Source organism: Pseudophryne corroboree, unplaced genomic scaffold (assembly GCF_028390025.1).
Source record: "Pseudophryne corroboree isolate aPseCor3 unplaced genomic scaffold, aPseCor3.hap2 scaffold_639, whole genome shotgun sequence".
In the NCBI taxonomy this organism is placed as follows: Eukaryota; Metazoa; Chordata; class Amphibia; order Anura; family Myobatrachidae; genus Pseudophryne; species Pseudophryne corroboree.
This window is the reverse complement of record NW_026970228.1, coordinates 47,324-119,412: the sequence shown is the minus strand read 5'-3', so window position 1 is coordinate 119,412 and position 72,089 is coordinate 47,324. Positions and strand designations below refer to the sequence as shown.

Sequence of the window (72,089 nt, the reverse complement as noted above, 5' to 3'; positions counted from 1 at the left end):
AGTACTTGGATGATCTCCTGATAAAGGCGAGATCCAGGGACCAGTTGGTGCAAAACATCTACTCTCCCTGACAGTTCTTCAACAACATGGTTGGCTCCTAAACTTGCCAAAATCGCAGTTGGTCCCAATGACGCGGTTGTTGTTTTTGGGAGTCATACTGGACACAGAAGAGGCTTTCTTCCAGTGGAAAGGCTATGGAGATCCAGAGTCTGGTCAAACAAATTCTAAAACCAGCAAGAGTGTTAATCCATCAACGCATTCTGTTGCTGGGGAAGATGGTTGCGGCCTACGAGGCCATTCAGTTTGGCAGGTTCCATGCCAGAGTGTTCCAGTGGGACCTGTTGGACAAGTGGTCCGGATCCCACCTACACATGCACCGGAGGATAATCCTGTCTTCCAAGACCAGAATCTCACTCCATTGGTGGCTGCACAGTTCTCACCTCCTAGAGGGGCGATGGTTCGGGATCCAGGACTGGATCCTAGGGACCACGGATGCAACCCTCCGAGGCTGGGGAGCAGTCACACAGGGGGAAAACATCCAAGGAAGATGGTCAAGTCAGGAAAGTTGTCTCCACATAAATATTCTGGAGTTAAGGGCCATTTAATAACTGCAGACACAGTACGCACTGGGACGGGTGCCCAGCATCCTCTACGGACTAAGAGAAAAGGATTTACCGGTAGGTATTAAAATCCTATTTTCTCTAACGTCCTAGAGGATGCTGGGGACTCCGTAAGGACCATGGGGATAGACAGGCTCCGCAGGAGACATGGGTACTTTAAGAAAGACTTTAGTTCTGGGTGTACACTGGCTCCTCCATCTATGCCCCTCCTCCAGACCTCAGTTTGATACTGTGCCCAGTGGAGACTGGGTGCTTTTCAGGAGCTCTCCTGAGCTTTCTGACAGAAAGTATTTTGTTAGGTTTTTAATTTTCAGGGAGCACTGCTGGCAACAGACTCCCTCATCGAGGGACTGAGGGGAGAGAAGCAGCCCTACTCTCCGAGTTGCAAGGTCCTGCTTCTTAGGCTACTGGACACCATTAGTTCCAGAGGGATTGGTACGCAGGATCTCACCATCGCCGTCCGTCCCAGAGCCGCGCCTCCGTCCCCCTTGCAGAGCCGGAAGATAGAAGCCGGGTGAGTATGAGAAGAAAAGAAGACTTCAGAGGTGGCAGAAGACTTCATGATCTTCACTGAAGTAACGCACAGCACTGCAGCTGTGCGCCATTGCTCCCATACACCTCACACACTCCAGTCACTGTAAGGGTGCAGGGCGCAGGGGGGGGGGGGGGGGGGCACCTGGGCAGCAATATAAACCTCTTTTTGGCAAAACTATAACACATATACAGCTGGGCACTGTATATATGTATGAGCCCCCACCAATTTTACAGTTTAAGCGGGACAGAAGCCCACCGCCGAGGGTGCGGGGCTTCTCTCTCAGCACTCACCAGCGCCATTTTTTCTTCACAGCACCGCTGAGAGGAAGCTCCCCGGACTCTCCCCTGCTTATACCATAGTAGACAAGAGAGTTGAAAAGAGGGGGGGAGCACATAATTCGGCGCAAATTACATACAGCAGTACTACTGGGCAAACATTAAGTTACTGTGTATTCCTGGGTTATATAGCGCTGGGGTGTGTGCTGGCATACTCTCTCTCTGTCTCTCCAAAGGGCCTTGTGGGGAAACTGTCTTCAGAAAAAGCATTCCCTGTGTTTGTGGTGTGTCGGTACACGTGTGTCGACATGTCTGAGGAAGAAGGCTATATTAGAGAGGAGCAGGAGCAAATGAATGTGGTGTCTCCACCGACAGCTGATTGGATGGATATGTGGAATGTTTTAAATGCTAGTGTAAACTCATTGCACAAAAGATTAGACAAGGCTGAAGCTTTGGGACAGTCAGGGTCTCAACCCATGCCTGATCCTATGTTGCAGGGAATGTCAGGGTCTCATAAGCGCCCACTATCCCAGATTGTTGACACAGACACCGACATGGATTCTGACTCCAGTGTCGATTACGATGATGCAAAGTTACAGCCAAAATTGGCAAAATCCATTCGATATATGATTATGGCAATAAAAGATGTTTTGCACATCAGAGAGGAACCCCCTGTCCCTGACAAGAGGGTACATATGTACAAGGGAAAAAAGCCTGAGGTAACCTTTGAGGGGGTCACACGAGCTGAACGAGTTATGTGAAAAAGCTTGGGAATCTCCAGATAAAAGACTGCAGATTTCCAAAAGGATTCTTATGGCGTATCCTTTCCCATCAATGGATAGGTTACGATGGGAATCCTCCCCTAGGGTGGACAAAGCATTAACACGCTTATCCAAGAAGGTAGCCCTCCCGTCCCAGTATACGGCTACCCTCAAAGAGTCTGCTGACCGCAAACAGGAGATTACCCTGAAGTCCATTTATACACATTCAGGTACCTTACTCAGACCGGCAATTGCGTCGGCCTGGGTGTGTAGTGCTGTAGCTGCATGGACGGTTACCTTATCTGAGGGGATGGATACCATAGATAAGGATACTATTTTATTGACCCTGGGGCATATAAGAGATGCTGTCCTATATATGTGTGTATGCAAACTACAGGTGGTGCTGCAGGGCTCACACCCTTTTACTTGTCTTGTAGAGCAACTCTGGAGCTGTTACTGGGTCCAGCTGCTGCAAGAAATCAGCTTGAATGCTTCAGGGGCTGGGGCATGGCCAACATGAGCCCACACTGATGGGGGTGTATAAAGCGATTTAGGCGTCATCCAAGCGCAACCCCACAAAGGCCGCCATGCCCTGCGTGACCCTTTTCTCTTTTCATATGCAGACGAGGGTTGCAGCCAACTATGCCCACTGCTTGGATGACATCACCATATGCAAATCCATCTGCTGCAGGCCTTCCCCCAGGAATACTTGCACTAGTTGTTGCATTTGGTTTGTTGTTTGGGGGTGCTTCAGTATTAGGCAGCCTTCTGCCCTCCCACATTCGTCTGAAAATGTGTTCTCCCTGCAGTTGTTGTCCCCAGATGAGAGTTCCCTTGTGCTGCCTCAGTTGAATCTCCTTAACTTGACAGGGGTGTGCCCGAGCAGCCGCCCTCCACAGCCCTATCCCAACACATACTTATCTTGCATATGAGATCTCTTGATCATGAAGATAGTTCTCACAGGGTGAGGTTCATCCATTACATTTTAAAGTAGAAAGGTACAAATTACATATTCAAATTACATATATGTGCTGGATTCAAATGTTTTCCCCCCTTCCTTTCTCAATTGTGCCCATCAGCAGCTATTCTAATGTTACTGCCAATGGGTGTGACACATTAATTTCTTCTGTGGTGTACACTGGACTCCACAAGGATTCACATTGGGGTGTAGAGTAGGATCTTGATCTGAGGCACCAACAGGCTCAAAGCTTTTGACTGTTCCCAAGATGCTCCTCTATAACCTCGCTTCCATGAACAGGGAGCTCAGTTTGTAGTTGGTGCCTTCAGTAGCAGGCCACTTAACAGGGGTCTGCCTCAGGCAGCCTATTCTTAGCTATTAATTTTGGCAAGAAAAGAAGAACTTTTTTTATAAGAATCTACAAGGGCTGCAGCAGGCTAGGTCTAATAGACTTCTTTACTGCAGCTCCATCACTCCCAGTGGCGCAGTATACTCCCGTGCCCCGGTTGCTGGGTCACTGCAGCGGAGGCTCCGGTTTCTTCCTAAGGTCAGTCACACACACACAACCCTCCGGGATCACGAGGCCGCTGATGGGGGCGGGCCGTGTGCGCACTGGCGTGGACACTGATTACTGGGCAGCCGCTCCACTAGCCACCAGGGACAGTTAAGGAGCACAGCTCTGGGGTTTTTTTCTCCTATATTAACCCCATTTTGTACTACCTGCAGTGCATTGTGATAGGTAATGGGGCCTGATTCAGGTTGGATCGCAATCCAACTGCAAAAACTGCTAAGAGCATACGCATCCGCCTGCATTTTCTGCGTCACCCCGGTGAATCGGTGAAGGGGGGGGGGGGGGGGGGTCAACAACACTCCATTTCCAAGTCGGAGATGGAGCGGTGCGGGGGCACGGTTTCAAAACGGGGTCGGCAACGGAGAAACAGGAGGTGTGGTCAGAGCAGCTGCATGACATCACATGGGCCGGACTCTGCCAGTGGAGCCCCAGCGTCATGAGGTAGATTTTGTAGAGGCCGGGGAGGACTTCTGTTCCTGGGAACTAGCTGTGTTGTGCAGCTTTATTCCTCTGCCCCTACCTCTGGCAAGAAAGGACGCACCTCGCACTTTCTTGTTTCTTTGTGACCGAAAGGACTGCATTTGATAATGCGGAGCTTTCTTATGCTGTGAGGGAACATAAGGTAAAAATTTGATTTTCCAACTGTAGCTGTGCGTGTTAATGCTTTGTCCATCCTAGGGGAGGATTTCCATCGTAACCTATCCGTTGATGGAAAAGGATACGCCATAAGAATCCTTTTGGAAATCTGCAGTCTTTTATCTGGAGATTCCCAAGCTTTTTCACATAACTCGTTCAGCTCGTGTGACCCCCTCAAAGGTTACCTCAGGCTTCTTTCCCTTGTACATATGTACCCTCTTGTCAGGGACAGGGGGTTCCTCTGTGATGTGCAAAACATCTTTTATTGCCATAATCATATATCGAATGGATTTTGCCAATTTTGGCTGTAACTTTGCATCATCGTAATCGACACTGGAGTCAGAATCCATGTCGGTATCTGTGTCAACAATCTGGGATAGTGGGCGCTTATGAGACCCTGACAGTCCCTGCAACATAGGATCAGACATGGGTTGAGACCCTGACTGTCCCAAAGCTTCAGCCTTGTCTAATCTTTTGTACAATGAGTTTACACTAGCATTTAAAGCATTCCACATATCCATCCAATCAGGTGTCAGTGAGGACACCATATTCATTTGCTCCCGCTCCTCTCTAATATAGCCTTCTTCCTCAGACATGTCGACACACGTGTACCGACACACCACACACACAGGGAATGCGTTTTCTGAAGACAGTTTCCCCACAAGGCCCTTTGGAGAGACAGAGAGAGAGTATGCCAGCACACACCCCAGCGCTATATAACCCAGGAATAACACAGTAACTTAATGTTTGTCCAGTAGCGCTGCTGTATGTAATTTGCGCCGAATTTTGTGCCCCCCCCCCCTCTTTTCAACCATCTTCTCTACCGTGGTATAAGCAGGGGAGAGTCCGGGGAGCTTCCTCTCAGCGGTGCTGTGGAGAAAAAATGGCGCTGGTGAGTGCTGAGGGAGAAGCCCCGCCCCCTCGGCGGCGGGCTTCTGTCCCGCTTAAACTGTAAAATTGGCGGGGGCTCATACATATATACAGTGCCCAGCTGTATATATGTTATATTTTTGCCAAAAAGAGGTTTATATTGCTGCCCAGGGTGCCCCCCCTGCGCCCTGCACCCTTACAGTGACCGGAGTATGCGAGGTGTATGGGAGCAATGGCGCACAGCTGCAGTGCTGTGCGTTACCTCAGTGAAGATCATGAACTCTGCGGAGCCCGTCTATCCCCATGGTCCTTACGGAGTCCCCAGCATCCTCTAGGACGTTAGAGAAACTAGGATTTTAATACCTACCGGTAAATCCTTTTCTCTTAGTCTGTAGAGGATGCTGGGCACCCGTCCCAGTGTGTACTGTGTCTGCAGTTATTAAATGGCCCTTAACTCCAGAACATTTATGTGGAGACAACTTTCCTGACTTGACCATCTTCCTTGGACGTTTTCCCCCTGTGTGACTGCTTCCCAGCCTCGGAGGGTTGCATCTGTGGTCCCTAGGATCCAGTGCTGGATCCCGAACCATCGCCCCTCTAGGAGGTGAGAACTGTGCAGCCACCAATGGAGTGAGATTCTGGTCTTGGAAGACAGGATTATCCTCCGGTGCATGTGTAGGTGGGATCCGGACCACTTGTCCAACAGGTCCCACTGGAACACTCTGGCATGGAACCTGCCAAACTGAATGGCCTCGTAGGCCACAACCATCTTCCCCAGCAACCGAATGCATTGATGGATTAACACTCTTGCTGGTTTCAGAATTTGTTTGACCAGACTCTGGATCTACATAGCCTTTCCCCTGGAAGAAAACCTCTTCTGTGTCCAGTATGACTCCCAAAAACAACTACCGCGTCATTGGGACCAACTGCGATTTTGGCAAGTGTAGGAGCCAACCATGTTGTTGAAGAACTGTCAGGGAGAGTGCAATGTTTTGCACCAACTGGTCCCTGGATCTCGCCTTTATCAGGAGATCATCCAAGTACGGGATAATTGTGACTCCTTGCTTGCGAAGGAGAACCATCATTTCCGCCATCACCCTGGTGAAAATCCTCGGAGCCGTGGACAGACCAAACGGCAATGTCTGAAATTGGTAATGACAATCCTGAATTGCAAACCTTAGGTAGCTTGATGCAGTGGCTAAATGAGAACATGTAAGTAGGCATCCTTTATGTCTACCAAAACCATGAAATCTCTTTCCTCCGGACTGGAGATCACTACCCTGAGAGATTCCATCTTGAAATTGAATTTCTTTAGGAAGAAATTGAGGGATTTAAGATTTTAGATTGGTCTGACTGAGCCGTCCGGCTTCGGGACCACGAAGAGGCTTGAATAAAAACCTTCTCCCTGCTGATTAAGGCCAATTTGAACAATCGGTGAGGGGGAACGTCTTGAAACCCCAGTTTGTACCCTTGGGACACTATTTGTAAAACCCACGAGTCCAGGTCCGAATGAATCCAGAACTGACTGAAGAGTTTTAGACGTGCCCCCACTGGTGTGGGCTCCTGCAAGAAAGCCCCAGCGTCATGCAGTGGATTTGGCAGAAGCAGAGGACAATCTCTGCTCCTGCGATCTTGAAGAGGCTACAGACCTCTTCCTTCTCCTTCCTCTACCTGCAAAGAAAGGGGAATCTTAACTTCTTGCATATCTATTGGGCCAAAATGACTGCGGTAGATAATGATGCGTCTTCATCCGTTGAGAGGGAACATAGGGCAAGAAGGTTGACTTACCTGCGGGAGCTGCCGAGATCAAATTAACTAGGCCGTCGCCAAACAAGGCTTCACCTTCATAGGGAAGAGACTCCCTTTCTTCTTGGAGTCAGCATCAGCATTCCCTTGGTGAATCCACAATGCCCTCCTATCCGAGACTGCCATGAAATTGGCCCGTGAACTCAAGAGTCCTATATCCCTTGCAGTCGTAAGTATGCTGCAGTGTCAACAGGCCAACTAAACCCTCCCCCCTCCTTTTACCCCATCACTTTGTCCAGTCCCTGTGGTCCATACTGTATTGCCATTATTATGCATGTTGCTGTGCTGGCCCTTTTCTGAATGTCCCTGCCACCGCCACCGAAGAGCTGGATAGCCCAGTATGAAAACCACCTGCCGGCCTCACTGACGGTCCGAGTCAAAGGCTCCATTTTTTTTTTAAAGATCCCTCTGCCAAGTTAAGGGGGGCTTAAGGGGGCCCCAGAGATATCAGTGTACTGGGGCCCAAGATTTCTGTTGCTGGCCCTGACCCTCAGGGGCGTATCTACCCCTTGGCCAGGATGTCACTTGCCAGGAGCACCATCCAGGTTTCAGTTGGGGGATTAGAGTTCATACAGTAATTAAATGTTTTCATATTGATAACTACATCTCCCAGCATATACAGTGTGCTGGGGATGCTAACAAGCTTTATTTAAAAGTTTAAAAAACATTGCTTTTATAATTGCAATGGTTAAAAAGGGAGAGCTATAAATCAATTTATCAGTGAATGATCGCAGTTTGTGCCGTTACATTTTACTGAACCACCTATCCCTCCACACTCACTACCTGTCCTCAGGATACATTTACCATCCTGGCAGACGGTATACCGGCGGTCATTTGACCGATGTTGGAATCCTGACACCACTTGGGAGACTGGTGCCGGCACACAGACAGCCAACATCCCGAAGGTGAGTATTGGAGGGAGGGTTAGGAGTCGGACCAGGGGAGGTGGTGTAAGGGAAGGCACTAGGAGGGGGGGGGGGGGGGGGTAGCCCTAGCTGCCACCCCCTGAGGGTTAGCCCTATCCACCACCCCCCCAGAGGGTTAGTATTAGGATTGGGGATCATGTGACCTCTGGAATCCCGAGCGCCGGATGCCATACCCAACCCCCTTTACTTTTTCAGGCATTTCTATCTCTCCTCTCTCTATGGTGTTCCAATTGCCCACTTTCCCTTGTGCTTTACTCTCTCTCTCTCTCTCTCTCTCTCCTTTGTTTAGAGCATCAGTTTCTGTAGTCCACTTATACCCTTATTTTTTCCAGTGTTTCACTAACTCTCTGATGTAATGAGGATGTATGGTCTAGAGGGATCAGTAATGCATTGTACTGTATAGAGGCGTCAGGGATGTAGCGTAGGGAATAGAGGCGTCAAGGATGTAGCGTAGGGAATAGAGGCGTCAGGGATGTGGCGTAGGGAATAGAGGCGTCAGGGATGTGGCGTAGGGAATAGAGGCGTCAGGGATGTGGCGAGGGAATAGAGGCGTCATGGATGTGGCGTAGGGAATAGAGGCATCATGGATGTGGCGTAGGAAATAGAGGCGTCAGGGATGTGGCGTAGGAAATAGAGGCGTCAGGGATGTGGCGTAGGGAATAGAGGCGTCAGGGATGTGGCGTAGGGAATAGAGGCGTCAGGGATGTGGCGTAGGGAATAGAGGCGTCAGGGATGTGGCGTAGGGAATAGAGGCGTCAGGGATGTGGCGTAGGGAATAGAGGCATCAGGGATGTGGCGTAGGGAATAGAGGCGTCAGGGATGTGGCGTAGGGAATAGAGGTGTCAGGGATGTAGCGTAGGGAATATAGGCATCAGGGATGTACTAGCAGGTATATAGAGGTCAGTGTACTGTAAAGAGGTGTCAGTAATGCAGTGATGGTTATAGAAAGGTCAGTGATGTAGTGTAGGGTATAGAGGGGTCAGTTATGTAGTGTGGGGTAAAGAGGGGTCAGTAAAGATACTAAGCTGAAGTACTTAGAACACTTCTTGAATTAAGACACAACCTGCAAGAAAAAGTATGCAATATGGGTGAAAAGGCAAATGTCAGAGGTCTGATACAAGTGACCAGCTCCATACCTTGCACCACATAGTGTTATGTTAAACTGGGATATGTTCTTTTTTGGTGTGTGTGTGTGTGTGTGTGTGTGTGTGTGGGTGTGTGTGTGTGTGTGTGGGTGTGTGTGTGGGTGTGTGGGTGTGTGTGTGTGTGTGTGGGTGTGTGTGGGTGTGTGTGGGTGTGTGGGTGCCAAAGGCTGCCTGCCTTATTGCTCCTCCCCCATCCGGCTCCCAAGCACCTCTGCTGCCCAGTGATCCAGGAGCCTGCTGCTAGGAAGAAGTGGCCGAGCTTCAGCAAGCGAGTCTGGAAACTGGCGGAGGAAGTCATGATAACCAGATAATGGGGAGTGGAGAGCCAGTTCCAAGGTAATACTTTATACAGCTGGTTGAGATCCTGGTCGGTGGATATGGATTCCAAGAAAACCCTGGAGGTGCTTCCTTTCAAGGGAGACACTCTCTTTGGAGAAGACCTCAATAAGATTGTAGCTGATCTGGCTACTGCTAAAACAACTTGCCTACCTAGTATGACTCCTACCACGCAGAAGGCTAAAAGTACTTTTCCTTGGCCCTTTCATCCTCCAGGTAAAGCGTACCCATGGTCAGGCATACCCAAAGCAAGCTCATGCTTCCAGACCTGCCAAGCCCAGACTGAAGCAAGCCTGGGCTGCCCGTCAGCCTGCTTCCAAAACGGACAAGCCTGCCGCATGACGGGGCGGGCCTCCCTCTGGGGGATCCCAGGGTGGGGGGCCCGACTTCTAGGTTTGGCATAGAAAGGTATAATTCTAAGATAGAGAATTCTATTTGGAGCTCACCTTGTACTTTGTGAAGAAAAAATCAGCATTGTGGCTGAGCAGATACATGTAGTGTGTGGCTGCAAACTGCATGGATCTGCTGCGTTGCAATGCTGGTACTTTTTTTTTTCAAAGTACCAATAGCTTCATATAATGTTCACAATTTTTATGCAGGATCAAATAGCTCAATGGGTAGGGTGTTTGATTAGAATTCAACAGGTTATAGGTTTGAATCCTGGGTATTGTAGTTTGAGATGTGTTATTTAATAAAGCATGTTATTCTGACTGCCGGCATCCTATCACCTGGGATATCATACTAAATAAATGGAGTTGATCAAATTTTTTTTTTTTTTTAATTAAACTAGGGACAATTTCCAGATACTTTTATTTATAACTGAGATTGCCCCCTGGAACTTCACATCAGTTGACAACTATGCATGAGTGGGCAGAGCTTGCCCTGGATCTGCCCACCCATTTGTGTGCCATCATAAAAGAAAGCATAACTGACAGTTATCCTGGGCGTACACTACTCAATTATCTGTCAGGCTATCTATCCAGTCTGGATGGATGGAATAAAAATCTGGTAATGTATAGGAGCAAATGTCGATTAACCATTTGCTCCCAAACACTAGAAAAGTGGTCAAAAATGGTCATTACACAAATTGGTTAAACCCAAAATTTAACCAATTTGTTTAGGGGACCATTTTTGTCCATTTTCTAGTGTTTGAGAGTAAATCGTTGATGGTCATTTGCTCACATAGATAACCGGATTTCTATTCCAATCAGCCAGTGTTGGAGAGATGGTCTGCCAGATTACATAATGCATACCAGAGCCATAACTAGACTTTTTAGTGCCCTGTGACAGAGAATTATATGCCCCCCCCCCCCCCACTATTTTTGCAATATGGACAAAAGGCGCATGCCTCGTGGGGAAGGGGCATAACAAGATTGGTCTCAGAGAAAGCACATGAGATATGAAGATATATCTAGTATACTTGACACTCAATGGTTTGTGGTATTGCCGGGGGGCCCTCCTTAAATGCATATACAGTCACACATGGCTTGCTTGTGCAAATGGCATATCAGCAGTCAGCACTAACTGGTAACATGCCATTTGTACAAGTAAGCCATGTGTGACTAATATATAAACACACTTTATTAAATAACACCTCAAACTACCATACCCAGGATTCGAACCTATAACCTGTTGAATTCTAATCAAACACCCTACCCATTGAGCTACTTGATCCTGCATAAAAATTGTGAACATTATATGAAGCTATTGGTACTTTGCAAAAAAATATTATTAGCATTGCAACTCAGCAGATCAATGCAGTGTGCAGCCACACACTCCATATATCTGCTCAGCCACAATGCTGATTATTTCTTCACAAAGTACAAGGTGAGCTCCAAATAGAATTCTCTAGCTTAGATTATACCTTTCTATGCAAGGGTAAATAGCTCAATTGTTTGACTGCAATGCCACAGGAAATGGTTTGGATCCAAGACAGTGTGACTGAATAATAAAGAAACCTTAAGATGAGTTCATGAATGTTGTATAAGTATTAGTGAGAGAAGGGGTCAGGAGCATGCTAGGCTGCAAAAAATAAGGTAGGCTGCAAGTGAAAGTAATGATCTCCTATATATTTTCCCAGATCTGTCACTCTGTGTGGCTAACTCTGGGGGAAGTCACAGCAATGGGCGGAGACGGCATCTGCAGGACGATACACCAGTGCCAGCAGCAGACCGTAACAAAGTGACAGATTAGGGAGAATATATAGGAGGTAGGGAGGTGGCCATGGTACATGGCTGACCAAGGGACACTAGCTCATGTACCCCTTTACCACTGAGGCTAGCCACCAAGGATGGACCTGTCACCAGTGCACATGCAATAACCTCTTCTGCTGCCCTCTTTGCAACTCAGATTGCCCAGTGCTCCCCTTCGCTAACAGTCCGCAAAGTTTCCCCATCTCACGATCTGCCTCCTCACCGCCACTTTCATCTCTACAGCACACGCGCATATCATACAAGATCCCATCATGCGTACGTAGGTCTGAAATGCCAGAGGGAGGTTGGGGGGAGATTGGCATGCGCCAGCAACACCACACAGCTCACTGTGACCACAGTGGAGAGGCGCTGCAACAGGACAATACACCAACCTCGGAGCAAGGAACTGCGTCGGTCAGGAGGAGAACTATTTCAATAGCATAAAAAGGTTAGTGCGTCCCACCCTATGGACACCAGACTCATCAAGTCACTGTTGCCAGAGTCTCATACAATGACTCTGAACCTCTAAGCACACTATTTGACTGTCCACACCCTGCTGTGCCTATTACCCATCTCCTCCACCACCCTCAACACTGACCAACACATCATTCACCCACAAAGATACAATAAAGGTAGTTTGGATAAATTAGCTAAATGAAATGGATTTAACCAATTTATCTAAATGACCATTTTTGGATGTTTTCCAGTGTTTGTGAGCAAATGGTCAATTGTCATTTGCTGCCACATATTAGCATAATTTTGTTTCAACTAGAAAAAAAAAAATTGGACAGATAATCTAAGTGTGGATCCAGTTTAAAGGTCTGTATTCACGGCCCGATTTTGGGGAGAGATGTGTGCTGAGCGAACTGCTCAGCACACATCTCTCCCCCCGCTCAGCACAGCGTGATGTGTACTGAGCGTACGAGGGGTGGGGGGGCGCTCATTTCACCCCCTGTGTAGGGCATTCTGTGTGTATCCAGCTTAACAGGTGTGAGCAGTGCCAGATTAAGGTCCACATGGGCCTGGAGCTGAAATTTACAAAGGGCCTAATTGTGCACCGCCACATGGGGTGTGGCTAGTGGTGTGGGGGGCATGATCAGTGGTGTGGGGGTGTGGCCTTCCTTCAGTCACCTTAATTGCCATCTCCACTTCACTTATATCAACAGTGTAATGTGAAAGTTAACAAACAAAAGGAAACCCCCTGTAAATAGCAGTGCCGCTTATACACATAATGATGCCCACGGTAGGAATGCCCCTTATACACATAATTCCCCGTGGCAGCAGTGCCTCTTATACACATAATAAATGTCCGTGGTAGCAGTGCCACTTACATACATGTTAACGTCCACAGTATCAATGCCGCTTATACACATAATAAATGCCCATGGTAGCAGTGCCGCTTATTCCACATACAACTGACGGAAATGCAGTTCTGCCCCGTTCTGATACACTTTAACCCCTAACAAAAAAAGGTATCAGGAATACCTAGGGAGCACAATAACAAATTTATAAAAAATTTATTTTACATACACATTATGCACACATAATAACAATATATCATTAAAAATATATTAACTGAACAATTGAACAAGACTCCTTTTATCTTCAAATAATTAAGGTTACCCAATAAGGGTTTATGGACAGAAATCCTTAATCGATGGTATCCAATCCTAAAAAGTGTCATATAGAATTTTAGTTTCAATAGTTGTATTCCATTAAAGTTAGTTGTGCTTATTTATTCCAGCAATGTCAGTCTCTGGAGAGAGGGCGTCTGACTGTACGGTTCAAAAAGAGCGCGGTGCTATGCTCCACCTCCTAGATGTTACTCTTATCCCCACAGCATCGTGGGTAAAGTACTTTAACAGCTGCTGGCCTTCTCCATTCCTAATGTTTGTTAATAGCATCTTGGATATACAGTAACTTTGTACAATAACTACAAACATCAAAGGTGGAGCATAGCGCTGGTACGTTACATACAGAGCCCCGGCGACCTCCTTTTGTCAGCGTAAAAGTTATTCCGTTACATCATTGCTGTGGGGATAAGTGTAACATCTAGGAGGTGGAGCATAGCGCCGTGCTCTTTTTTCGGTAAATGTATGATCTGGCAATATGGGGGAGAAGCGGTATCAGCGCACATGATGTGCGTTATACCTCTTCTCCCCCATGTATGATGGCTGCGGTGCGGCTATCTAAAACATAGCAGGCGGATATGCGCGGGCAATATATGAACGGTCAGCATCGCTGACCATTCCGACACCTGCAGCTGTCGATTTGGACAGCTGCAGGTGTCATACACCTGCACCATACACTACAGCAGGTACAGAGCTGTCGCTGCCTGTGGCGGGTGCCGGCACCGGACTGCGCTGAAGTTCTCACCTGAGTAACGAGTTCCTGCGCATGCACAGAGGAGCCGGCCGGGTAGGAGACGCAGCGCGTCAGCACTGAGCTGACGCGCTGTGTGCTCAGGGGTACATCACCGGAGGGGGGAGCGCTTCGGCAGACAAGATGTTAATACATCTTGTTGATGTCCCTTCCTGCTTCGCCTCAGTAATGAGGCGACGCAGGAAGTGTTATAGCGGCATGATGCGTGCGGCTATAATACATTTACCTATTTGTGCCGTACAGTCAGGCTCCCCCCCTCCAGAGACTGACATTGCTGGAATAAACAAGCACTAACTTTATCAGAATACAACTGTTGAAACTAAACTTCTATTTGGCACTTTTTAGGATTTAATACCATCGATTATTGGGTAACCTTAATGATTAGAAATAAGACAAGTCTTGTTCATTTAATATATTTTTAATGACTTACAGTATTGTTATTATGTATGCATAATGTGTATGTACAGTAATATTCATTTTTAATAAATATGTTATGGCACGCCCTAAGTATTCCTATTACCTTTTTTTGTTGTTACTTAACCCTGGCATCACAGTACTGCAGCATTACATGAGAATTCTACATACAATAATATAGCGATTGGCCAAACAGTTTTGATGCCTTGATAAGCGCCAGGTATTCATTTGTTGTTTCACTTTTATCCCTGCCTACCACCACATACACACACATAGTACACACAACAAACACGCACCACCACATATACACACACAGTACACACACCACCACTGCATATACACACGCACAGTATACACTACATACACATACAGTACACAAACACATCACTACACACACACCACCACATACATATATATATATATATATATATATATACACACACACACACGCCACTGCATATACACATGCATATACACATGCACAGTACACGCACACACACCACCACATATACACACAGACAGTACACACACATCACCACATAGTGCATAGTGCACACTACACACATACACTACACAGACATACAGTACACACAAACACACATACAGTACACAACATCACATGTACATACATGCACACCACTACATGCACACAAACACTACACACACAAAGCAGTCGATGCTACTTATCCAGAAGCCATTGTACAACTTACAATTACCAGGCTTCATGCAGCAGCAGCAGCTCCTCGTGTAGTCTGAGGGGGCGGAGCTTGTGAGTGACAGGATCAGTCAGGACCCCGGAGAAGGAGAGACTGGGGGTGAGATGCGGCCACCACACTGCCTGCACCGTCCTGTGGCTCTTGGTGAGAGTGCTGGCGTCGGGGCATGGGAGAGAGGACAGTCGCTGACAGTCTGTGACAGGAAAAAGTTATTTTCCTGTCATGGCTGTCAGTCTCCTGTGGGCCTGTTTGCAATGGGGGGCCTGGAGCTGCAGCTCCATCCGCCCCATTGTTAATCCGGCCCTGGGTGTGAGCATCATACAACTACTGACTTGCCAGTAACTATACAGCAGCTCCATACCTTGTGACTTGAAGAAACACCAGTTAACCCCGGGAATGCTGCAGTCAAAGCAAAAATTCCTCTTCTTACATTCCGCTGCACTTATTGTGGGGTAGCCGCAATCCCTTCTGCTGTACGGTTCCACATTACATTGTTTCTTGTCACTTCCTGTTGATGCAGTAAGGAAACATCCAGGAATTACAGCAGCTTAGTTTTTTTTTTTTTTTTTTTAACTGGTGCAATTTAGCTAAAACAGCTAACAGGAAATTTCCACTTAAATGGTATTTTCTAATCTTATCTGACCATGACTAAGAATAAAGGATACACAAGATAAACTCTTATAGCTATGGACCTTATCCATGTTTAAGCTCCATCAAATCTGTAATCAATAGCACTACATGCTCCCACTCTACCACTGTACTGTATACTCTACCTGTGTTTTTAAGGTTAAAAACACCATTTAACCCCAGTGACACTTGAATTAAAGCAGCAGCCTCTATAATAGCATTCTTTAGCATTAATCCCAGGAAATCTGCAATCTTCACGCTCTTTGATAGCCACGCTACATTGCTGTTTACTTGGATGGAGCAGAGAGCACAACATCAGGACATAGGAAATATTACAATGCATGATAAGAAAGGTGTGAGCTCTACAGCAAGGCCTCTAACCCTTTGCCAGTGCCAAATACATAGGGCATAGGTCTTCAACCTGTGGCCCTCCAGCTGCTGCGGAACTACACATCCCAGCATGCCCTGCCTCAGTTTTACCATGCCTTAATAGCAAAACTGTGGCAGGGCATGGTGGGATGTGTAGTTCCGCAGCAGCTGGAGGGCCACAGGTTGAAGACCCATGACATAGGGCTTAACTCAGATCTGATCACAGCAGCAAATTTATTAGCTAAAACCATGTACACTGCAGGGGGGGGGTGTATAATATGTGCAGAGAGAGTTAGATTTTGGTGCGGTGTGTTCAAACTGAAATCTAAATTGCAGTGTAAAAACAAAACAGACAGTATTTACCCTGCACACAAACAATATAACCCACCTAAATCTCTCTGCAAATGTTATATCTGCCCCCCCCATCCCTGCAGTGCACATGGTTTTGCCCACTAGCTAACAAATTTGCTGCATCTGGGAATTACAGCATCTTAATATTTCTTTTTACAGAAGGTTCAGCAAATTAAATTATTTAGTGAAATACTGTAATCATAACAGTTACAGGGATATTAAACATCTTAGTGATATTTGGTGGACCCCTTTCTTTGAAAGTAAAGCATTCATAACCAAGAACCAGAAATAACGACACTGAGACTTGAATTTTGGCAGAAAATTGCTAGCTATTTATTTGTCCCTATCCATTAGGAAACCTGTAATAAAGAAATTAATTTAATATGCCGCTCCAGCTGGCATATGGTGGCGGCCCAAAAGAACGGCTCAATTAATCTAAATTAACCTTAAATAACTAACCCTATAAATTTACTAAAACTTACCATAAACCGGTAATAGGTGACAACTCAACCCCCACAGTGACTACCCACCGCTCCTGGGTGCCCTGCCGCTGCCTTCCCGGACGGGTGGTCAAGCGGCCATAAGTCGATGGAGGTGAGTGCACCTAAACCACAACAAACTGTAAAAACACTACAGTTTTCCCTACAATACAAAACTGCCGTTCTTTTCCGCCAATAAATAGCCAACGAAAACAGCCAACAACTTAGAGCCAAAGCACCACGTGCCAAAATTTCCAACTACCAGGGCGGGAGGGTGGGAAAGCAAATCCCAAGAGACTTAAAATGGCCTCACCTTCCATATATATATCAAACCCTCCCCCTAAAGAAGGCTGTACTTTCCTCACAGCTAGGTCCACCCCTCCCCAGATGTTTAACTCTTTCTCTCCTATGCAGTCAATGCTCTCTCCTAAACATCTTAGTGATATTTGGTGGACCCCTTTCTTTGAAAGTAAAGCATTCATAACCAAGAACCAGAAATAACGACACTGAGACTTGAATTTTGGCAGAAAATTGCTAGCTATTTATTTGTCCCTATCCATTAGGAAACCTGTAATAAAGAAATTAATTTAATATGCCGCTCCAGCTGGCATATGGTGGCGGCCCAAAAGAACGGCTCAATTAATCTAAATTAACCTTAAATAACTAACCCTATAAATTTACTAAAACTTACCATAAACCGGTAATAGGTGACAACTCAACCCCCACAGTGACTACCCACCGCTCCTGGGTGCCCTGCCGCTGCCTTCCCGGACGGGTGGTCAAGCGGCCATAAGTCGATGGAGGTGAGTGCACCTAAACCACAACAAACTGTAAAAACACTACAGTTTTCCCTACAATACAAAACTGCCGTTCTTTTCCGCCAACAGCGAAAGACTCATCCCCACAGTCTTTCGCACCGCCACCATAAACCTACCCTAACTCCTGCAAAGCGAAACCTAGATCCTCCAGAAAAAACATCATCCCCTCATTGGATAGATGTACTCCATCGCGCCGGAAAAGGTGGCTGTCTCTGAACCGTATCCTCGGGTGGCGAACCACCCTCCCACCGTGGGACAGCACCCACTTTGCCACCGCTCCGTTCACCTTTTTCCGGGCCTCATCAATCTGGCGCCCATCCGCCACACCCCTCCAACACAATCTTGGCACCATCATTGAAAAAACCAACACACAATTGGTCCATGCCGCGGTCACACTTGCCAGATCCTGTATCATGGCCCACCGCAGATCCAAGGATGTCCTCTTCCCCAGGTCGTTGCCACCTAGATGGACAACCAAAACCCTAGGGACTCCATGCTTGCTGGCCTGACTCACTAACCTACTCCTCAGCTCACCCCACATCATTCCTCGCCAGCCAAGCCATCTGACACCCTGTGTTCCTAGCAATGCCTGAGACCCTTCCGAGGCCACCAACCTGGCCGCCCAGTAAATGTAAGAGTGGCCAACCACCCAAATGGGCAAATAGTCTTCGAACCATCCTGAAGGGAAAAAGAGGGGTAGAATTGATTACTAAGAGGCTTATTAATTGTTTGTACTGAAGGATCTGCCAAAAAGAAAAACTTTATATCTCGCTATTGCAGCAGTCATGGCCTAGCCGACTGCACCCTGTTCCGTTTCCAATTTAAAGCTCAATTAAAGACACAAAGGGGGAAGATCAAATAAAACAAACGAAATAAAAAACAGGGAGGGGGGGGGTATAAAATGGGAAACACATGTAATAACTCAGCTGGAGGTGAAACGTAAAGACCTGCTGAGGGACTCTGATTAGACCAAATGAGCCGAATTATAAATTAGAATTCAGTCCGTCAAGTCAGGCAAAAAATCGCTAATAACTCCAGACCCCCGCTGCCGACTCATGCCAGCAATGGCGAGTAGCTAATCCCTGAGTAGGATAAAAAAGGGGGGAACACCAACATACGCACAACACCATAAAATCACAGAACTGGAACAACATAATATATTGCAATTTAAACAAAGCACCAAGCGCAAACCGACTTCTCATGTGACGGGGCGAATATATCGTCTGTAACTTGACGACTTCCATCGCCCCACCGCCTGGATTTCAGTTCTGGAGCAACCCGCCGCAGCCGCCGACGTCGCTGCGCCTATGCGAAAGGAGTGAGTACCGAAAGCAGTGGGTGGGAGGCCCAAACCCGCCAAACAACGACTCAGCATCCAACGAAACTGGTATTTCGTGACTGGCAGCCCATCATAATGCAACAGCCAAGACCCCTCCTTAACGGGTCGCACCACCACATATTGCATGGCCAGCCCCACCGGGCAAACGCTCTCCTCCAGCGCTGGAACCATTGTAACCCAGCGCCCTCTCCCCACTTGATCCGTCTTGGAGCGCCGCAATCTGCATAGCAAGGACCTCTCACCCACTACCACGTCCCCGACCAGCATGCGCGAATCTGCTTTCTTGGAAGGCGCTACCAACTCAGAAACTCGAAAGGCCCCGTGGTACGCCATTGAGAACGCCAAACTGAACAAAAGCGTCTCAAACCTGGACGACGCGACTCGCCCTACCGCCTTGATGACGGCCGGCAACAACGCCGCATCGATGGGCCGCCTCCTATCCGGTGGCGACGGCGCAACTCGCGCCCACCCTTTCATTGCCTTCCGCAGAACCTCGCTTTTTGTTACGTCAGGGACGCCTCGCAGCTTGCAGAAAAATGAGATGCCTGCCAAATACCGCGATACCACTGCCCGTGACCTACCGGAGACGTAAAGCTGCCACATAAAAGAAAGCATCAGCCGATGCCTGCTCTTACCTTGATGCTGACGCCCTTGGACAAACTCCTCCCATTCACTCCAAGCTTGTCCGTAAGCCTTTAGCGTGGCCGGCGCGATTGACCGCAACGCTAGACCCTCCAGTCCTGCCCGATCACCTGCCAAACATAACCAGGACAGTGAAAACCTAGCTCTTCGGCCTCAGGTGCCAAATCCCAAAATCTCTCCCACTGTCCACGCGACAACGCGTCTGCGATTCCGTTTTCCAAACCGGGCACGTGCTGCGCCCGGAACCATAGGTTCCTACGCAAGCATGTCAAAAGCAATTGTCCGAGTACCCGCAGCACCACTAGCGATTTCGCCCTCTGGTTATTAATCGCATGCACCACGCCCAGATTATCGCACCTGAACACTATGCTGCGGTTAGCCAACCGATCGCCCCAAACTTCCAACGCTACCATAATGGGAAAAAGCTCCAGCAGCACCAGATCTCTTGTAAGACCCTCGCTATGCCAGTTTCCCGGCCAAGATGCCGCACACCACGATCCCTCCAAAAAACAACCGAATCCCGAGGCACCTGCAGCATCGGTAAAAAGCTGCAAACTCTCGCTGTCAACGGCTGGCGCTTGCCATATGCTCACCCCGTTGAAATCCTCCAGGAACGAAGCCCAGACGGCCAAATCCCTTTTTAATTCAGAGGACAATCGAACGAAATGATGCGGCCTGGCACACCCCGCTGTTGCCCTTTCGAGCTTCCTGCAGAAAACCCTGCCCATCGGTATTACCCGACAAGCAAAGTTCAGCATGCCCAGCAAGGACTGCGCCTGCCGCAGCGTGACTTTACGCGAGCCGTTGAAACGGCAAATAGTTTCGCGGAGCTTTGACACTTTGTCCTGGGGCAGGCGACACTCTCCCGCCACGGTGTCAATTTCAATCCCCAAAAATGATAGGCAGGAGGCCGGACCCTCCGTTTTATCCCTGGCTACCGGGACACCGAAGTGGTAAAAAAGGGCCCGTGTGCTAAACAGCAAGTCGCTGCACCTTGTGTCATTAGCTGGCCCCGCGCACAGGAAATCATCGAGGTAATGTGCAACCCCGTGACCACCTGACGCCGACTCCACGCACCAATGAAGAAAAGTGCTAAAGCGCTCGAAAAACGAGCATGAAACGGAACATCCCATCGGCAGACATTTGTCGATGAAATACTCCGCCCCAATCCGGAAACCCATAAAGCGAAATGAGTCCGGATGCAATGGCAGTAATCTAAAAGCTGACTCAACATCAATCTTAGCCATGAGGGCCCCGTTCCCGTAGCCGCGGACCATCTCCAGCGCCTCGTCAAATGACTGATACACCACCGAGCAATGAGCCGGTGGTATTGCGTCGTTGACCGATGCCCCTGGCGGGTAAGAAAGATGCTGAATGAGCCGAAAAGCGCCCGGAGTCTTCTTTGGTACCACCCCGACCGGGGAGATGACCAAGTCATCCACCGGGGGTGACTTAAACGGCCCCTCCATCCTGCCCAACCTGACCTCCTTCTCCACTTTCTCCCGTAACACAGTCGGCAAGGCTCGGGCAGACTGAAGGTTCCTGTGCGCGCGCACGGACACTTCGCTTGCAACAGGCAAGCGAAAACCGAACTTAAAACCGTCTAACAAAAACTTTGCATCCCTTTTATAAGGATACAGACCCAACCATTTACCCATCGTTTCCAACTTAACTGGCGTTGGTGCTCTGCTGAGCGATCCCGCTCGCGGCCTGCTTAGGGTATGGTTGTTTCCCCCGATTGCCTTGTCGTCCCCCTTTGAAACAAGAGGAGGCTGGGTGGGTTCCACCGCACTGCTGGCAAGAGTGGCGAAAACGACACTGTTTGCCATATGAACATGTTCCGCTGTTAAAAGCGAAGCATTTCCCCCGAGGGGCAGACCGCCCGCCCATGCGAACGGCCAATCCGCCTGTCTTGGCAAATCCCCCGTCCGCACCCGTTCCCTGTTTCTGGGTCTCCTCCTCCCGCTGGGATGCCCGGGTCACTTTGAGCCAGACCTCCACGTCTTTGAACCCAAAGTCCATGACCCGTAACCCGTCCTGCTTCTCCCGAAACTCTTGGTCATATCGCCGCCATTCCGAGCCCGAGGATGTGCGCTGCATGTCATGCACGAGATGAAGGTACCGGATGATATTCATGTGCTCTTCCGGCCTGTCCTCCAAATAGCAAGCCGCAAACACCCAAAATCCGGCCAGCCAGTTATCAAAAGACCTGAAAGCTTCTGCCCCCATGCCCTTCGTAGCGGCCGCCGCTTTGTAATCCTTCTTCATGGCCTTAGTCAAACCGAATAAGTCCACAAAGTCACCCCTACGTATCTTTTTGCGGCAGCTGTCTCGCAGCCCCCGCATAACTGCGGTGTACTCGCAGCGCACTACCCCCGGCAGATCTCGCCTCTTCTTTGCCCTACGCTCCTCTTCACTAATTCGCCTGCGCCGCTTACGCCTCTTCTGCTGTTTTGCTGCCCTTTTGGCAAGTTTCTCGGCCTCCTTCCTTGCCCTAGCAGTACTATCAGCGTCAGACGCTTGCGACGCCAAAGAAGAGGAGGAGGAGGAGGACGAAGAGCTACGCGAACTCGAGCTCGCGGTGGAAATTGATATAGACTGTACCAACTCACCGGATGCCATCGACCTCTCCGACCCGGATTCTTCGTTGTCTTCATTCCAATCATCGTCAACCACGAAGTCTGCCGAATCCCTTTCACCTCGGTCCTCTGTGGAAGACAAAACAGAAGAGGGCCCGGCCCGCGCTTGCGGCGCACGCCGGGCACCCCGTGTGGAATGCGCAGTGACCGTGCGCCCCTGCCGCTCCCGGTCTGATCCTAGCTCCAGCTCCGCCGCGGCGGCCCCCAGCTCTCGGCAGGCTCGTGCCACTCGCTGCGCCGCTGATGCCTTTCGATTGCCTGACCCCCTGCGTCCCGCAGCCTGGCCGAAATCCGCCATCGCCCTAGGGGAGGCCACTGCAGCTAATGGCCCCAGAGCCTCCACCACCGTGGCCAGCGCCGACGCTATGGCCCCAGGAGGATCCCGTGCGGCGCGACCCCCGGAAATGCCGCCCGAAGGACGACCGGTCCTTGGTTGGGCGCGAGCCCGCGCCCACCGACCGCCCGATGCGCCCCGGGGACCCTGCCCCTCATGCTCTAATCCGAAGGCAAGTGCCCCCCGGCCGGCCCAGCCGCTCTCCGTCTCCGATCCTTCCCCTTCCCTATCCAGGGAAGCAGAAGAATCCCCTGGACCTGGGGAGGACCCGCTGTCGTGCGCAGCTGCCCGTGCTGTGGCCCTGCGGCCGCTGACCCATTCCCTGTCTCCCCTCATGCCGCTGCGTCCTGCGGTAGTCACAGGGACCTGCTACCCCCCCGCGCGCGCTCCCCCGCGTGTCACCGGACCCGCGGAGAGCGCACCCGCATGCTGCTCTCGACCACCCCTTGTATCTCCTGCTGTGCCCCCTTCTCCTAACGACCTCCCCCTGCGCCCAGCGCTGCCTAACCGAGGCATACGCTGCACCCCCCTAATGGGCTCCCTCTCCCTGCCGAATTCCGGCATCTGGGGAGAAGAAGCGGGTGGCCCCTGTGATGTTGGCGCCGCTGCGCGCGCACGTGTGCGGCCAGCGGCATCCGGAGCGAGCGTGGGCGCGCGCGCACGTCGAGCGCGCGTCCCACGCCCTCCCGCCATCGGCCTCCCGCACTGATCCTCCTCTTCGGCCGCCGCGCGAGGTTCCTGCATAGTCCCCGCGCGGCGACCGCCAGCTCCCTCACTCGTCCTCTCCCCCCGCCCGGCTCGAACATTCGGCCGTGGCGAGGAAGGAGAGCCAGTGCCCGCCGCTCCTGGGCGCCCCCAGCGGCGCGCGCGCCCGCGGGCGCCCGACATGATCCCGGGCTCGGCGGCCCCCGGAGGGGACGGCCGCCGCCCGCCGATCCTCGAGCGGCCCGAGGGGACCCCTGGTCCCCCACGCCGCCCCCGACCGGCCGGAGTGCCCGGCCCAGCACCCGGCGGCGAGCCGGCCCGGGACCCGTCCGCGCTGCCCGCGGCCGCGTTCGGTGAGGCCCTAGGGGACGGAGCCCCGTCCCTCATGCCGCCCACTGCCGCCTCAGGGCCCGCTCGGCCGTCCGAACCACGGTACCGAGCCGGGGCCCTTAGCACGCGCTGGGGGCGAGACATATCAGCAGACCAAACAATACCAGGAGGGAAGGAGGATAATCACAATAGTAAGGAGTTACTCTGGAGTGGGGAATCACTAAAGTGAGGATCAGTCTATGTATTAATTGCACAGCAAGAATCCCCAATAAAAGCAAAATTTGCTGGCACTGCAGCACTCACCTAAAGCAAATCCCAAGAGACTTAAAATGGCCTCACCTTCCATATATATATCAAACCCTCCCCCTAAAGAAGGCTGTACTTTCCTCACAGCTAGGTCCACCCCTCCCCAGATGTTTAACTCTTTTCTCTCCTATGCAGTCAATGCTCTCTCCTGTAGGTAGATTTATTGTCAGTGGATAAATGTAAAAATTAAACCCTTAGGCATAGTTCCCAAATGCTGTCATTGCAATCCAGATTTTAAGGATATCATGCTTGAGCACAGGTGACTTAATTAGAACTTCGGTCAATGTGAATTAACCATTGGACTCAACCATGGTTATCCTTAAAACCCAGGGGTCTATTTAAGATCGATCTTAATCGATGTTGGGCTTCCAGGTTGAAAAAAAAACACACATTTACTAACATTTTAAAATTTATATAAAAAATCATCTGTTCGTAAATGCAGTGCACATGGTTTTGCCCAACTGCTAACAAAAATCCTGCTGCGATCAACTCAGAATTACCCCCCATGGCCCTCATTCCGAGTTGTTCGCTCGCAAGCTGCTTTTAGCAGCATTGCACACGCTAAGCCGCCGCCTACTGGGAGTGAATCTTAGCATCTTAAAATTGCGAACGAAAGATTTGCAATATTGCGATAAGACATCTCTGTGCAGTTTCTGAGTAGCTCGAGACTTACTCTGCCAGTGCGATCAGTTCAGTGCTTGTCGTTCCTGGTTTGACGTCACAAACACACCCAGCGTTCGCCCAGACACTCCTCCGTTTCTCCAGTCATTACCGCGTTTTTCCCAGAAACGGTAGCATTTATTCCCACACGCCCCTAAAACGGTCTGTTTCCGCCCAGAAACACCCACTTCCTGTCAATCACATTACGATCACCAGAACGATGAAAAAACCGTGAGTAATATTCCTAACTGCATAGCAAATTTACTTGGCGCAGTCGCAGTGCGAACATTGCGCATGCGCATTAAGCTGAAAATCGCTGCGATGCGAAGAAAATTACCGAGCGAACAACTCGGAATGACCACCTATGTGCACTGCAGGGAAGGCAGATTTAACATGTGCAGAGAGAGTTAGATTTGGGTGTGGTGTGTTCAATCTGCAATCTAATTTGCAGTGTAAAAATAAAGCAGTCAGTATTTACCCTGCACAGAAACAAAATAACTCACCCAAATCTAACTCTTTCTGCACATGTTATATCTGCCTCCCCTGCAGTACACATGGTTTTGCCCAACTGCTAACAAAATTCCTGCTGCGATCAACTTGGAATTACCCCCATCGAATTACCCCCATTTTCACACTGCTCGTGTATATAAGACATAGGGCCTAATTCAGTTTGGATCGTAATACGCGTTCCAACCGCAAAAACTATGAAGAGGATGGGGGCATATACGCAGGGTCCATCCTGTGCGTGTGCCTACATTTTCTCCGGGTGCCCCGCAGAAAATGCGAATGCCTCTGCCTGTCAATCAGTAGAGGGCGTACCTTCGCAGGTATATCGCGATCATGAGCCATGTCTCCCATTTTTGTCATTATAGGTGCTCTGTGAGCTGCTGGCCATGCCCCAGCCCCTCTGTCTCCCGTGAATAGACATTGAGGCTTATTCAGACCAGATCGCTTCAATTTATTTTCACCCAGCGGGCAATCAGGTCTGCACTGCACATGCGTATGCGCCACAATGCGTAAGTGCGACGGTCCGGAGATCACAAGAAGATTGACAAGAAGAGGGTGTTTGTGTGGGTGGCAACTGAATGTTTCTAGGGAGTGTCCGGAAAAACCCTGGAGGGACCGGGCGTTTTGTGGGAGGATTTGTGACGTCACCTCAATGGCTGAGTAAGTGCTGAGCTGTGCAGCTCTTGTGCACATGTGATCACACACCTGCACAGCAAATTTTCCCTTCCGCTGTAGGCGGCAACTACCTGATTACAGGGATGCAAAAAACACACCCTAGCGATCAGGTCTGAATTACCCACAATGTGCATATTTGCAGAGCAACAAGCTACAGGGAGCCTTCCACCCCCCCCCCCCCCCCCTTCCCCATGACTATGGGACACTGCGGCCCCCACAGGGGTGGGGGGGTTGTTTGGGTTAGCTGGACATTCCCAAAAAAAGTGACTGTCCTGCAAAAATTGGTATAGTTGGGAGGTATGTTCAAATACATTTATTGTTTTGCATGCAGGGTAAATACTGGCTTCTTTGACATTTAGCCACAAATGCTGCACCGCTGAATTACAGTATTACACTGCAATTAACAGTTATGCTAGGACATTCCCCCTCCCAAATCTACCTCTCTCTGCATGTTACATCTGTCCCACAGTGGCGTGCGGTGAGGTCAGTGGCTAGTGAGGCACTACAGCCATAATTTCCGCCGAATCCTGCCGATGACCCTTAGCCAATGCCCGCTACTGCCTCTGAGCCGATACCCGCTGCCACCGCCAATGGCTTACAAACTCTCCCACAATCAACTGACCCAGCCCTCCACCACTAATTTCTATCTCAGTCCGAAGCCGCCAATGCCCGCTGCCTGCCTGCTCATTGTTCTTGTTATATATTATACATTTTTAAAGAAAAAAAAATGAGTGTTTGGGACTGGGAAGGGTGAGGGAGGAGGACATGAATGCAATTTTGTTGTCCAGGGCTTCCATTAACTTAAAGGAGAAGGGTCTGAATGGGTTAAAAAAAAATGTGTGAGGTCCCCCCTCCTTAGTATAACCAGCCTCGGGCTCTTTGAGCCGGTCCTGGTTATTTAAATACTGGGGGGAAAATTGGACAGGGGTTCCCCGTATTTAGACAACCAGCACCGGGCTCTTAGAACGGTCCAGATTCCAAAAATACGTGGGACAAAAGATGTAGGGGTCCCCCATATCTGAATTATACGAGAGCCGACCAGGTGAAACACAAATTATGCAGTCAAGTGTCCAACATTTGGGGAAACCGCAGGAGTAGCACACCCAGAGTGCAATGGGTGAGCCTTGCCCTGGGAGAAGCACCTTCATGATCATAGTATCTCACCTGGCAGGTAAGTAGGAGTTGGGCTAGAGCTGGGGAGGGTCGCTGCTCGGGCACCCCCCTGTCAAGTGAAGGAGATCCAACTGAGGCAGCACAAGAGAACTCTCGAAAGAAGAACAAGGCTAGAGGAAGATCTGAGACAAAGAAATCTGACTTTTACCAGAGCTGACCAGAGGAAAGCACAAACACAGTCCCTCACTACCACAAATAATGCAGTCCAGTTTCCCACATTTGGGGAAATCACAGGGGTCAGCATACCCAGAATGCAATGAATGAACCTCACCCTGGGAAAACAATCTTCATGACCATGGTATCTCCTATGCAAAATAAGTATAATTTGGGATAGAGCTGGGGAGGGCCGCTGCTCAGGCACATATCTGTCAAGTAAAGGAGATTCAACTGAGGCAGCACAAGGGAACTCTCATCTGGGGACAACAACTGCAGGGAGAACACATATTTTCAGATGAACATGGGAGGGCAGAAGGCTGCCTAATACTGAAGCACCCCCAAACAACAAACCAAATGCAACAACTAGTGCAAGCATTCCTGGGGGAAGGCCTGCAGCAGATGGATTTGCATATGGTGATGTCATCCAAGCAGTGGGTCAAAGTTGGCTTCAACCCTCATCTGCATATGAATAGAGAAGAGGGGCGTGCAGGGCATGGCGGCCTTTTGCGGCGCTTGGATGACCCCTAGTTCGCATTAAACACCTCCACCCTCCTTCGGTGTGGGGCTCATGTTGGCTATGCCCCAGCCCCTGAAGCATTCAAGCTGATTTCTTGCAGCAGCTGGGCACTGTAACAGCTCCAGAGCTGCTCTGTAAGGCAAGTAAAAGGGTGTGGGCCCTGCAGCACTACCTGTAGTTCGCATTGTGCGTTGGAAGGCACAAAGTAAGCAGACGGGAGAAGTCAGGATAGTGCGCAAGGGCATAGAAGGGAGCGGCTCAAGAAAAGAGAAGTGGAAACAGACAGCAAACTAGGCTGGAGAGAGACCTGAGACAAAGACATCTGAATTATACGAGAGCCGACCAGGGGAAACACAAATTATGCAGTCAAGTTTCCCACATTTTGGGAAATCACAGGGGCAGCACACCCAGAGTGCGATGGGTGAGCCTTGCCCTGGGAGAAGCACCTACATGATCATAGTATCTCACCTGGCAGGTAAGTAGGAGTTGGGCTAGAGCTGGGGAGGGTCGCTGCTCGGGCACCCCCCTGTCAAGTGAAGGAGATCCAACTGAGGCAGCACAAGGGAACTCTCGAAAGAAGAACAAGGCTAGAGGAAGATCTGAGACAAAGAAATCTGACTTTTACCAGAGCTAACCAGAGGAAAGCACAAACACAGTCCCCCACTACCACAAATAATGCAGTCAAGTTTCCCACATTTGGGGAAATCACAGGGGTCAGCATACCCAGAATGCAATGAATGAACCTCAATCTGGGAGAACAATCTTCATGACCATGGTATCTCCTATGCAAAATAAGTATGATTTGGGATAGAGCTGGGGAGGGCCGCTGCTCAGGCACATCTCTGTCAAGTAAAGGAGATTCAACTGAGGCAGCACAAGGGAACTCTCATCTGCGGACAACAACTGCAGGGAGAACACATATTTTCAGATGAACATGGGAGGGCAGAAGGCTGCCTAATACTGAAGCACCCCCAAACAACAAACCAAATGCAACAACTAGTGCAAGCATTCCTGGGGGAAGGCCTGCAGCAGATGGATTTGCATATGGTGATGTCATCCAAGCAGTGGGTCAAAGTTGGCTTCAACCCTCGTCTGCATATGAAAAGAAAAAAGGGATGTGCAGGGCATGGCGGCCTTTTGCGGCGCTTGGATGACCCCTAATTCACATTAAACACCTCCACCCTCCTTCGGTGTGGTGCTCATGTTGGCTATGCCCCAGCCCCTGAAGCATTCAAGCTGATTTCTTGCAGCAGCTGGGCACTGTAACAGCTCCAGAGCTGCTCTGTAAAGCATGTAAAAGGGTGTGGGCCCTGCAGCACTACCTGTAGTTTGCATTGACGTTGGAAGGCACAAAGTAAGCAGACAGGAGAGGTCATAATAGTGCGCAAGGGCATAGAAGGGAGCGGCTCAAGAAAAGAGAAGTGGAAACAGACAGCAAACTAGGCTGGAGAGAGACCTGAGACAAAGAGATCTGAATTATACGAGAGCCGACCAGGGGAAACACAAATTATGCAGTCAAGTTTCCCACATTTGGGGAAATCGCAAGAGCAGCACACCCAGAGTGCAATGGGTGAGCCTTGCCCTGGGAGAAGCACCTTCATGATCATAGTATCTCACCTGGCAGGTAAGTAGGAGTTGGGCTAGAGCTGGGTAGGGTCGCTGCTCGGGCACTTCCTTGTCAAGTGAAGGAGATCCAACTGAGTCAGCACAAGGGAACTCTCGAAAGAAGAACAAGGCTAGAGGAAGATCTGAGACAAAGAAATCTGACTTTTACCAGAGCTGACCAGAGGAAAGCACAAACACAGTCCCCCACTACCACAAATAATGAAGTCGAGTTTCCCACATTTGGGGAAATCACAGGGGTCAGCATACCCAGAATGCAATGAATGAACCTCACCCTGGGATAACAGTCTTCATTACCATGATATCTCCTATGCAAAATAAGTATGATTTGGGATAGGGCTGGGGAGGGCCGCTGCTCAGGCACATCTCTGTCAAGTAAAGGAGATTCAACTGAGGCAGCACAAGGGAACTCTCATCTGGGGACAACAACTGCAGGGAGAACACATATTTTCAGATGAACATGGGAGGGCAGAAGGCTGCCTAATACTGAAGCACCCCCAAACAACAAACCAAATGCAACAACTAGTACAAGCATTCCTGGGGGAAGGTCTGCAGAAGACGGATTTGCATACAGTGATGTCATCCAAGCAGTGGGCCAAAGTTGGCTGGAACCCTCATCTGCATATGAAAAGAGAAAAGGGGTATGCAGGGAATGGCGGCCTTTTGCGGCGCTTAGATGACCCTTAGTTCGCATTAAACACCCCCACCCTCCTTCGGTGTGGGGCTCATGTTGGCAATGCCCCAGCCCCTGAAGCATTCAAGCTGATTTCTTGCAGCAGCTTGGCACTGTAACAGCTCCAGAGCTGCTCTGTAATGCAAGTAAAAGTTTGTGGGCCCTGCAGCACTACCTGTAGTTTGCATTGTGCATTGGAAGGCACAAAGTAAGCAGACAGGAGGAGAAGTCAGGATAGTGCACAAGGGTATAGAAGGGAGGGGCTCAAAAAAAAAAAGAAGTGGAAACAGACTGCAAACTAGGCTGGAGAGAGACCTGAGACAAAGAGATCTGAATTATATGAAAGCCAACCAGTGGAAACACAAATTATGCAGTCAAGTTTCCCACATTTGGGGAAATCACAGGGGCAGCACACCCAGAGTGCAATGGGTGAGCCTTGCCCTGGGAGAAGCACCTTCATGATCATAGTATCTCACCTGGCAGGTAAGTAGGAGTTGGGCTAGAGCTGGGGAGGGTCGCTGCTTGGGCACCCCCCTGTCAAGTAAAGGAGATCCAACTGAGGCAGCACAAGGGAACTCTCGAAAGAAGAACAAGGCTAGAGGAAGATCTGAGACAAAGAAATCTGACTTTTACCAGAGCTGACCAGAGGAAAGCACAAACACAGTCCCCCACTACCACAAATAATGCAGTCAAGTTTCCCACATTTGGGGAAATCACAGGGGTCAGCATACCCAGAATGCAATGAATGAACCTCACCCTGGGAGAACAATCTTCATGACCATGGTATCTCCTATGCAAAATAAGTATGATTTGGGATAGGGCTGGGGAGGGCCGATGCTCAGGCACATCTCTGTCAAGTAAAGAAGATTCAACTGAGGCAGCACAAGGGAACTCTCATCTGGGGACAACAACTGCAGGGAGAACACATATTTTCAGATGAACATGGGAGGGCAGAAGGCTGCCTAATACTGAAGCACCCCCAAACAACAAACCAAATGCAACAACTAGTGCAAGCATTCCTGGGGGAAGGCCTGCAGCAGATGGATTTGCATATGGTGATGTCATCCAAACAGTGGGTCAAAGTTGGCTTCAACCCTCATCTGCATATTAAAAGAGAAAAGGGGCATGCAGGGCATGGCGGCCTTTTGCGGCGCTTGGATGACCTATAGTTCGCATTAAACACCTCCACCCTCCTTCGGTGCGGGGCTCATGTTGGCTATGCCCCAGCCCCTGAAGCATTCAAGCTGATTTCTTGCAGAAGCTGGGCACTGTAACAGCTCCAGAGCTGCTCTGTATGGCAAGTAAAAGGGTGTGGGCCCTGCAGCACTACCTGTAGTTCGCATTGTGCGTTGGAAGGCACAAAGTAAGCAGATGGGAGAAGTCAGGATAGTGCGCAAGGGCATAGAAGGGAGCGGCTCAAGAAAAGAGAAGTGGAAACAGACATCAAACTAGGCTGGAGAGCTCTTCTGTCTATATTTTGCAAACCTGCTCTTGTCCTCTCCAGCTGCTCCATGTAGATTTGACGTCTGGAAAGGTGCATAACCCACTGACAAGCAGGCACACTCCTGCATGAGTTTTCTCTCTCACTAGCTGGATGATACACAATCATTTGCATGTGCTCCACCTCCGACACACCACCCACCCAACCACCCAGTGACCAGAGCCACCCACAAGCCAACTGGCTCCGTGATTTAATTTGCACAGTGTAGTCATCCAGGCAGCATGTCCTTCTCAATGGAAGGATCTCTGGTTCCATGGAATCTTCCACATTGGAATGCTGCGGAATAAAAGGATTTAAATATTCAGCTTGCTAGCATTCAATGTACCTGCGGCTTGGCTTTAGCACATGGGTCTTCATCCTGTGGCCCTCCAGCTGCTGTGAAACTACACATCCCAGCATGCCCTGCCACAGTTTTGCTATTAAGGTATGCTAAAACTGAGGCAGGGCATGCTGGGATGTGTAGTTCCACAGCAGCTGGAGGGTCGCAGGTTGAAGACCCATGTTCTAGCATGCCTGTTCTATGATGCATGTACCGTGATGTCACAATCAGCTTGGAATGGGGTGTCTAGCAGGCATTTGCTGACAGCCACTTGAGGGAGACACACATCAGGAGATGCAGCATATCGGAGGTCTTCGATGCCTTTCCAGCAAATGCACACCACCTGCTGCTGGTCTGGACACAAAACAATGCCCACAATCGAAGTCCCAAAATGCCCAACTACAGGATTCATGTAAGTAGTGAATTTAGGAATGAATTTAGAAGTAGGAAATTAAGTTAGTTCACAAGTACATTCAAATTCAGATCTAAAGTCTAGGTAGGCCTCACGTCCTGGCAGCCCCCAGCACTTAAAAATGCCTTGATTAGAGGTAGAGAATTAAATGTAGATAAAAAGTAGACACAAAATAAGACTCCACAGAGCAGTTATCAGGTGTCTTTATCAATTGTTGCATTTAAAAAATCAAGCAATTAGGGAACACAATGTTGCAACAATGTAACCCTATTTGCAAAATAGTACTGAATAAGTTTGTCGATGTAAGACATTTGCAAAGGCGCATCCAAAACACGCTGGAAAATGCAACTGAATCTGTTTTTGGAGGCTAGAATAGGAAATGTGCATCGGTCCTACAAGTACTGAAAGCTCTTCTACCATCTCCCTTTTCTGAAAAGCCATTTAATATATGGTTCCCAGATAGGGGACATATCAGATATTGCCTTTCAAAAGCAGCAAATATCATACCACTTCTATTGCCATCAAAGATAAACATTGATTGTTTTCAGATATTGGATTGAAAAAGCAGTCTTTATTGACATAAAGAAGCAAAAAAACATACATAAACATTACACACATAAGTACTGTGTTGCAGCACAGATAAAACACAATACAAATGCTGTCGGTATAGTACAGTTCAAGAACTACAGCACAGGCCAGCCTACACTATAAATCATGAACTGCACTATACATTTAAACAATACAATAATACAACAGTTAATAAGGCTATGTGTGTGGAGTGTAAGAGGGTGAGGGAATCACAAGACCGAAGCTTTATTGTAACACAGACACATATAAGGGGAGGGGCAATAAATAGAAAGGTATCCTTTACTATAGAATGTAGTCCAATCCGACCTCTGTGCTCTTCCACAACTGAAAAACGGATAGTGTTCCCAAGCCTTCCATCCTGGAATATCTTTGGTCTTTCGCCAATGAAGAAAACAATCCCTCCCTCCAGCAGACCCTTCAACCACGATACAAGATCACAGCCAAAATGCCAAGAAGCAACTACACTTGAGCTTAACAAAAATGGCTAAAACTTAGTGGAGGAAAGTGCAGTGGACCAAAACATAAGCTGACACAATCATGGAGAATGTGCCAGCATATATGCTCTTCTATCTATATTTTGCAAACCTGCTCTTGTCCCCTCCAGCTGCTCTATGTAGATTTGACGTCTGGCAAGGTGCATAACCCACTGACAAGCAGGCACACTCCTGCATGAGTTTTCTCTCTCACTAGCTGGATGATACACAATCATTTGCATGTGCTCCACCTCCGACACACCACCCACCCAACCACCCAGTCACCAGAGCCACCCACAAACCAACTGGCTCCGTGATTTAATTTGCACAGTGTAGTCATTCAGGCAGCATGTCCTTCTCAATGGAAGGATCTCTGGTTCCATGGAATCTTCCACATTGGAATGCTGCGGAACAAAAAGGATTTAAATATTCAGCTTGCTAGCATTCAATGTACCTGCGGCTTGGCTCTAGCACATGGGTCTTCATCCTGTGGCCCTCCAGCTGCTGTGAAACTACACATCCCAGCATGCCCTGCCACAGTTTTGCTATTAAGGTATGCTAAAACTGAGGCAGGGCATGCTGGGATGTGTAGTTCCACAGCAGCTGGAGGGTCGCAGGTTGAAGACCCATGTTCTAGCATGCCTGTTCTATGATGCATGTACCGTGATGTCACAATCAGCTTGGAATGGGGTGTCTAGCAGGCATTTGCTGACAGACACTTGAGGGAGACACACATCAGGAGATGCAGCATATCGGAGGTCTTCGATGCCTTTCCAGCAAATGCACACCACCTGCTGCTGGTCTGGACACAAAACAATGCCCACAATCGAAGTCCCAAAATGCCCAACTACAGGATTCATGTAAGTAGTGGATTTAGGAATGAATTTAGAAGTAGGAAATTAAGTTAGTTCACAAGTACATTCAAATTCAGATCTAAAGTCTAGGTAGGCCTCACGTCCTGGCAGCCCCCAGCATTTAAAAATGCCTTGATTAGAGGTAGAGAATTAAATGTAGATAAGAAGTAGACACAAAATAAGACTCCACAGAGCAGTTATCAGGTGTCTTTATCAATTGTTGCATTTAAAAAATCAAGCAATTAGGGAACACAATGTTGCGACAATGTAACCTTATTTGCAAAATAGTACTAAATAAGTTTGTCGATGTAAGATATTTGCAAAGGCGCAAACAAAACACGCTGGAAAATGCAACTGAATCTATTTTTGGAGGTTAGAATAGATGCAGGATCAAGTAGCTCAATGGGTAGGGTATTTGATTAGAATTCAACAGGTTATAGGTTTGAATCCAGGGTATGATAGTTTGAGGTGTTATTTAATAAAGTATGTTTATATATTAGTCACACATGGCTTACTTCAGTGGTTTCCAAACTTTTTTGAATCACGGCGCCCTAGAATATCAGAATTTTTTTCACGGCACCACTAGGCCAAAAATTTCTTATTGAGAAATTTAGAAAGAAATATTACATTAAGTTGATCACGTTTATATGTCATCCTAAAGGTCAGTTGTGTGGTGAGGGACAAGATTTGATTCTGTTTGGCCACATATTTTATGACTGGCAGCCACCAGCACTGGTTTTGCCTATTATATTGACCATGAATAATTTGAATTGGTCCTGGACCACCAACCCAGGGCACCCCTGCAAGTGTCCCGAGGCACCCCAGGGAGCCACGGCACACAGTTTGGGAACCTCTGGCTTACTTGTACAAATGGCATGTCACCAGTTAGTGCTGACTGCTGATATGCCATTTGCACAAACACGCCATGTGTGACTGTATATGCATTTAAGGAGGGCACCCCGGCAATACCACAAACCATTGAGTGTCAAGTATACTAGATATATCTTCATATCTCATGTGCTTTCTCTGAGACCAATCTTGTTATGCCCCTTCCCCACAAGGCATGCGCCTTTTGTCCATATTGCAAAAATGGGGAGGGGGGGGGCATATAATTATCTGTCACAGGGCACCAAAAAGTCTAGTTATGGCTCTGGTATGCATTATGTAATCTGGCAGACCATATCTCCAACACTGGCTGGTTGGAATAGAGATCCGGTTATCTATGTGAGCACATGACCATCAACGATTTACTCTCAAACACTAGAAAATGGACAAAAATGGTCCCCTAAACAAATTGGTTAAATTTTGGGTTTAACCAATTTGTGTAATGACCATTTTTGACCACTTTTCTAGTGTTTGGGAGCAAATGGTTAATTGACATTTGCTCCTATACATTACCAGATTTTCATTCCATCCATCCAGACTGGATAGATAGCCTGACAGATAATTGTGTAGTGTACGCCCAGGATAACTGTCAGTTGTGCTTTCTTTTATGACGGCACATAAATGGGTGGGCAGATCCAGAGCAAGCACTGCCCACTCATGCATAGTTGTCAACTGATGTGAAGTTCCAGGGGGCAATCTCAGTTATAAAGAAAAGTATCTGGAAATTGTCCCTAGTTTAAAAAAAAAATAAAAAAAAATTGATCAACTCCATTTATTTAGTATGATATCCCAGGTGATAGGATGCCGGCAGTCAGAACAACATACTTTATTAAATAACACATCTCAAACTACCATACCCAGGATTCAAACCTATAACCTGTTGAATTCTAATCAAACACCCTACCTATTGAGCTATTTGATCCTGCATAAAAATTGTGAACATTATATGAAGCTATTGGTACTTTGAAAAAAAAAGTATCAGCATTACAACGCAGCAGATCCATGCAGTTTGCAGCCACACACTACATGTATCTGCTCAGCCACAATGCTGATTATTTCTTCACAAAGTACAAGGTAAGCTCCAAACAGAATTCTCTAGCTTAGAATTATGCCAAACCAAGAAGTCGGGCCCCCCACCCTGGGATCCCCCAGAGGGAGGCCTGCACCGTCATGCGGCAGGCTTGTCCGTTTTGGAAGCAGGCTGATGGGCAGCCCAGGCTTGCTTCAGTCTGGGCTTGGCAGGTCTGGAAGCATGAGCTTGCTTTGGGTATGCCTGACCTTGGGTACGCTTTACCTTGAGGATGAAAGGGCCAAGGGAAAGTACTTTTAGCCTTCTGCGTGGTAGGAGTCATACTAGGTAGGCAAGCTGTTTTAGCAGTAGCCAGATCAGCTACAATCTTATTGAGGTCTTCTCCAAAGAGAGTGTCTCCCTTGAAAGGAAGCACCTCCAGGGTTTTCTTGGAATCCATATCCACCGACCAGGATCTCAACCAGCTGTATAAAGTATTACCTTGGAACTGGCTCTCCACTCCCCATTATCTGGTTATCATGGCTTCCTCCGCCAGTGTCCAGACTCGCTTGCTGAAGCTCGGCCACTTCTTCCTAGCAGCAGGCTCCTGGATCACTGGGCAGCAGAGGTGCTTGGGAGCCGGAAGGGGGCGGAGCAATCAGGCAGGCAGTTGCAGTGCTGCCCAGCTATCTGTGGTGTGAGAAGAAGCAGGGGCACCCCACCGCTGGCAGTGCTGCAGCTAGCGGTGGTGGCAGCGGCGAGGCTGCTGGGCTGGGTCTTGAAAAAGGTGGAAAGAAGGGTGTTACGGCATGGAATGTACAAACTGCGAGACCCTGCTGGTAGCGCCTTTGTCTATTTAGTAGGAAGGGCACGTAACAGCCGGAGGGCAATGGAGGAAGCCCCTTTAGGGCTGGAGCCCGGCGGCAACTGACTCCGTTGTCTCTGGCAGTTCCGCCCCTGGACTAGAGGAATGGTCAAGAACATGGCAACATTTAATGCCAAAAAATGCAAAATCATACACGTCTCAAAAATACAAAGGCTAACTATAATATTAAGGGCATTATAATGGCAAGAGGAAAGCTATCTAAGTATTACTATTTCAGGTGAGCAATGTAACAAAGCAATAGGAAAGGCAAGTCAGATGCTTGTTTGCATAGGTAATGAACCAGTAGCAGAAAAAAGTAATACAGGTTGAGTATCCCATATCCAAATATTCCGAAATACGGAATATTCCGAAATACGGACTTTTTTGAGTGAGACTGAGATAGTGAAACCTTTGTTTTTTGATGGCTCAGTGTACACAAACTTTGTTTAATACTCAAAGTTATTAAAAATATTGTATTAAATGAACTTCAGACTGTGTGTATAAGGTGTATATGACACATAAATGAATTCTGTGAATGTACACACACTTTGTTTAATGCACAAAGTTATAAAAAATATTGGCTAAAATGACCTTCAGGCTGTGTGTATATGGTATATATGAAACATAAATGCATTCTGTGCTTAGATTTAGGTCCCATCACCATAATATCTCGTTATGGTATGCAATTATTCCAAAATACAGAAAAATCCGATATCCAAAATTCCTCTGGTCCCAAGCATTTTGGATAAGGGATACTCAACCTGTAATGCCACTGTATAGGTCCTTGGTACAGCCACATTTAGAATCCTGTGTTCAGTTCCAGAAGCCATATCTCAAGTCCTGTTGGAGAAAGAGCACTATATAAATAAATAGTATCAAAATTTGTTTCACGGCACCCCTAGGCCAAAGTTTTTTTTATTGAGAAATTCAGAAAAAAATATAAAATTAAGTAAATTGTGTCTATAGCATGTCATCCTCAGGTTCAGTTATGTTGTGAGGGAATGGTTTTGCCAATTTAATAAAGTATAAATAATTTTAATTGGTCCTGGACCACCAAACTATGCTACCAGTGCAAGAACCCCAGTTTGGAAACTACTGCCATAAAATAAACCTTTTTTGTTTTTTTTAAACTACATGTAATACACCTTAGATCTCAGTTCCTAAAAGGTTTTAAACCCTTGCATACAGTAAACTACACATATTTAAAAATCCTACACCGGGCACAAGTGCTCACGGGCCAATTTCATGGCAGTCTCGGATAGTAGGGCATTGTGGATTCACCAAGGGAATGCTGATGCTGACTCCAAGAAGCCTCTTCAAGATCGCAGGAGCAGAGTCCTCTGCTTCTGCCAAATCCACTGCATGACGCTGGGGCTCTCTTGCAGGAGCCCACACCAGTGGGGGGCACCAGGGGCGGAACTACTGGCAGGGCAGGCAGTGCATTGCACTGGGGCCCCGCCGCACTCAAGGGCCCACAGCCGCCGGCATTACAATGAGTCACAATGACTCATTGTATCATGCCGCAGCCGCACACCAGCGCTCCCGTCAGGTCTGCGTCCTGCGACTCCCGCCGCCCGCCCGTCGTAACGAACAGATCAGGCCAGGGCACTACGGGCAGCAGCCGCAGCACCAGACACGCTGCCGCCTCTGTAACACACGAAGAGGGAGGAGGGTCGCTTGGAGATGAGAGGAGCAGCGGCACGGGCGGGAGGAGGAGGAGGAGGGAGGTGAAGGAAGGAGCCGCAGCAGCGCTTTGTTACTGGTGGAGGCGCTGCTGCTGCTGCCCCTCTGCTTCACTATAGGCTGTCTTCCGAGAACAGCCTATAGTGAAGCAGAGGGGCAGCAGCAGCAGCGCCTCCACCAATAAGACAGCGCTGCTGCGGCTCCCTCCTCCACCTCCCTCCTCCTCCTTCTCTACTGCCCGGGAATCGTCAAGCTGCACGAGGAGCCTGAGCCAGCGGAGAGGGTAAGTATAATTCTTTCTTTCTTTCTTTCTTTCTTTCTTTCTTTCTTTCTTTCTTTCTTTCTTTCTTTCTTTCTTTCTTTCTTTCGTCTCTTTCTTTCTTTGTTGGGACTGCCTGCCGCTATGTGTAAAAAGGGGGAATCTGCCTGCCGCTATGTGTAAAAAGGGGGAATCTGCCTGCCGCTATGTGTAAAAAGGGGGAATCTGCCTGCCGCTATGTGTAAAAAGGGGGAATCTGCCTGCAGCTATGTGTAAAAGGGGGGAATCTGCCTGCAGCTATGTGTTAAAAGGGGGAATCTGCCTGCAGCTATGTGTAAAAAGGGGGACTGCCTGCCGCAATGTGTAAAAAGGGGGAATCTGCCTGCCGCTATGTGTAAAAAGGGGGAATCTGCCTGCAGCTATGTGTAAAAAGGGGGACTGCCTGCCGCAATGTGTAAAAAGGGGGAATCTGCCTGCCGCAATGTGTAAAAAGGGGGAAGCTGCTTGCCGCAATGTGTAAAAAGGGGGAATCTGCTTGCCGCAATGTGTAACAAGGGGGAATCTGCCTGCCGTAATGTGTAACAAGGGGGATGCTGTCTGCCGTAATGTGTAACAAGGGCACGCTGTCTGCCATAATGTGTAACAAGGGCAAGCTGTCTGCTGTAATGTGTAACAAGGGCAAGCTGTCTGCTGTAATGTGTAAAAAGTGTACGATGTCTGCCATTATGTGTAACAAGGGCAGGCTGACTGCTGTTATGTGAAAAAAGTGTACGCTGTCTGCCGCTATGTTTAACAAGGGCAGGCTGTCTGCCGTTATGTGTAAAAAGTGTACGCTGTCTGCCGCTATGTTTAACAAGGGCAGGCTGTCTGCCGTTATGTGAAAAAAATGTACGCTGTCTGCCGCTATGTGTAACAAGGGCACGCTGTCTGCCGTTGTGTAAAAAAGGGGGATGCTGTCTGCCGTAATGTGTAAAAAGGGGACGCTGTCTGCTGTAATGTGTAAAAAGAGGACGCTGTCTGCTGTAATGTGTAAAAAGAGGAATCTGTCCGCCGTAAGGTGTAAAAGGGTCTCTACCTGGTGTAGTGGTGCTACTGTGCGGCGTAATTTGAATAATGGAGACTACTGTGCACCGTTTTATGAATTGGTATTATTTTGTGGCCACACCCCTTAACCACGAAGCCACGCCACTATGTTTTTTTGCGCGCGCCTACGGCGCGCACTGCCCCTGTTTTGCATGCAGGGGTGGGGCTCCAATGCCGTTTCTTGCACACACTGCTAAAATGTCTAGTTACGGCACTGTTGCTAGGTATCCACTTCCCTGAGCAGGCCCCCCTAACCAGATCCTCTCCAGGGGTGAGGGGGTGGACTTGGATGGGAAGGGAAGGGGGGGGGGCCCAAGCCATTTTGTCGCACATGGGCCCACTGCTCGCTAGTTCCACCACTGGGGGGCACGTCTAAAACTCTTCAGTCAGTTCTGGATTCATTCGGACCTGGACTCGTGGGTTTTACAAATAGTGTCCCAAGGGTACAAACTGGGGTTTCAAGAAGTTCCCCCTCACCGATTGTTCAAATCAGCCTTAGTCAGCAGGGAGAAGGTTTTTATTCAAGCCTCTTCGTGGTCCCGAAGCCGGACGGCTCAGTCAGACCAATCTTAAATCTGAAATCCCTTAATTTCTACCTAAAGAAATTCAATTTCAAGATGGAATCTCTCAGGGTAGTGATCTCCAGTCCGGGGGATAAAGGAGATTTCCTGGTTTTGGTAGACATAAAGGATGCCTACTTACATGTTCCTGACACAGAAGAGGTTTTCTTCTAGTGGAATGGCTCTGGAGATCCAGAGTCTGGTCAAACAAATTCTGAAACCAGCAAGAGTGTTAATCCATCAATGCATTCGGTTGCTGGGGAAGATGGTTGCGGCCTACGAGGCCATTCAGTTTGGCAGGCTCCATGCCAGAGTGTTCCAGTGGGACCTGTTGGACAAGTGGTCCGGATCCCACCTACACATGCACCGGAGGATAATACTGTCTTCCAAGACCAGAATCTCACTCCATTGGTGGCTGCACAGTTCTCACCACCTAGAGGGGCGATGGTTTGGGATCCAGGACGGGATCCTAGGGACCACGGATGCAACCCTCCAAGGCTGGGGAGCGGTCACACAGGGGGAAAACATCCAAGGAAGATGGTCAAGTCAGGAAAGTTGTCTCCACATAAATGTTCTGGAGTTAAGGGCCATTTAATAACTGCAGACACAGTACGCACTGGGACGGGTGCCCAGCATCCTCTACGGACTAAGAGAAAAGGATTTACCAGTAGGTATTAAAATCCTATTTTCTCTAAAGTCCTAGAGGATGCTGGGGACTCCGTAAGGACCATGGGGATAGACGGGCTCCGCAGGAGACATGGGCACTTTAAGAAAGACTTTAGTTCTGGGTGTGCACTGGCTCCTTCCTCTATGCCCCTCCTCCAGACCTCAGTTTGATACTGTGCCCAGTGGAGACTGGGTGCTTTTCAGGAGCTCTCCTGAGCTTTCTGACAGAAAGTATTTTGTTAGGTTTTTAATTTTCAGGGAGCACTGCTGGCAACAGACTCCCTCATCGAGGGACTGAGGGGAGAGAAGCAGCCCTACTCTCTGAGTTGCAAGGTCCTGCTTCTTAGGCTACTGGACACCATTAGCTCCAGAGGGATTGGTACGCAGGATCTCACCCTCGCCGTCCGTCCCAGAGCCGCGCCTCCGTCCCCCTCGCAGAGCCGGAAGATAGAAGCCGGGTGAGTATGAGAAGAAAAGAAGACTTCAGAGGCGGCAGAAGACTTCATGATCTTCACTGAGGTAACGCACAGCACTGCAGCTGTGTGCCTTTGCTCCCATACACCTCACATACTCCGGTCACTGTAAGGGTGCAGGGCGCAGGGGGGGCGCCCTGGGCAGCAATATAAACCTCTTTCGCAAAAATATAACATATATACAGCTGGGCACTGTATATATGTATGAGCCCCCACCAATTTTACAGTTTAAGCGGGACAGAAGCCCGCCTCCGAGGGGGCGGGGCTTCTCCCTCAGCACTCACCAGCGCCATTTTTTCTCCACAGCACCGCTGAGAGGAAGCTCCCCGGACTCTACCCTGCTTATACCACGTTAGACAAGAGGGTTGAAAAGAGGGGGGGGGGGGGGGCACATAATTCGCAAATTACATACAGCAGCACTACTGGGCAAACATTAAGTTACTGTTTTATTCCTGGGTTATATAGCGCAGGGGTGTGTGCTGGCATACTCCCTCTCTGTCTCTCCAAAGGGCCTTGTGGGGAAACTGTCTTCAGAAAAAGCATTCCCTGTGTGTGTGGTGTGTCGGTACACGTGTGTCGACATGTCTGAGGAAGAAGGCTATATTAGAGAGGAGCGGGAGCAAATGAATGTGGTGTCTCCGCCGACAGCTGATTGGATGGATATGTGGAATGTTTTAAATGCTAGTGTAAACTCATTGCACAAAAGATTAGACAAGGCAGAAGCTTTGGGACAGTCAGGGTCTCAACCCATGCCTGATCCTATGTTGCAGGGACTGTCAGGGTCTCATAAGCGCCCACTATCCCAGTTTGTTGACACAGATACCGACACGGATTCTGACTCCAGTGTCGATTACGATGATGCAAAGTTACAGCCAAAATTGGCAAAATCCATTCGATTTATGATTATGGCAATAAAAAATGTTTTGCACATCACAGAGTAACCCCCTGTCGCTGACAAGAGGGTACATATGTACAAGGGAAAGAAGCCTGAGGTAACCTTTCCCCCCTCACACGAGCTGAACGAGTTATGTGAAAAAGCTTGGAAATCTCCAGATAAAAGACTGCAGATTTCCAAAAGGATTCTTATGGCGTATCCTTTCCCATCAACGGATAGGTTACGATGGGAATCCTCCCCTAGGGTGGACAAAGCATTAACACGCTTATCCAAGAAGGTAGCCCTCCCGTCCCAGGATACGGCTACCCTCAAAGAGTGTGCTGACCGCAAACAGGAGATTACCCTGAAGTCCATTTATACACATTCAGGTACCTTACTCAGACCGGCAATTGCGTCGACCTGGGTGTGTAGTGCTGTAGCGGCATGGACAAATGCCTTATCTGAGGGGATGGATAGCCTAGACAAGGATACTATTTTATTGACCCTGGGGCATATAAGAGATGCTGTCCTATATATGTGTGTATGCAAACTACCGGTGGTGCTGCAGGGCCCACACCCTTTTACTTGTCTTGTAGATCAGCTCTGAAGCTGTTACAGTGCCCAGCTGCTGCAAGAAATCAGCTAGAATACTTCAGGGGCTTGGGCATGGCCAACATGAGCCCCACACCGAAGGAGGGTGGGGGTGTTTAATGCAAACTTGGGGTTATCCAAGCGCCGCAAAAGACCGCCATGCCCCACATGCCCCTTTTCTCTTTTCATATACAGATGAGGGTTCCAGCCAACTTTGGCCCACTGCTTGGATGACATCACCGAATGCAAATCCGTCTGCTGCAGACCTTCCCCCAGGAATGCTTGCAATAGTTGTTGCATATGGTTTAATGTCTGAGGGTGCTTCAGTATTAGGCAGCCTTCCGCCCTCCCATGTTCATCTGAAAAGATGTGGTCTCCCTGCAGTTGTTGTCCCCAGACGAGAGTTCCCTTGTGTTCCTCAGTTAAATCTCCTTAACTTGACGAGGGTGTGCCCGAGCAGCCGCCCTCCCCAGCCCTTTCCCAACACATACTTATCTTGCATATGAGATCTCTTGATCATGAAGATAGTTCTCACAGGTTGAGGTTCATCCTGGCCCCGCTCCCCGCTGGAGAGCGCTGATGGGGACAGCAGCGGGGCTTCAGCAGCAGGGTGAGTATGTGTGGCCAGAGACCTCCCTTCCCATGTGCAGGCCTGCAGAGTGTGCCGCGCAGGATGGGGCATGTGACACTCTCCCTCCCTGGGGCTCTTCCAGATGTAGCTCCTCAGCAGTATTTTTCCCGGGCTGCGCGGCGCTCTCCCCGACTGGCATCCGCCCTGGAACACTGCCTTCCTCAACGCAACATCAGCAGGGGGCCCGGGCCTCATCACCATCCCAGGTCTTTCTCATGTATGTATCATGTATGTGTGTGTGATATATGTATGAATCATATATGTTTGTGATAGATACATATATATATATATATATATGTATCTATCTATCTATTTATCTATCTATCGTATGTGTGTGTATATATGTATCTATCATGTATGTATGTATGTATGTGTTCTATCTATCTATCTATCGTGTGTGTGATATATGTATGTATCTATCATGTATGTGTTATATGTATGTATCACACCTTCCTCTATACATATACATACATACATACATACATACACACACCTATATCTGTACGTACACTGATATACACACACCAACATCTATACATAAACACGCTGACCCCTAAACGTACACCAACGTACCCACATGTGAATCTATACATACATGTGCTGACACCTGGACATACACTGATGTACCCACACCTAACATCTATACATACACATGCTAACAACTGGACGTATACAGACGTACCCACATTTGCATCCATGCATATATAGATGTAGGTGTGTGTACGTCAGTGTACGTCCAGGTGTCAACGCGTGTATGTATAGATGCAGGTGTGGGTACGTCTGTGTATGTACAGGTGTCTGAATGTGTATGTATAGATGCAGGTGTGGGAACGTCAGTGTAGGTTCAGGTGTCAGCGCGTGTATGTATAGATGCAGGTGCTTGTATGTCCAGATGTCAGTGCATGTATGTATAGATGCAAGTGTGGGTACGTCGGTGTATGTCCATTTGTCAGCGCGTGTATATATAGATGCAGGTGCTTGTATGTTGGTGTATGTCCAGGTGTCAGCATGTGTATGTATAGATGCAGGTGTGGGAATGTTGGTGTATGTCCAGGTGTCAGGGCGTGTATGTATGGATATTAGGTGTGGGTACATCAGTGTATGTCCAGGTGTTAGCGCATGTATGTATAGATGCAGGATAATAATCGCACAGCGTGCCCCCCGCCAACCACAAACCTCCCCCACCCCCCTGTATGACATAAACACCGCTAATTCCACTTACACACAATAATTTCAGTTTGCGACCAGGAGCCGGCAATGTATGTGCACCCAAATGAAGCCACTGTACATGCCCTGCAGGCTGCTATGTACTGCACAGGTGCAACAAATTTAAATGCCCTATCTTTAAAATGGGGCATATTTTACTAAATTAAAAAAACCTGTAACTTTCTGTAAAACCTTAACCCCAAAAGGCACTACACTAACATCGGGGTGTAGAGTTGGATGTTGATCCAAGGCACCAACAGGCTAAAGCTTTGACTGTTCCCAGGATGCCTTGCACCGCCTCCTCTATAACCCTGCCCAGTGGCGTAACTAGACCTTTGTGGGCCCCATAGCAAAATTCTGAATGGGCCCACCAGCACTCAACAAGAATGAGTGGCGTTTGGGGTTGTTCTATGAACGTGCTTGGGAGCCGGAAGGGGGGCGGAGCAATCAGGCAGGCAGTTGCAGTGCTGCCCAGCTATCTGTGGTGTGAGAAGAAGCAGGGGCACCCCACCGCTGGCAGTGCTGCAGCTAGCGGTGGTGGCAGCGGCGAGGCTGCTGGGCTGGGTCTTGAAAAAGGTGGAAAGAAGGGTGTTACGGCATGGAATGTACAAACTGCGAGACCCTGCTGGTAGCGCCTTTGTCTATTTAGTAGGAAGGGCACGTAACAGCCGGAGGGCAATGGAGGAAGCCCCTTTAGGGCTGGAGCCCGGCGGCAACTGACTCCGTTGTCTCTGGCAGTTCCGCCCCTGGACTAGAGGAATGGTCAAGAACATGGCAACATTTAATGCCAAAAAATGCAAAATCATACACGTCTCAAAAATACAAAGGCTAACTATAATATTAAGGGCATTATAATGGCAAGAGGAAAGCTATCTAAGTATTACTATTTCAGGTGAGCAATGTAACAAAGCAATAGGAAAGGCAAGTCAGATGCTTGTTTGCATAGGTAAAGAACCAGTAGCAGAAAAAAGTAATACAGGTTGAGTATCCCATATCCAAATATTCCGAAATACGGAATATTCCGAAATACGGACTTTTTTGAGTGAGACTGAGATAGTGAAACCTTTGTTTTTTGATGGCTCAGTGTACACAAACTTTGTTTAATACTCAAAGTTATTAAAAATATTGTATTAAATGAACTTCAGACTGTGTGTATAAGGTGTATATGACACATAAATGAATTCTGTGAATGTACACACACTTTGTTTAATGCACAAAGTTATAAAAAATATTGGCTAAAATGACCTTCAGGCTGTGTGTATATGGTATATATGAAACATAAATGCATTCTGTGCTTAGATTTAGGTCCCATCACCATAATATCTCGTTATGGTATGCAATTATTCCAAAATACAGAAAAATCCGATATCCAAAATTCCTCTGGTCCCAAGCATTTTGGATAAGGGATACTCAACCTGTAATGCCACTGTATAGGTCCTTGGTACAGCCACATTTAGAATCCTGTGTTCAGTTCCAGAAGCCATATCTCAAGTCCTGTTGGAGAAAGAGCACTATATAAATAAATAGTATCAAAATTTGTTTCACGGCACCCCTAGGCCAAAGTTTTTTTTATTGAGAAATTCAGAAAAAAATATAAAATTAAGTAAATTGTGTCTATAGCATGTCATCCTCAGGTTCAGTTATGTTGTGAGGGAATGGTTTTGCCAATTTAATAAAGTATGAATAATTTTAATTGGTCCTGGACCACCAAACTATGCTACCAGTGCAAGAACCCCAGTTTGGAAACTACTGCCATAAAATAAACCTTTTTTGTTTTTTTTAAACTACATGTAATACACCTTAGATCTCAGTTCCTAAAAGGTTTTAAACCCTTGCATACAGTAAACTACACATATTTAAAAATCCTACACCGGGCACAAGTGCTCACGGGCCAATTTCATGGCAGTCTCGGATAGTAGGGCATTGTGGATTCACCAAGGGAATGCTGATGCTGACTCCAAGAAGCCTCTTCAAGATCGCAGGAGCAGAGTCCTCTGCTTCTGCCAAATCCACTGCATGACGCTGGGGCTCTCTTGCAGGAGCCCACACCAGTGGGGGGCACCAGGGGCGGAACTACTGGCAGGGCAGGCAGTGCATTGCACTGGGGCCCCGCCGCACTCAAGGGCCCACAGCCGCCGGCATTACAATGAGTCACAATGACTCATTGTATCATGCCGCAGCCGCACACCAGCGCTCCCGTCAGGTCTGCGTCCTGCGACTCCCGCCGCCCGCCCGTCGTAACGAACAGATCAGGCCAGGGCACTACGGGCAGCAGCCGCAGCACCAGACACGCTGCCGCCTCTGTAACACACGAAGAGGGAGGAGGGTCGCTTGGAGATGAGAGGAGCAGCGGCACGGGCGGGAGGAGGAGGAGGAGGGAGGTGAAGGAAGGAGCCGCAGCAGCGCTTTGTTACTGGTGGAGGCGCTGCTGCTGCTGCCCCTCTGCTTCACTATAGGCTGTCTTCCGAGAACAGCCTATAGTGAAGCAGAGGGGCAGCAGCAGCAGCGCCTCCACCAATAAGACAGCGCTGCTGCGGCTCCCTCCTCCACCTCCCTCCTCCTCCTTCTCTACTGCCCGGGAATCGTCAAGCTGCACGAGGAGCCTGAGCCAGCGGAGAGGGTAAGTATAATTCTTCTTTCTTTCTTTCTTTCTTTCTTTCTTTCGTCTCTTTCTTTCTTTGTTGGGACTGCCTGCCGCTATGTGTAAAAAGGGGGAATCTGCCTGCCGCTATGTGTAAAAAGGGGGAATCTGCCTGCCGCTATGTGTAAAAAGGGGGAATCTGCCTGCCGCTATGTGTAAAAAGGGGGAATCTGCCTGCAGCTATGTGTAAAAGGGGGGAATCTGCCTGCAGCTATGTGTAAAAAGGGGGACTGCCTGCCGCAATGTGTAAAAAGGGGGAATCTGCCTGCCGCTATGTGTAAAAAGGGGGAATCTGCCTGCAGCTATGTGTAAAAAGGGGGACTGCCTGCCGCAATGTGTAAAAAGGGGGAATCTGCCTGCCGCAATGTGTAAAAAGGGGGAAGCTGCTTGCCGCAATGTGTAAAAAGGGGGAATCTGCTTGCCGCAATGTGTAACAAGGGGGAATCTGCCTGCCGTAATGTGTAACAAGGGGGATGCTGTCTGCCGTAATGTGTAACAAGGGCACGCTGTCTGCCATAATGTGTAACAAGGGCAAGCTGTCTGCTGTAATGTGTAACAAGGGCAAGCTGTCTGCTGTAATGTGTAAAAAGTGTACGATGTCTGCCATTATGTGTAACAAGGGCAGGCTGACTGCTGTTATGTGAAAAAAGTGTACGCTGTCTGCCGCTATGTTTAACAAGGGCAGGCTGTCTGCCGTAATGTGTAACAAGGGCACGCTGTCTGCCATAATGTGTAACAAGGGCAAGCTGTCTGCTGTAATGTGTAACAAGGGCAAGCTGTCTGCTGTAATGTGTAAAAAGTGTACGATGTCTGCCATTATGTGTAACAAGGGCAGGCTGACTGCTGTTATGTGAAAAAAGTGTACGCTGTCTGCCGCTATGTTTAACAAGGGCAGGCTGTCTGCCGTTATGTGTAAAAAGTGTACGCTGTCTGCCGCTATGTTTAACAAGGGCAGGCTGTCTGCCGTTATGTGAAAAAAATGTACGCTGTCTGCCGCTATGTGTAACAAGGGCACGCTGTCTGCCGTTGTGTAAAAAAGGGGGATGCTGTCTGCCGTAATGTGTAAAAAGGGGACGCTGTCTGCTGTAATGTGTAAAAAGAGGACGCTGTCTGCTGTAATGTGTAAAAAGAGGAATCTGTCCGCCGTGAGGTGTAAAAGGGTCTCTACCTGGTGTAGTGGTGCTACTGTGCGGCGTAATTTGAATAATGGAGACTACTGTGCACCGTTTTATGAATTGGTATTATTTTGTGGCCACACCCCTTAACCACGAAGCCACGCCACTATGTTTTTTTGCGCGCGCCTACAGCGCGCACTGCCCCTGTTTTGCATGCAGGGGTGGGGCTCCAATGCAGTTTCTTGCACACACTGCTAAAATGTCTAGTTACGGCACTGTTGCTAGGTATCCACTTCCCTGAGCAGGCCCCCCTCACCAGATCCTCTCCAGGGGTGAGGGGGTGGACTTGGATGGGAAGGGATGGGGGGGGGGGCCCAAGCCATTTTGTCGCACATGGGCCCACTGCTCGCTAGTTCCACCACTGGGGGGCACGTCTAAAACTCTTCAGTCAGTTCTGGATTCATTCGGACCTGGACTCGTGGGTTTTACAAATAGTGTCCCAAGGGTACAAACTGGGGTTTCAAGAAGTTCCCCCTCACCGATTGTTCAAATCAGCCTTAGTCAGCAGGGAGAAGGTTTTTATTCAAGCCTCTTCGTGGTCCCGAAGCCGGACGGCTCAGTCAGACCAATCTTAAATCTGAAATCCCTTAATTTCTACCTAAAGAAATTCAATTTCAAGATGGAATCTCTCAGGGTAGTGATCTCCAGTCCGGGGGATAAAGGAGATTTCCTGGTTTTGGTAGACATAAAGGATGCCTACTTACATGTTCCCATTTAGCCACTGCATCAAGCTACCTGAGGTTTGCAATTCAGGATTGTCATTACCAATTTCAGACGTTGCCGTTTGGTCTGTCCACGGCTCCGAGGATTTTCACCAGGGTGATGGCGGAAATGATGGTTCTCCTTCGCAAGCAAGGAGTCACAATTATCCCGTACTTGGATGATCTCCTGATAAAGGCGAGATCCAGGTACCAGTTGGTGCAAAACATCTACTCTCCCTGACAGTTCTTTAACAACATGGTTGGCTCCTAAACTTGCCAAAATCGCAGTTGGTCCTAATGACGCGGTTGTTGTTTTTGGGAGTGATACTGGACACAGAAGAGGTTTTCTTCTAGTGGAATGGCTCTGGAGATCCAGAGTCTGGTCAAACAAATTCTGAAACCAGCAAGAGTGTTAATCCATCAATGCATTCGGTTGCTGGGGAAGATGGTTGCGGCCTACGAGGCCATTCAGTTTGGCAGGCTCCATGCCAGAGTGTTCCAGTGGGACCTGTTGGACAAGTGGTCCGGATCCCACCTACACATGCACCGGAGGATAATCCTGTCTTCCAAGACCAGAATCTCACTCCATTGGTGGCTGCACAGTTCTCACCACCTAGAGGGGCGATGGTTTGGGATCCAGGACGGGATCCTAGGGACCACGGATGCAACCCTCCGAGGCTGGGGAGCGGTCACACAGGGGGAAAACATCCAAGGAAGATGGTCAAGTCAGGAAAGTTGTCTCCACATAAATGTTCTGGAGTTAAGGGCCATTTAATAACTGCAGACACAGTACGCACTGGGACGGGTGCCCAGCATCCTCTACGGACTAAGAGAAAAGGATTTACCAGTAGGTATTAAAATCCTATTTTCTCTAAAGTCCTAGAGGATGCTGGGGACTCCGTAAGGACCATGGGGATAGACGGGCTCCGCAGGAGACATGGGCACTTTAAGAAAGACTTTAGTTCTGGGTGTGCACTGGCTCCTCCCTCTATGCCCCTCCTCCAGACCTCAGTTTGATACTGTGCCCAGTGGAGACTGGGTGCTTTTCAGGAGCTCTCCTGAGCTTTCTGACAGAAAGTATTTTGTTAGGTTTTTAATTTTCAGGGAGCACTGCTGGCAACAGACTCCCTCATCGAGGGACTGAGGGGAGAGAAGCAGCCCTACTCTCTGAGTTGCAAGGTCCTGCTTCTTAGGCTACTGGACACCATTAGCTCCAGAGGGATTGGTACGCAGGATCTCACCCTCGCCGTCCGTCCCAGAGCCGCGCCTCCGTCCCCCTCGCAGAGCCGGAAGATAGAAGCCGGGTGAGTATGAGAAGAAAAGAAGACTTCAGAGGCGGCAGAAGACTTCATGATCTTCACTGAGGTAACGCACAGCACTGCAGCTGTGTGCCTTTGCTCCCATACACCTCACATACTCCGGTCACTGTAAGGGTGCAGGGCGCAGGGGGGGCGCCCTGGGCAGCAATATAAACCTCTTTCGCAAAAATATAACATATATACAGCTGGGCACTGTATATATGTATGAGCCCCCACCAATTTTACAGTTTAAGCGGGACAGAAGCCCGCCTCTGAGGGGGCGGGGCTTCTCCCTCAGCACTCACCAGCGCCATTTTTTCTCCACAGCACCGCTGAGAGGAAGCTCCCCGGACTCTACCCTGCTTATACCACGTTAGACAAGAGGGTTGAAAAGAGGGGGGGGGGGGGGGCACATAATTCGCAAATTACATACAGCAGCACTACTGGGCAAACATTAAGTTACTGTTTTATTCCTGGGTTATATAGCGCTGGGGTGTGTGCTGGCATACTCCCTCTCTGTCTCTCCAAAGGGCCTTGTGGGGAAACTGTCTTCAGAAAAAGCATTCCCTGTGTGTGTGGTGTGTCGGTACACGTGTGTCGACATGTCTGAGGAAGAAGGCTATATTAGAGAGGAGCGGGAGCAAATGAATGTGGTGTCTCCGCCGACAGCTGATTGGATGGATATGTGGAATGTTTTAAATGCTAGTGTAAACTCATTGCACAAAAGATTAGACAAGGCAGAAGCTTTGGGACAGTCAGGGTCTCAACCCATGCCTGATCCTATGTTGCAGGGACTGTCAGGGTCTCATAAGCGCCCACTATCCCAGTTTGTTGACACAGATACCGACACGGATTCTGACTCCAGTGTCGATTACGATGATGCAAAGTTACAGCCAAAATTGGCAAAATCCATTCGATTTATGATTATGGCAATAAAAAAGGTTTTGCACATCACAGAGTAACCCCCTGTCGCTGACAAGAGGGTACATATGTACAAGGGAAAGAAGCCTGAGGTAACCTTTCCCCCCTCACACGAGCTGAACGAGTTATGTGAAAAAGCTTGGAAATCTCCAGATAAAAGACTGCAGATTTCCAAAAGGATTCTTATGGCGTATCCTTTCCCATCAACGGATAGGTTACGATGGGAATCCTCCCCTAGGGTGGACAAAGCATTAACACGCTTATCCAAGAAGGTAGCCCTCCCGTCCCCTACCCTCAAAGAGTGTGCTGACCGCAAACAGGAGATTACCCTGAAGTCCATTTATACACATTCAGGTACCTTACTCAGACCGGCAATTGCGTCGACCAGGGTGTGTAGTGCTGTAGCGGCATGGACAAATGCCTTATCTGAGGGGATGGATAGCCTAGACAAGGATACTATTTTATTGACCCTGAGGCATATAAGAGATGCTGTCCTATATATGTGTGTATGCAAACTACCGGTGGTGCTGCAGGGCCCACACCCTTTTACTTGTCTTGTAGAGCAGCTCTGAAGCTGTTACAGTGCCCAGCTGCTGCAAGAAATCAGCTTGAATGCTTCAGGGGCTTGGGCATGGCCAACATGAGCCCCACACCGAAGGAGGGTGGGGGTGTTTAATGCAAACTTGGGGTTATCCAAGCGCCGCAAAGACCGCCATGCCCCGCATGCCCCTTTTCTCTTTTCATATACAGATGAGGGTTCCAGCCAACTTTGGCCCACTGCTTGGATGACATCACCGAATGCAAATCCGTCTGCTGCAGACCTTCCCCCAGGAATGCTTGCAATAGTTGTTGCATATGGTTTAATGTCTGAGTGTGCTTCAGTATTAGGCAGCCTTCCGCCCTCCCATGTTCATCTGAAAAGATGTGGTCTCCCTGCAGTTGTTGTCCCCAGACGAGAGTTCCCTTGTGCTTCCTCAGTTAAATCTCCTTAACTTGACGAGGGTGTGCCCGAGCAGCCGCCCTCCCCAGCCCTTTCCCAACATATACTTATCTTGCATATGAGATCTCTTGATCAGGTTGAGGTTCATCCTGGCCCCGCTCCCCGCTGGAGAGCGCTGATGGGGACAGCAGCGGGGCTTCAGCAGCAGGGTGAGTATGTGTGGCCAGAGACCTCCCTTCCCATGTGCAGGCCTGCAGAGTGTGCCGCGCAGGATGGGGCATGTGACACTCTCCCTCCCTGGGGCTCTTCCAGATGTAGCTCCTCAGCAGTATTTTTCCCGGGCTGCGCGGCGCTCTCCCCGACTGGCATCCGCCCTGGAACACTGCCTTTCTCAACGCAACATCAGCAGGGGGCCCGGGCCTCATCACCATCCCAGGTCTTTCTCATGTATGTATCATGTATGTGTGTGTGATATATGTATGAATCATATATGTTTGTGATAGATACATATATATATATATATATATACACAGGGGGGTGGGGGATATAGCGACCGTCGGTGTCTTAAAAATAGTTCAGAAATTGTGGAGTTAAAATCGTATCTAAAATGAGTAACCAGATCTAGAAATTATTTAAAAAAGGGGGGTGATGTTTATTTAAACACTAAAACAGACAAATTAATTACATACAATCTCTAAAATTTAAGCAGCAACAATTCTTAAAAAATGGGATAAAAACAATAAAGACAATGCTATAAATACCAGTTAAAAGATATAAAACAATTTTAACTTAACTTGGTATGAGGTCACTACCTGGCAGTGACCTCATACCAAGTTAAGTTAAAATTGTTTTATATCTTTTAACTGGTATTTATAGCATTGTGTTTATTGTTTTTATCCCATTTTTTAAGAATTGTTGCTGCTTAAATTTTAGAGATTGTATGTAATTAATTTGTCTGTTTTAGTGTTTAAATAAACATCACCCCCCTTTTTTAAATAATTTCTAGATCTGGTTACTCATTTTAGATACGATTTTAACTCCACAATTTCTGAACCATTTTTAAGACACCGACGGTCGCTATATCCCCCACCCCCCTGTGTGCATTACTCGTTGTTTCAGGGAACTACCATCCCTGTGTTTTCTGGGGGACAGCTGACGCCCTGTGCTAATTCCTAGGGAGTGTCGTTAATTCTTACGTGGACTCTAGATTATTTGGTGTTGTACACAAGTGGCGCAATAAACTCTCCCCTATTTTTTGATATATATATATATGTATCTATCTATCTATCTATCGTATGTGTGTGTATATATGTATCTATCATGTATGTATGTATGTATCTATCTTGTAGGTATGTGTTCTATCTATCTATCTATCTATCTATCTATCTATCTATCGTGTGTGTGATATATGTATGTATCTATCATGTATGTGTTATATGTATGTATCACACCTTCCTCTATACATATACATACATACATACATACATACATACATACACACACCTATATCTGTACGTACACTGACATACACACACCAACATCTATACATAAACACGCTGACCCCTAAACGTACACCAACGTACCCACATGTGAATCTATACATACATGTGCTGACACCTGGACATACACTGATGTACCCACACCTAACATCTATACATACACATGCTAACAACTGGACGTATACAGACGTACCCACATTTGCATCCATGCATATATAGATGTAGGTGTGTGTACGTCAGTGTACGTCCAGGTGTCAACGCGTGTATGTATAGATGCAGGTGTGGGTACGTCTGTGTATGTCCAGGTGTCAGAATGTGTATGTATAGATGCAGGTGTGGGAACGTCAGTGTAGGTTCAGGTGTCAGCGCGTGTATGTATAGATGCAGGTGCTTGTATGTCCAGATGTCAGTGCATATATGTATAGATGCAAGTGTGGGTACGTCGGTGTATGTCCATTTGTCAGCGCGTGTATATATAGATGCAGGTGCTTGTATGTTGGTGTATGTCCAGGTGTCAGCATGTGTATGTATAGATGCAGGTGTGGGAATGTTGGTGTATGTCCAGGTGTCAGGGCGTGTATGTATGGATATTAGGTGTGGGTACATCAGTGTATGTCCAGGTGTTAGCGCATGTATGTATAGATGCAGGATAATAATCGCACAGCGTGCCCCCCGCCAACCACAAACCTCCCCCACCCCCCTGTATGACATAAACACCGCTATTCCACTTACACACAATCATTTCAGTTTGCGACCAGGAGCCGGCAATGTATGTGCACCCAAATGAAGCCACTGTACATGCCCTGCAGGCTGCTATGTACTGCACAGGTGCAACAAATTTAAATGCCCTATCTTTAAAATGGGGCATATTTTACTAAATTAAAAAAACCTGTAACTTTCTGTAAAACCTTAACCCCAAAAGGCACTACACTAACATCGGGGTTTAGAGTTGGATGTTGATCCAAGGCACCAACAGGCTAAAGCTTTGACTGTTCCCAGGATGCCTTGCACCGCCTCCTCTATAACCCTGCCCAGTGGCGTAACTAGACCTTTGTGGGCCCCATAGCAAAATTCTGAATGGGCCCACCAGCACTCAACAAGAATGAGTGGCGTTTGGGGTCAGAAAAGTAGAGGGGAAGGGGTCTGACAGGGGTGGTCTTCTGTTTGCCGGCGGTCGGGCTCCCGGCGCTCAGTATACCGGCGCCGGGAACCCGACAGCCGGAATACCGACAATTATTTTCCCTCGTGGGGGTCCACGACCCCCATAGAGGGAGAATAAAATAGTGTGGCGCGCGTAGCGCGCCACCGTGCCCGTAGCGTGGCGAGCGCAGCGAGCCCGCAAGGGGCTCATTTGCGCTCGCCAAGCTGTCGGTAAGCCGGCGGTCGGGCTCCCGGCGCCGGGATGCTGGTCGCCGGGAGCCCGACCGCCGGCCAGCCGTAGTGAACCCGTCTGACAGAGTAGGGGGCAGGACATGAATGAATAGAAACTGAGGTGTCCATTATATAAAGAAATACAGTATGTGTGTCTATGTGTATATCACACACACACATATAAGGGAAATTCAAATGCCCTCAATTATTGCGCCCATTACACTCTGGTTTAGGTGCACAAAGCACCTAAACCTGAATAAAGTAATGGGCGCGATCGTGAAAAGACACCGTTTGGTTGCCCAAATGGGTCTCTTTGCACACATTTCAGCTTGTTTCCCCTGGGGGTAGCGAGCTGAAATAAACATGTCGCACCCGTTGGCAGCAACATTAGAATAGCTGCTGACGGGCACGATTGAGGGAGGAAAGGGACATTTGAATCCAGCCCATAGATACAATGTGAATATGTAATTTGTACCTTCCTATCTTAAAATGTATATAGTAGTGTATACACTAGAGGTCTTTCCGAACCCCCTAATCCTAACATTGTAATTTGCTTTAGGGCGCACCTCCAATTAGTCTAGTGTTTCGTATTTTCACATTAAATACTTTCTTGCATTGGTTGGTTAAAGATTAGATCGTATATTTTTCTAGATATAGCTGTGCATAGTCTACAAGGCTACATGCTTCTCCCCTAACTAGAGATGTGCAGCGGGCATTTTTCGTGTTTCATGTTTTGGTTTTGGTTTTGGTTTCGGATCCGCAGTTGTGTTTTGGATACGGACGCGTTTTGGCAAAACCACACTTTCGGGTTTTGGATTCGGGTGATTTTTTTTTAAAACCTCAAACAGCTAAAATCATAGAATTTGGGGGTAATTTTGATCCTATAGTATTAAGCTCAATAACCAATTTCTACTCCTTTCCAGTCTATTCTGAACACCTCACACCTCCCAATATTATTTTTAGTCCTAAAATTTGCACCAAGGTCCCTGGATGACTAAGCTAAGCGACCCAAGTGGGCAGCACAAACACCTGGCCCATCTAGGAGTGGCACTGCAGTGTCAGACAGGATGGCACTTAAAAAAATAGCCCCAAACAGCACATGATGCAAAGATAAATAAAAAAAGAGGCGCAAGATGAAATTGTAGTGTGTCTCTCCTGCTCAGTGTCAGTTCTCAGTAGTATCCTCATCAGTGCTCAGTATCACTGCTCATTGTCTTGTGCTGCATTGTGGTGCTCAGTATACTAGAGTACATTACTAATAGTCCAGTGCTGCATCTTGCTGCTCAGTGTCAGTTCTAGTATCCTCATCAGTGCTCAGTATCACTGCTCATTGTTTTGTGCTGCATTGTGGTGCTCAGTATACTACAGAACATTACTAATAGTCCAGTGCTGCATCTGGCTGCTCTGTGTCAGTTCTAGTAATCTCATCAGTGCTCCGTATCACTGCTCATTGTCTTGTGGTGCTCAGTATACTACAGTACATTACTAATACTCCAGTGTCTTGTGCCGCATATGGCTGCTGTAGGGTGCTGTGGTAGTGTCCTGTCACTGTGCATATGTCATCATTCCAGTCACAGTGACATACCCTCCAACTGTACCTTTTTAATAGGTACAGTACCTTTTTTTCATGGTCTGTACCTATTTTTGGCTCTCCAAACTTCCATTGAAAGTATAGGAAAAGGGGCATGACCACGCCCCTTTACCTGTGACCACGCCCCTTTTTCTAATTTGTACCGATTTTTGTGTGTAAAATGTTGGAGGGTATGCAGTGATATCTGGTATCTATCTAGTGGTATCTAATTCCAGACATTACCACCGTCTAATTCCAGATATATTACTGGCATATAATTCCACACATTAAAAAATGGAGAACAAAAAGGTGGAGGGTAAAATAAGAATTTACTTACCGATAATTCTATTTCTCGTAGTCCGTAGTGGATGCTGGGGACTCCGTCAGGACCATGGGGAATAGCGGCTCCGCAGGAGACAGGGCACAAAAGTAAAAGCTTTAGGATCAGGTGGTGTGCACTGGCTCCTCCCCCTATGACCCTCCTCCAAGCCTCAGTTAGGATACTGTGCCCGGACGAGCGTACACAATAAGGAAGGATTTTGAATCCCGGGTAAGACTCATACCAGCCACACCAATCACACTGTACAACCTGTGATCTGAACCCAGTTAACAGCATGATAACAGCGGAGCCTCTGAAAAGATGGCTCACAACAATAATAACCCGATTTTTGTAACAATAACTATGTACAAGTATTGCAGACAATCCGCACTTGGGATGGGCGCCCAGCATCCACTACGGACTACGAGAAATAGAATTATCGGTAAGTAAATTCTTATTTTCTCTGACGTCCTAAGTGGATGCTGGGGACTCCGTCAGGACCATGGGGATTATACCAAAGCTCCCAAACGGGCGGGAGAGTGCGGATGACTCTGCAGCACCGAGTGAGAGAACTCCAGGTCCTCCTCAGCCAGGGTGTGCCCCTGACCAAGTAGCAGCTCGGCAAAGTTGTAAAGCCGAGACCCCTCGGGCAGCCGCCCAAGATGAGCCCACCTTCCTTGTGGAATGGGCATTTACATATTTTGGCTGTGGCAGGCCTGCCACAGAATGTGCAAGCTGAATTGTACTACACATCCAACTAGCAATCGTCTGCTTAGAAGCAAGAGCACCCAGTTTGTTGGGTGCATACAGGATAACAGCAAGTCAGTTTTCCTGACTCCAGCCGTCCTGGAAACCTATATTTTCAGGGCCCTGACAACATCTAGCAACTTGGAGTCCTCCAAGTCCCTAGTAGCCGCAGGTACCACAATAAGCTGGTTCAGGTGAAACGCTGACACCACCTTAGGGAGAAACTGGGGACGAGTCCGCAGCTCTGCCCTGTCCGAATGGACAATCAGATATGGGCTTTTGTGAGACAAAGCCGCCAATTCTGACACTCGCCTGGCCGAGGCCAGGGCCAACATCATGGTCACTTTCCATGTGAGATATTTCAAATCCACAGATTTGAGCGGTTTAAACCAATGTGATTTGAGGAATCCCAGAACTACGTTGAGATCCCACAGTGCCACTGGAGGCACAAAAGGGGGTTGTATATGCAGTACTCCCTTGACAAACTTCTGGACTTCAGGAACTGAAGCCAATTCTTTCTGGAAGAAAATCGACAGGGCCGAAATTTGAACCTTAATGGACCCCAATTTGAGGCCCATAGACACTCCTGTTTGCAGGAAATGCAGGAATCGACCGAGTTGAAATTTCTTCGTGGGGCCTTCCTGGCCTCACACCACGCAACATATTTTCGCCACATGTGGTGATAATGTTGTGCGGTCACCTCCTTCCTGGCTTTGACCAGGGTAGGAATGACCTCTTCCGGAATGCCTTTTTCCCTTAGGATCCGGCGTTCAACCGCCATGCCGTCAAACGCAGCCGCGTTAAGTCTTGGAACAGACATGGTACTTGCTGAAGCAAGTCCCTTCTTAGCGGCAGAGGCCATGAGTCCTCTGTGAGCATCTCTTGAAGTTCCGGGTACCAAGTCCTTCTTGGCCAATCCGGAGCCACGAGTATAGTTCTTACTCCTCTACGTCTTATAATTCTCAGTACCTTAGGTATGAGAAGCAGAGGAGGGAACACATACACCGACTGGTACACCCACGGTGTTACCAGAACGTCCACAGCTATTGCCTGAGGGTCTCTTGACCTGGCGCAATACCTGTCCAGTTTTTTGTTCAGGCGGGACGCCATCATGTCCACCTTTGGTCTTTCCCAACGGTTCACAATCATGTGGAAGACTTCCCGATGAAGTCCCCACTCTCCCGGGTGGAGGTCGTGCTGAGGAAATCTGCTTCCCAGTTGTCCACTCCCGGAATGAACACTGCTGACAGTGCTATCACATGATTTTCCGCCCAGCGAAGAATCCTTGCAGATTCTGCCATTGTCCTCCTGCTTCTTGTGCCGCCCTGTCTGTTTACGTGGGCGACTGCCGTGATGTTGTCCCACTGGATCAATACCGGCTGACCTTGAAGCAGAGGTCTTGCTAAGCTTAGAGCATTGTAAATTGCTCTTAGCTCCAGTATATTTATGTGGAGAGAAGTCTCCAGACTTGATCACACTCCCTGGAAATTTTTTCCTTGTGTGACTGCTCCCCAGCCTTTCAGGCTGGCATCCGTGGTCACCAGGACCCAGTCCTGAATGCCGAATCTGTGGCCCTTTAGTAGATGAGCACTCTGCAGCCACCACAGAAGAGACACCCTTGTCCTTGGAGACAGGGTTATCCGTTGATGCATCTGAAGATGCGATCCGGACCATTTTTCCAGCAGATCCCACTGAAAAGTTCTTGCGTGAAATCTGCCGAATGGAATCGCTTCGTAAGAAGCCACCATTTTTCCCAGGACCCTTGTGCAATGATGCACTGACACTTTTCCTGGTTTTAGGAGGTTCCTGACTAGCTCGGATAACTCCCTGGCTTTCTCCTCCGGGAGAAACACCTTTTTCTGGACTGTGTCCAGAATCATCCCTAGGAACAGCAGACGTGTCGTCGGAGACAGCTGCGATTTTGGAATATTTAGAATCCACCCGTGCTGTCATAGAACTACTTGAGATAGTGCTACTCCGACCTCCAACTGTTCTCTGGACCTTGCCCTTATCAGGAGATCGTCCAAGTAAGGGATAATTAAGACGCCTTTTCTTTGAAGAAGAATCATCATTTCGGCCATTACCTTGGTAAAGACCCGGGGTGCCGTGGACAATCCAAACGGCAGCGTCTGAAACTGATAGTGACAGTTTTGTACCACGAACCTGAGGTACCCTTGGTGAGAAGGGCAAATTGGGACATGGAGGTAAGCATCCTTGATGTCCAGGGACACCATATAGTCCCCTTCTTCCTGGTTCGCTATCACTGCTCTGAGTGACTCCATCTTGATTTGAACCTTTGTATGTAAGCGTTCAAATATTTCAGATTTAGAATAGGTCTCACCGAGCCGTCTGGCTTTAGTACCACAATATAGTGTGGAATAATACCCCTTTCCTTGTTGTAGGAGGGGTACTTTGATTATCACCTGCTGGGAATACAGCTTGTGAATTGTTTCCAATACTGCCTCCCTGTCGGAGGGAGACGTTGGTAAAGCAAACTTCAGGAACCTGCGAGGGGGAGACGTCTCGAATTTCCAATCTGTACCCCTGGGTTACTACTTGTAGGATCCAGGGGTCCACTTGCGAGTGAGCCCACTGCGTGTTGAAACTCTTGAGACGACCCCCCACCGCACCTGTTTGTACGGCCCCAGCGTCATGCTGAGGACTTGGCAGAAGCGGTGGAAGGCTTCTGTTCCTGGGAATGGGCTGCCTGCTGCAGTCTTCTTCCCTTACCTCTATCCCTGGGCAGATATGACTGGCCTTTTGCCCGCTTGCCCTTATGGGGACGAAAGGACTGAGGCTGAAAAGACGATGTCTTTTTCTGCTGAGATGTGACTTGGGGTAAAAAAGGTGGATTTTCCAGCTGTTGCCGTGGCCACCAGGTCCGATGGACCGACCCCAAATAACTCCTCCCCTTTATACGGCAATACTTCCATGTGCCGTTTGGAATCTGCATCACCTGACCACTGTCGTGTCCATAAACATCTTCTGGCAGATATGGACATCGCACTTACTCTTGATGCCAGGGTGCAATTATCCCTCTGTGCATCTCGCATATATAGAAATGCATCCTTTAAATGCTCTATAGTCAATAAAATACTGTCCCTGTCAAGGGTATCAATATTTCCAGTCAGGGAATCCGACCAAGCCACCCCAGCGCTGCCCATCCAGGCTGAGGCGATCGCTGGTCGCAGTATAACACCAGTATGTGTGTATATACTTTTTAGGATATTTTCCAGCCTCCTATCAGTTGGCTCCTTGAGGGCGGCCGTATCTGGAGACGGTAACGCCACTTGTTTTGATAAGCGTGTGAGCGCCTTACCCACCCTAAGGGGTGTTTCCCAACGCGCCATAACTTCTGGCGGGAAAGGGTATACCGCCAATAATTTTCTATCGGGGGAAACCCACGCATCATCACACACTTCATTTAATTTATCTGATTCAGGAAAAACCACATGTAGTTTTTTCACACTCCACATAATACCCTTTTTTGTGGTACTTGTAGTATCAGAAATATGTAACATCTCCTTCATTGCCCTTAACAAGTAACGTGTGGCCCTAAAGGAAAATACGTTTGTTTCTTCACCGTCGACACTGGAGTCAGTGTCCGTGTCTGTGTCTGTGTCGACCGACTGAGGTAAAAGGACGTTTTAACGCCCCTGACGGTGTTTGAGACGCCTGGACAGGTACTAATTGGTTTGCCGGCCGTCTCATGTCGTCAACCGACCTTGCAGCGTGTTGACATTATCACGTAATTCCTTAAATAAGCCATCCATTCCGGTGTCGACTCCCTAGAGAGTGACATCACCATTACAGGCAATTGCTCCGCCTCCTCACCAACATCGTCCTCATACATGTCGACACACACGTACCGACACACAGCACACACACAGGGAATGCTCTGATAGAGGACAGGACCCCACTAGCCCTTTGGGGAGACAGAGGGAGAGTTTGCCAGCACACACCAAAAACGCTATAATTATACAGGGACAACCTTTATATAAGTGTTTTTCCCTTATAGCATTTTAATATATATAGTCATATCGCCAAATAAGTGCCCCCCCTCTCTGTTTTAACCCTGTTTCTGTAGTGCAGTGCAGGGGAGAGCCTGGGAGCCTTCCCACCAGCATTTCTGTGAGGGAAAATGGCGCTGTGTGCTGAGGAGAATAGGCCCCGCCCCCTTTTTGGCGGGCTTCTTCTCCCGTTTTTCTGAGACCTGGCAGGGGTTAAATACATCCATATAGCCCCCAGGGGCTATGTGTGATGTATTTTTAGCCAGAATAAGGTACTATCATTGCTGCCCAGGGCGCCCCCCCCAGCGCCCTGCACCCTCAGTGACCGCTGCTATGAAGTGTGCTGACAACAATGGCGCACAGCTGCAGTGCTGTGCGCTACCTTATGAAGACTGAAAAGTCTTCTGCCGCCGGTTTCTGGACCTCTTCACTTTTTGGCATCTGCAAGGGGGTCGGCGGCGCGGCTCCGGGACGAACCCCAGGGTGATACCTGTGTTCCGACTCCCTCTGGAGCTAATGGTGTCCAGTAGCCTAAGAAGCCAATCCATCCTGCATGCAGGTGAGTTCACTTCTCTCCCCTAAGTCCCTCGATGCAGTGAGCCTGTTGCCAGCAGGACTCACTGAAAATAAAAAAAACCTAACAAAACTTTTACTCTAAGCAGCTCTTTAGGAGAGCCACCTAGATTGCACCCTTCTCGGCCGGGCACAAAAATCTAACTGAGGCTTGGAGGAGGGTCATAGGAGGAGGAGCCAGTGCATATTTGTCATTTGCTGCCACATATTAGCATAATTTTGTTTCAACTAGAAAAAAAAAAAATTGGACAGATAATCTAAGTGTGGATCCAGTTTAAAGGTCCGTATTCACGGCCCGATTTTGGGGAGAGATGTGTGCTGAGCGAACTGCTCAGCACACATCTCTCCCCCCGCTCAGCACAGCGTGATGTGTACTGAGCGTACGAGGGGTGGGGGGGGGCGCTCATTTCACCCCCTGTGTAGGGCATTCTGTGTGTATCCAGCTTAACAGGTGTGAGCAGTGCCAGATTAAGGTCCACATGGGCCTGGAGCTGAAATTTACAAAGGGCCTAATTGTGCACCGCCACATGGGGTGTGGCTAGTGGTGTGGGGGGCATGATCAGTGGTGTGGGGGTGTGGCCTTCCTTCAGTCACCTTAATTGCCATCTCCACTTCACTTATATCAACAGTGTAATGTGAAAGTTAACAAACAAAAGGAAACCCCCTGTAAATAGCAGTGCCGCTTATACACATAATGATGCCCACGGTAGGAATGCCCCTTATACACATAATTCCCCGTGGCAGCAGTGCCTCTTATACACATAATAAATGTCCGTGGTAGCAGTGCCACTTACATACATGTTAACGTCCACAGTATCAATGCCGCTTATACACATAATAAATGCCCATGGTAGCAGTGCCGCTTATTCCACATACAACTGACGGAAACGCAGTTCTGCCCCGTTCTGATACACTTTAACCCCTAACAAAAAAAGGTATCAGGAATACCTAGGGAGCACAATAACAAATTTATAAAAAATTTATTTTACATACACATTATGCACACATAATAACAATATATCATAAAAAATATATTAACTGAACAATTGAACAAGACTCCTTTTATCTTCAAATAATTAAGGTTACCTAATAAGGGTTTATGGACAGAAATCCTTAATCGATGGTATCCAATCCTAAAAAGTGTCATATAGAATTTTAGTTTCAATAGTTGTATTCCATTAAAGTTAGTTGTGCTTATTTATTCCAGCAATGTCAGTCTCTGGAGAGAGGGCGTCTGACTGTACGGTTCAAAAAGAGCGCGGTGCTATGCTCCACCTCCTAGATGTTACTCTTATCCCCACAGCATCGTGGGTAAAGTACTTTAACAGCTGCTGGCCTTCTCCATTCCTAATGTTTGTTAATAGCATCTTGGATATACAGTAACTTTGTACAATAACTACAAACATCAAAGGTGGAGCATAGCGCTGGTACGTTACATACAGAGCCCCGGCGACCTCCTTTTGTCAGCGTAAAAGTTATTCCGTTACATCATTGCTGTGGGGATAAGTGTAACATCTAGGAGGTGGAGCATAGCGCCGTGCTCTTTTTTGGGTAAATGTATGATCTGGCAATATGGGGGAGAAGCGGTATCAGCGCACATGATGTGCGTTATACCTCTTCTCCCCCATGTATGATGGCTGCGGTGCGGCTATCTAAAACATAGCAGGCGGATATGCGCGGGCAATATATGAACGGTCAGCATCGCTGACCATTCCGACACCTGCAGCTGTCGATTTGGACAGCTGCAGGTGTCATACACCTGCACCATACACTACAGCAGGTACAGAGCTGTCGCTGTCTGTGGCGGGTGCCGGCACCGGACTGCGCTGAAGTTCTCACCTGAGTAACGAGTTCCTGCGCATGCACAGAGGAGCCGGCCGGGTAGGAGACGCAGCGCGTCAGCACTGAGCTGACGCGCTGTGTGCTCAGGGGTACATCACCGGAGGGGGGAGCGCTTCGGCAGACAAGATGTTAATACATCTTGTTGATGTCCCTTCCTGCTTCGCCTCAGTAATGAGGCGACGCAGGAAGTGTTATAGCGGCATGATGCGTGCGGCTATAATACATTTACCTATTTGTGCCGTACAGTCAGGCTCCCCCCCTCCAGAGACTGACATTGCTGGAATAAACAAGCACTAACTTTATCAGAATACAACTGTTGAAACTAAACTTCTATTTGGCACTTTTTAGGATTGGATACCATCGATTATTGGGTAACCTTAATGATTAGAAATAAGACAAGTCTTGTTCATTTAATATATTTTTAATGACTTACAGTATTGTTATTATGTATGCATAATGTGTATGTACAGTAATATTCATTTTTAATAAATATGTTATGGCACGCCCTAAGTATTCCTATTACCTTTTTTTGTTGTTACTTAACCCTGGCATCACAGTACTGCAGCATTACATGAGAATTCTACATACAATAATATAGCGATTGGCCAAACAGTTTTGATGCCTTGATAAGCGCTAGGTATTCATTTGTTGTTTCACTTTTATCCCTGCCTACCACCACATACACACACATAGTACACACAACAAACACGCACCACCACATATACACACACAGTACACACACCACCACTGCATATACACACGCACAGTATACACTACATACACATACAGTACACAAACATCACTACACACAGTACACACACCACCACATATATATATATATATATATATATATATATATATATATATATATATATATATATATATATACACACGCCACTGCATATACACATGCACAGTACACGCACACACACCACCACATATACACACAGACAGTACACACACATCACCACATAGTGCATAGTGCACACTACACACATACACTACACAGACATACAGTACACACAAACACACATACAATACACAACATCACATGTACATACATACACACCACTACATGCACACAAACACTACACACACAAAGCAGTCGATGCTACTTATCCAGAAGCCATTGTACAACTTACAATTACCAGGCTTCATGCAGCAGCAGCAGCTCCTCGTGTAGTCTGAGGGGGCGGAGCTTGTGAGTGACAGGATCAGTCAGGACCCCGGAGAAGGAGAGACTGGGGGAGAGATGCGGCCACCACACTGCCTGCACCGTCCTGTGGCTCTTGGTGAGAGTGCTGGCGTCGGGGCATGGGAGAGAGGACAGTCGCTGACAGTCTGTGACAGGAAAAAGTTATTTTCCTGTCATGGCTGTCAGTCTCCTGTGGGCCTGTTTGCAATGGGGGGCCTGGAGCTGCAGCTCCATCCGCCCCATTGTTAATCCGGCCCTGGGTGTGAGCATCATACAACTACTGACTTGCCAGTAACTATACAGCAGCTCCATACCTTGTGACTTGAAGAAACACCAGTTAACCCCGGGAATGCTGCAGTCAAAGCAACAATTCCTCTTCTTACATTCCGCTGCACTTATTGTGGGGTAGCCGCAATCCCTTCTGCTGTACGGTTCCACATTACATTGTTTCTTGTCACTTCCTGTTGATGCAGTAAGGAAACATCCAGGAATTACAGCAGCTTAGTTTTTTTTTTTTTTTAACTGGTGCAATTTAGCTAAAACAGCTAACAGGAAATTTCCACATAAATGGTATTTTCTAATCTTATCTGACCATGACTAAGAATAAAGGATACACAAGATAAACTCTTATAGCTATGGACCTTATCCATGTTTAAGCTCCATCAAATCTGTAATCAATAGCACTACATGCTCCCACTCTACCACTGTACTGTATACTCTACCTGTGTTTTTAAGGTTAAAAACACCATTTAACCCCAGTGACACTTGAATTAAAGCAGCAGCCTCTATAATAGCATTCTTTAGCATTAATCCCAGGAAATCTGCAATCTTCACGCTCTTTGATAGCCACGCTACATTGCTGTTTACTTGGATGGAGCAGAGAGCACAACATCAGGACACAGGAAATATTACAATGCATGATAAGAAAGGTGTGAGCTCTACAGCAAGGCCTCTAACCCTTTGCCAGTGCCAAATACATAGGGCTTAACTCAGATCTGATCACAGCAGCAAATTTATTAGCTAAAACCATGTACACTGCAGGGGGGGGGGGGGGGTGTATAATATGTGCAGAGAGAGTTAGATTTTGGTGCGGTGTGTTCAAACTGAAATCTAAATTGCAGTGTAAAAACAAAACAGCCAGTATTTACCCTGCACACAAACAATATAACCCACCTAAATCTCTCTGCAAATGTTATATCTGCCCCCCCCATCCCTGCAGTGCACATGGTTTTGCCCACTAGCTAACAAATTTGCTGCATCTGGGAATTACAGCATCTTAATATTTCTTTTTACAGAAGGTTCAGCAAATTAAATTATTTAGTGAAATACTGTAATCATAACAGTTACAGGGATATTGTAGGTAGATTTATTGTCAGTGGATAAATGTAAAAATTAAACCCTTAGGCATAGTTCCCAAATGCTGTCATTGCAATCCAGATTTTAAGGATATCATGCTTGAGCACAGGTGACTTAATTAGAACTTCGGTCAATGTGAATTAACCATTGGACTCAACCATGGTTATCCTTAAAACCCAGGGGTCTATTTAAGATCGATCTTAATCGATGTTGGGCTTCCAGGTTGAAAAAAAACCACACATTTACTAACATTTTAAAATTTATATAAAAAATCATCTGTTCGTAAATGCAGTGCACATGGGCCCTCATTCCGAGTTGTTCGCTCGTTATTTTTCATCGCATCGCAGTGAGAATTCACTTAGTGCGCATGCGTAATGTTCGCACTGCGCATGCGCCAAGTAACTTTACTAAGAAGAAAGTAAGTTTACTCACGGCTTTTTCATCGCTCCGGCGATCGCATTGTGATTGACAGGAAATGGGTGTTACTGGGCGGATGGACGGCGTTTTAGGGGCGTGTGGCTAGAAACGCTACCGTTTACGGAAAAAACGCAGGCGTGTCTGGAGAAACGGTGGGAGTGCTTGGGCGAACGCTGGGTGTGTTTATGACGTCAGCCGGGACCGAAAAGCACTGAATTGATCGCACAGGCAGAGTAAGTCTGGAGTTACTCAAAAACTGCTAACTCGTTTTTGATCGCAATAATGCGCATACATCGGTCGCACATTTAAGAACTTTAGATTCACTCCCAGTAGGCGTAGGCTTAGCGTGTGTAACTCTGCTACATTCGCCTTGCGACCGATCAACTCGGAATGAGGGCCATGGTTTTGCCCAACTGCTAACAAAAATCCTGCTGCGATCAACTCAGAATTACCCCCCATGGCCCTCATTCCGAGTTGTTCGCTCGCAAGCTGCTTTTAGCAGCATTGCACACGCTAAGCCGCCGCCTACTGGGAGTGAATCTTAGCATCTTAAAATTGCGAACGAAAGATTTGCAATATTGCGATAAGACATCTCTGTGCAGTTTCTGAGTAGCTCGAGACTTACTCTGCCAGTGCGATCAGTTCAGTGCTTGTCGTTCCTGGTTTGACGTCACAAACACACCCAGCGTTCGCCCAGACACTCCTCCGTTTCTCCAGCCATTACCGCGTTTTTCCCAGAAACGGTAGCATTTATTCCCACACGCCCCTAAAACGGTCTGTTTCCGCCCAGAAACACCCACTTCCTGTCAATCACATTACGATCACCAGAACGATGAAAAAACCGTGAGTAATATTCCTAACTGCATAGCAAATTTACTTGGCGCAGTCGCAGTGTGAACATTGCGCATGCGCATTAAGCTGAAAATCGCTGTGATGCGAAGAAAATTACCGAGCGAACAACTCGGAATGACCACCTATGTGCACTGCAGGGAAGGCAGATTTAACATGTGCAGAGAGAGTTAGATTTGGGTGTGGTGTGTTCAATCTGCAATCTAATTTGCAGTGTAAAAATAAAGCAGTCAGTATTTACCCTGCACAGAAACAAAATAACTCACCCAAATCTAACTCTTTCTGCACATGTTATATCTGCCTCCCCTGCAGTACACATGGTTTTGCCCAACTGCTAACAAAATTCCTGCTGCGATCAACTTGGAATTACCCCCATCGAATTACCCCCATTTTCACACTGCTCGTGTGTATAAGACATAGGGCCTAATTCAGTTTGGATCGTAATACGCGTTCCAACCGCAAAAACTATGAAGAGGATGGGGGCATATACGCAGGGTCCATCCTGTGCGTGTGCCTACATTTTCTCCGGGTGCCCCGCAGAAAATGCGAATGCCTCTGCCTGTCAATCAGTAGAGGGCGTACCTTCGCAGGTATATCGCGATCATGAGCCATGTCTCCCATTTTTGTCATTATAGGTGCTCTGTGAGCTGCTGGCCATGCCCCAGCCCCTCTGTCTCCCGTGAATAGACATTGAGGCTTATTCAGACCAGATCGCTTCAATTTATTTTCACCCAGCGGGCAATCAGGTCTGCACTGCACATGCGTATGCGCCACAATGCGTAAGTGCGACGGTCCGGAGATCACAAGAAGATTGACAAGAAGAGGGTGTTTGTGTGGGTGGCAACTGAATGTTTCTAGGGAGTGTCCGGAAAAACCCTGGAGGGACCGGGCGTTTTGTGGGAGGATTTGTGACGTCACCTCAATGGCTGAGTAAGTGCTGAGCTGTGCAGCTCTTGTGCACATGTGATCACACACCTGCACAGCAAATTTTCCCTTCCGCTGTAGGCGGCAACTACCTGATTACAGGGATGCAAAAAACACACCCTAGCAATCAGGTCTGAATTACCCACAATGTGCATATTTGCAGAGCAACAAGCTACAGGGAGCCTTCCACCCCCCCCCCCCCCTTCCACATGACTATGGGACACTGCGGCCCCCACAGGGGGGGGGGGTTGTTTGGGTTAGCTGGACATTCCCCAAAAAAGTGACTGTCCTGCAAAAATTGGTATAGTTGGGAGGTATGTTCAAATACATTTATTGTTTTGCATGCAGGGTAAATACTGGCTTCTTTGACATTTAGCCACAAATGCTGCACAGCTGAATTACAGTATTACACTGCAATTAACAGTTATGCTAGGACATTCCCCCTCCCAAATCTACCTCTCTCTGCATGTTACATCTGTCCCACAGTGGCGTGCGGTGAGGTCAGTGGCTAGTGAGGCACTACAGCCATAATTTCCGCCGAATCCTGCCGATGACCCTTAGCCAATGCCCGCTACTGCCTCTGAGCCGATACCCGCTGCCACCGCCAATGGCTTACAAACTCTCCCACAATCAACTGACCCAGCCCTCCACCACTAATTTCTATCTCAGTCCGATGCCGCCAATGCCCGCTGCCTGCCTGCTCATTGTTCTTGTTATATATTATACATTTTTAAAGAAAAAAAAAATGAGTGTTTGGGACTGGGAAGGGTGAGGGAGGAGGACATGAATGCAATTTTGTTGTCCAGGGCTTCCATTAACTTAAAGGAGAAGGGTCTGCATGGGTTAAAAAAAAATGCGTGAGGTCCCCCCTCCTTAGTATAACCAGCCTCGGGCTCTTTGAGCCGGTCCTGGTTATTTAAATACTGGGGGAAAAAATGGACAGGGGTTCCCCGTATTTAGACAACCAGCACCGGGCTCTTAGAACGGTCCAGGTTCCAAAAATACGTGGGACAAAAGATGTAGGGGTCCCCCATATTTTTAAAACCAGCACCGGGCTCCACTAGCCAGAGAGATAATGCCACAGCCGGGGGACACTTTTATGTAGGTCCCTGCGGCCCTGGCATTACCCCTCCAACTAGTCACCCCTGGCCGGGGTTCCCTGGAGGAGTGGGGACCCCTTAAATCAAGAGGTTCCTCCCCTCGAGGCACCCAAGGGCCAGAGGTGAAGCCCGAGGCTGTCCCCAGCACCCCTGGGTGGTGGGTGCCGGGCTGATAGCCATGTGTGTAAAAAAAGAATATTGTTTTTTTTGTTGTGGAACTACAAGGCCCAGCAAGCCTCCCCCGCTTGCTGGTACTTGGAGAACCTCAAGTACCAGCAGGCGGGGAAATAACGGGCTTGCTGGTACCTGTAGTTCTACAACAACAAAAAATACCCAAATAAAAACACAAACACACACAGCGTGACAGTAAAATTATTGAGACAGGCTGTAGCATGTGGGTGCATGTAACCCTATAAAAGTGATGGATTGGGTGACTATTACAATACCCACTGTTGCTGTCTGAAAAATTATGGATTTATAGATTGCTCTGCCGAGACATGTTTTTTTCTAAAATGCACCACAGGTATGGATGGATAGTATACTTGACGACACAGAGGTAGGTAGAGCAGTAGCCTACTGTACCGTACTGCTATATATTATATTATTTATTATTATTATTATCCTTTATTTATATGGCGCCACAAGGGTTCCGCAGTGCCCAATTACAGAGTACATAAATAAATAATCAAACAGGAAAACAGCAACTTACAGTTGACGACAATATAGGACAAGTACAGGGTAAATAAACATAGCTACATCAGCAGATGACACTGGAATAAGTATCAGGTGGCAGAAGACTGCTGGATTTGGTGCAGCTGAAGATTATTAAAGTAAGAAAAGAGTAAGCACATGAGGGAAGAGGGCCCTGCTCGTGAGAGCTTACATTCTAAAAGGGAGGGGTAGACAGACAGGGGTGAGACAGATGGGGTACATAGAGAGCGTGGAACAGAGGTTTAGGATGAGATTTGGCTGGGTTTGGTGAAGAAGTGGGTCTTAAGAACCCGTTTGAAGTTTTGTAGAGAGGTGGAGAGTCTGAGGGGGAGAGGTAGGGAATTCCAGAGAAGTGGTGCAGCACGTGAAAAATCTTGGAGGTAGGAGTGGGAGGAAGTAATCCGTAGGCAGGAGTCGGTGTGCATTAGCAGAGCGAAGAGGACGGGTGGGAGTGTAAAGCGAGATAAGATCAGAGATGTAGATGGGAGAGGAGTGGGTGAGGGCTTTGTAAGCAAGTGTGAAAAGCTTGAAATGGATTCTGAAAGGGAAGGGGAGCCAGTGAAGGACTAGTAAGAGAGGAGAGGTGGACGTAGTGCGTTTGGTGAGGAAAATGAGCCGGGAAGCAGCATTGAGGATAGATTGGAGTGGAGAGAGGTATTTGTCAGGAATGCCAGTCAGGAAGAGATTACAGCAGTCCAGTCTGGAGATGACCAGTGAGTGGATAAGAGTCTTGCTTAGTAGCATCCTGGGTCAGAAAGGGTCTGATCCTGGAAATATTTTTTAGATGAAAACGGCAGGTTTGTGAGAGGTGCTGAATGTGTGGTTTGAAGGAGAGGGAGGAGTCAAGGATTACTCCAAGACAGCGCACTTGGGGGGTAGAGGAGATAGTAGTGCCATCAATAGATAATGAGATTGTAGGAGGTGAGGTTATG

At 48.1% G+C, this 72,089-nt stretch overlaps 8 non-coding genes across 8 annotated transcripts; all 8 read right to left on the bottom strand.

Moving 5' to 3' along the window:
* Positions 1-26,940: 26,940 nt before the first annotated feature.
* Positions 26,941-27,103, bottom strand: LOC135036292 (U1 spliceosomal RNA). Its single transcript, XR_010231094.1, has one exon. It is a non-coding gene; the product is annotated as a U1 spliceosomal RNA (small nuclear RNA).
* Positions 27,104-27,255: 152 nt separating this feature from the next.
* On the bottom strand, positions 27,256-27,419 carry LOC135036270 (U1 spliceosomal RNA). The gene has a single exon (XR_010231073.1). It is a non-coding gene; the product is annotated as a U1 spliceosomal RNA (small nuclear RNA).
* Positions 27,420-28,090: 671 nt separating this feature from the next.
* Positions 28,091-28,253, bottom strand: LOC135036296 (U1 spliceosomal RNA). The gene has a single exon (XR_010231095.1). It is a non-coding gene; the product is annotated as a U1 spliceosomal RNA (small nuclear RNA).
* Positions 28,254-28,405: 152 nt separating this feature from the next.
* Positions 28,406-28,569, bottom strand: LOC135036272 (U1 spliceosomal RNA). The gene has a single exon (XR_010231075.1). It is a non-coding gene; the product is annotated as a U1 spliceosomal RNA (small nuclear RNA).
* Positions 28,570-29,239: 670 nt separating this feature from the next.
* LOC135036284 (U1 spliceosomal RNA) lies at positions 29,240-29,402 on the bottom strand. The gene has a single exon (XR_010231087.1). It is a non-coding gene; the product is annotated as a U1 spliceosomal RNA (small nuclear RNA).
* Positions 29,403-29,554: 152 nt separating this feature from the next.
* On the bottom strand, positions 29,555-29,718 carry LOC135036278 (U1 spliceosomal RNA). Its single transcript, XR_010231081.1, has one exon. It is a non-coding gene; the product is annotated as a U1 spliceosomal RNA (small nuclear RNA).
* Positions 29,719-30,394: 676 nt separating this feature from the next.
* Positions 30,395-30,557, bottom strand: LOC135036285 (U1 spliceosomal RNA). The gene has a single exon (XR_010231088.1). It is a non-coding gene; the product is annotated as a U1 spliceosomal RNA (small nuclear RNA).
* A 152-nt stretch (positions 30,558-30,709) lies between these two features.
* LOC135036264 (U1 spliceosomal RNA) lies at positions 30,710-30,873 on the bottom strand. Its single transcript, XR_010231067.1, has one exon. It is a non-coding gene; the product is annotated as a U1 spliceosomal RNA (small nuclear RNA).
* Positions 30,874-72,089: the final 41,216 nt, after the last annotated feature.